General features: G+C 33.8%; 11 protein-coding genes across 17 annotated transcripts in view; 10 read left to right on the top strand and 1 right to left on the bottom strand.

Annotated features, from left to right (window-relative positions):
* Positions 1–155: 155 nt before the first annotated feature.
* Positions 156–3226, top strand: LOC9319485 (putative E3 ubiquitin-protein ligase XBAT35). Of its 2 annotated transcripts, XM_002883372.2 has the most exons (10): positions 156–500; positions 594–708; positions 975–1055; positions 1154–1242; positions 1343–1434; positions 1575–1656; positions 1751–1853; positions 1938–2009; positions 2197–2282; positions 2387–3226. In XM_002883372.2, the coding sequence occupies exons 1-10, from the start codon at positions 399–401 to the stop codon at positions 2951–2953; spliced, it is 1389 nt and encodes a 462-aa protein (XP_002883418.1). In that variant the 5' UTR covers positions 156–398; the 3' UTR covers positions 2954–3226. The 2 variants fall into 2 exon arrangements, with proteins under 2 accessions (XP_002883418.1, XP_020885963.1); XM_021030304.1 differs by lacking the exon at positions 1938–2009 and having other exon boundaries at positions 157–500.
* Positions 3227–6793: 3567 nt separating this feature from the next.
* On the top strand, positions 6794–8424 carry LOC9319486 (protein LIGHT-DEPENDENT SHORT HYPOCOTYLS 4). Its single transcript, XM_002883373.2, has 2 exons — positions 6794–7431; positions 7908–8424. The coding sequence occupies exons 1-2, from the start codon at positions 7147–7149 to the stop codon at positions 8208–8210; spliced, it is 588 nt and encodes a 195-aa protein (XP_002883419.1). The 5' UTR covers positions 6794–7146; the 3' UTR covers positions 8211–8424.
* Positions 8425–11871: 3447 nt separating this feature from the next.
* Positions 11872–15155, top strand: LOC9319487 (probable methyltransferase PMT1). 4 transcript variants are annotated; one of them, XM_021030301.1, is made up of 8 exons: positions 11872–12266; positions 12432–12725; positions 12812–12976; positions 13052–13234; positions 13321–13915; positions 14047–14159; positions 14253–14473; positions 14555–15155. In XM_021030301.1, exons 2-8 carry the CDS (start codon positions 12477–12479, stop codon positions 14871–14873), a joined length of 1845 nt encoding a protein of 614 aa, XP_020885960.1. In that variant the 5' UTR covers positions 11872–12266; positions 12432–12476; the 3' UTR covers positions 14874–15155. The 4 variants fall into 4 exon arrangements, with proteins under 4 accessions (XP_020885960.1, XP_020885958.1, XP_020885961.1 ...); XM_021030299.1 differs by having other exon boundaries at positions 12035–12347; XM_021030302.1 differs by having other exon boundaries at positions 12035–12347; positions 12471–12725.
* Positions 15156–22892: 7737 nt separating this feature from the next.
* Positions 22893–27547, top strand: LOC9319488 (serine/threonine-protein kinase tricorner). The gene is made up of 14 exons (XM_002883375.2): positions 22893–23127; positions 23476–23841; positions 24205–24379; positions 24820–24903; positions 24987–25228; positions 25329–25554; positions 25674–25753; positions 25840–25924; positions 26078–26209; positions 26299–26412; positions 26525–26572; positions 26665–26749; positions 26841–26897; positions 27038–27547. The coding sequence occupies exons 2-14, from the start codon at positions 23618–23620 to the stop codon at positions 27190–27192; spliced, it is 1707 nt and encodes a 568-aa protein (XP_002883421.1). The 5' UTR covers positions 22893–23127; positions 23476–23617; the 3' UTR covers positions 27193–27547.
* A 134-nt stretch (positions 27548–27681) lies between these two features.
* Positions 27682–29296, top strand: LOC9319489 (uncharacterized protein At4g14342). The gene is made up of 4 exons (XM_021031295.1): positions 27682–27737; positions 27919–28004; positions 28095–28218; positions 29031–29296. The coding sequence occupies exons 1-4, from the start codon at positions 27732–27734 to the stop codon at positions 29076–29078; spliced, it is 264 nt and encodes an 87-aa protein (XP_020886954.1). The 5' UTR covers positions 27682–27731; the 3' UTR covers positions 29079–29296.
* A 62-nt stretch (positions 29297–29358) lies between these two features.
* On the top strand, positions 29359–31791 carry LOC9319490 (putative pentatricopeptide repeat-containing protein At3g23330). The gene is given in 2 exon segments (XM_021031293.1): positions 29359–29999; positions 30001–31791. Coding segments are annotated over 2 exon segments (2148 nt in total). The 5' UTR covers positions 29359–29435; the 3' UTR covers positions 31585–31791.
* Positions 31792–33871: 2080 nt separating this feature from the next.
* LOC9319491 (casein kinase 1-like protein 10) lies at positions 33872–37086 on the top strand. Its single transcript, XM_021032821.1, has 14 exons — positions 33872–34192; positions 34283–34323; positions 34461–34530; positions 34614–34762; positions 34845–34940; positions 35028–35098; positions 35349–35410; positions 35487–35550; positions 35645–35729; positions 35826–35952; positions 36030–36103; positions 36209–36272; positions 36347–36465; positions 36625–37086. Exons 1-14 carry the CDS (start codon positions 34117–34119, stop codon positions 36853–36855), a joined length of 1329 nt encoding a protein of 442 aa, XP_020888480.1. The 5' UTR covers positions 33872–34116; the 3' UTR covers positions 36856–37086.
* A 68-nt stretch (positions 37087–37154) lies between these two features.
* LOC9319492 (epsin-3) lies at positions 37155–38964 on the top strand. Its single transcript, XM_021032822.1, is given in 4 exon segments — positions 37155–37335; positions 37415–37537; positions 37595–37774; positions 38149–38964. Coding segments are annotated over 4 exon segments (903 nt in total). The 5' UTR covers positions 37155–37180; the 3' UTR covers positions 38594–38964.
* LOC9319493 (putative protein phosphatase 2C-like protein 44) lies at positions 38561–39899 on the bottom strand. Its single transcript, XM_002885516.2, has 5 exons — positions 39766–39899; positions 39401–39670; positions 39079–39301; positions 38864–38985; positions 38561–38787 (listed from the first exon to the last, which is right to left on the bottom strand). Exons 1-5 carry the CDS (start codon positions 39796–39798, stop codon positions 38650–38652), a joined length of 786 nt encoding a protein of 261 aa, XP_002885562.1. The 5' UTR covers positions 39799–39899; the 3' UTR covers positions 38561–38649.
* Positions 39900–42452: 2553 nt separating this feature from the next.
* On the top strand, positions 42453–45759 carry LOC9319494. Its single transcript, XM_002883381.2, has 6 exons — positions 42453–42603; positions 42744–42837; positions 43186–44632; positions 44753–45052; positions 45138–45394; positions 45481–45759. The coding sequence occupies exons 1-6, from the start codon at positions 42549–42551 to the stop codon at positions 45683–45685; spliced, it is 2358 nt and encodes a 785-aa protein (XP_002883427.1). The 5' UTR covers positions 42453–42548; the 3' UTR covers positions 45686–45759.
* Positions 45760–66320: 20561 nt separating this feature from the next.
* The window catches only part of LOC9321630 (CRIB domain-containing protein RIC5), a 1707-nt gene continuing 585 nt past the window's right edge, over positions 66321–67442 (top strand). The window contains exons 1-5 of one of the 3 annotated variants that reach the window (XM_002883382.2): positions 66321–66661; positions 66746–66818; positions 66999–67075; positions 67166–67266; positions 67354–67442. The exon at positions 67354–67442 is cut by the window's right edge and continues 585 nt beyond it. In XM_002883382.2, coding sequence (XP_002883428.1) covers positions 67018–67075; positions 67166–67266; positions 67354–67442 — 248 coding nt within the window. In that variant the 5' untranslated portion in view covers positions 66321–66661; positions 66746–66818; positions 66999–67017. Of the gene's footprint in view, positions 66662–66711; positions 66819–66998; positions 67267–67353 lie in introns of those variants that run through there. The other 2 variants (XM_021032005.1, XM_021032006.1) reach the window with 2 other exon arrangements.

The raw sequence follows: 67442 nt of genomic DNA on the forward strand, positions 1-67442 counted from the left end.
ATCCGATTTATAACCAATATTGGTTAATGAATGGTATAAAGATGAGAGTTTATTAAATATAGGGAGCATTTTATAAAATTCAGTAAACTCTATAGAAGAAACGTCAAACGTGATTATTGACAAAAAAAAAAAAAAAAAAAGAAACGTCAAACGTGAATTACAAAGTTGTTTCCTCTGAAATTCTGCGAACTCTTCTTTGCTAAGGAAAAATTAAATATCCTCCAACTGTGTGAATTAAGATATTTCTCTTATCTCTTCTCTTTGTTTGATAAAAAAAATTTCAATTTTTCCCGAGATTTTGTTTCTCTCGATCGATTCCACACCTAAAGATTGAAGCTTTTTCTTCTGGGTTTGTGTAAGTTTCCACCTTTCGTCTTCTTTCTGATCTGTGAGAAGAAATGGGACAACAGCAATCAAAAGGGGAATTGCTGTATCAGCAAGTGAGTTATGGTAACTCTGAAGGAATTCGAACTCTTCATCGAGATGGTGCAGACCTTGAGGTTGGTTCTTGTCGATTTTTGTCTAATCAAATTGGTTTTGAATTGATCGAAATTAGGGTTTGAATTGATTTTGTGTGTGTTTTGGGATTACAGTGGATGGATAGAGAAGGAAAAACTGCGTTGATCTTGGCTTGTATGAACTCGGAGCTATATGATGTTGCTAAAACTTTGATTGAGTTGGGTTCTAATGTTAATGCTTATCGTCCTGGTATGTCAAAGATCTTAACTTTTCTCGTAATTGGTTATGAAGTTTCTTGTTTATGCCCAAATTGAACTCAATGCTAAGTTAGGGTTTATTGACATTGAATGCTGTGATAGTCATTGAAATGTAACAACTTGTCAAGTTGAAGTTAGTGGAATGTGTTTGGAATTTGAGACATTGTTGTAGTGTGATCTAAGATGCTTACCCTTAAAAAGGAAGTTTTAGTTTTAGAGTGTGATTGAGCTAATTTGGTCATTTTTTTTTGTCTTCAGGTCGTAATGCTGGGACTCCTCTGCACCATGCTGCAAAAAGAGGTCTTGAGAACACTGTTAAGTTACTTCTTTCGCATGGTGGTAAGTGTTTGTCCTCTCTTACAACTTGATGAATGTGAGTTTAGTAAATAATACTTATGGTGTCTTTATCTCATATGGTGTATCCCATTTTCTTGTAGCAAATCCACTTGTTCTCAATGATGATTGTCAGACACCACTTGAGGTCGCTAGAGTCAAAGGTTTCAGCAATGTCGTACGTGCAATTGAGGTATGTTTGTAATACCTGTTTGATCATTTGTTCTAACCGGCTTTTGAATGATATGACTACTTTGTGGATTAATAGTTTTTTTGAATTGTGGATTCTGTAGAAACACATCTGCTTGTTCTCGGGTTGGATGCGTGAATTTTACGGCCCTACCTTTCTCGACTTATTTGCTCCGCAGCTTCTTTCAAGAAGAGTGTGAGTATCCATCCATTGAATTTCACCCTTACCTTTCTTTCTTTTCTCACGAAAATCTCGTTTCTTTTCACTGAACTCTGAGGAAAACATTTTCCTTATGCACATGGCAATGAATCTTCTTTAAACCTTATGATTTGCAGATGGGTAGTCATCGTACCAACTGGTTCAAGAAACCCTACAAAACCTTTCAAGTTGGAGCTGGTTGTGTATGCTAGTTTGCAGGTATGATGAATAAATTCATGACATTTAACTTTCAATGTATTTTAGTCTTGCATATTTGGCTAATCTGTCTATAAAACCGGTCTGATGTAATCAGGATGCACAGCCACGCACGATGATGCCTTTGTGGAAAGCAAACTTGGAAGAACCAAAAGCAAAGCAGTCCGATACTTCAGTGATGATCGTTGATAATTCCACAAGTAATTTTCCCAGCACTTTTTTATGTTGTTGACATGCAATCTCTAGTTTTGTGGATGTTGATTGAATTTTATTCTGGTGGATAGTCCCAAGCCGCAGGATGAAGAAACGCAGGGTCTACGCCTCCCACGGGAGACGTAGGCCTCAAGTAGTTAGGCGTAAGTCTACACTGTTTAGTTGTTGACAAACTATCCTTAGTTCGTATAATAAATTATCTATCTCCATATCTTAAGTTAACCAAGAAAGTATCTAAATTGATGTCTCTGTTTTATCTGCTCTTGCATTATAGTGTTTTTTTGTTTCAGTGAAGTATAAGCATGTTGAGTTTTTCTCTCTTTCTTTCAGAAACACGTCTTAAACTCGCACCTGCGACTGAAGGTGACAGCCAACAGCTGAAGTGGTTTTGTGATGCATGTAAAGGAATTCCACAGGTAATGTCAAAAACAACATCCATTGGATCTACTGAGGATTTTTTTTTTCATTTCTTCCTTATTTGGTTCTAAATATTGAAACTCGCTTGGAATATATGCTACAGCCGATGCGTCCACCGGTCTTTCTCCAAACAGCACCATCTGCTCCACCACCACCATCAGAAGATGAACTAGCCATGGCAATGAACGCCTCACTTCACACTACTATGAGTGACCCATCAAATCTCAATCACCATTCCATCGGTCAAGCAAGTTCCTCATCCGTTCCAAGCTCATCAACCGCACCTCCCTCAGGAAAAGCAAGCGCCTTTGTGTTCAATAGCCATGGAATTGGCATTGTCCTAGAATCTTCACCATCAGCTCCTCCATTGACAGATGATAATATATCAACAGTAGACGAAGGTCCAATTCATTACCCATCGATCGATTCAACACCCGTCGATCTCCCATCTGCTTCTTCTCTTCCAGCTCCAACCGAAGGTGAAAGGAAAGAAGACGGGAGCACTGGAACATGTGCGATATGTCTAGATGCTCCATCTGAAGCAGTATGTGTCCCGTGTGGACATGTCGCGGGATGTATGTCTTGCTTGAAGGAGATCAAATCCAAGAATTGGGGATGTCCGGTTTGTCGCGCCAAGATCGATCAGGTTATTAAGTTGTACCGTGTCTGAGAACAGGTACAAACTCCATGGGATTATCTCTAAATCCTTCATTGTCTGTGAGATTAAACTTTTTCAACTATTGAAACTATATCTCTCTCTCTATTACACAGCCAAAATCAATACCCTGTTTTCTTATTATCGAAAGCTAAAACAGTGTTTATAATTTGGAACTTTAAAAAACAGTCCCAATATTTTGTATATATGTTTTTGGACAAAAGGAAGAATGTATCAATGTAAAGTGTGGTAATATATTTTGTATACAATATGTTTATTATATTTGAATTGATAATTATTGGTACATAAATATAATTTATTAAGAGTCTTAAATAATTGTAACAAATCTTGGATTGGTTCCCAAAAGTAAGAACAGCATATTTAATCATTGTACGGAAAAAGGTTGAATGGGTTAATAAACTATTTGTGGCTCAGGTAACTTTTAACTTTTCCGTTAATTACTCAACTTATCGTACGCTTTTTTTACATTCAGCAATTATTTCCACAATTAAATTTTTTTTTTGTCAACAGCTTTTAATTTAAAATTTAAAAAAATCATTTCTGAAAAATGTTGTTTACATATGTAATGTGATGCGATGCGGTTCGGTGCAAACTTTTTACGCTAAATTATCTGCTTTTACATTTGCACTTCGAGGGATTAAAGAAACAAAGTTCTTAAACAAAGTTCCACAATTAAATCTTATACTAGAAAGAAACAAAGTTCTTTCTATTATTATTTTTAATTACCAAATTGGCACTATTGATTATTTAATTTATAATTAGTTGTAATGGCATGTTGTTAAAACCAAAATACAAAACAAATAGTAATTTATTAATATATTGTTAAAACTTTTTAAATATATACATACATATATGTATGTAGGATTTACATATTCAATGGAAAAAATACTCCTTTGTTTGGAACTTAGAATAAAATAGTGAGCTATAAGTATAAGATAAAGATATCCCCACCACCAAATGTAGCATAAAGAGAAGCTTCATGTCATTGCTATTAATGGCATCAACTATAGACTAAAAGTTCTTATCAAAAGGAAAAAAAAAAAAAACTATAGGCTAGAAGTATCAAACACAACAAACAAAGTATAGACTATAGAGTACAAGTCTAAGACCATCTCCAATGCACACCTCTATATTTTCCTCTATTTTAGAGGAGATTTTGCTCCAAGGTATCTCTCTAAAATAGAGTTTTCTCTAAAATAGAGGAAAGAGACAATGAATTACTCTAAATAACTAATAACTCTCATCTGTGAGTGGTCGATAAAACGGATTTCCATTCAAAATTAAGTGATCTTTTTTTTGTTAAGGAATATCTAGTGATCTTAACTTTTATAAGCTCAATTATTATATAAAAGAAACAAATTATATCATATATATAACAACAATCCGTGGAATTTTTTAAAAAAACATCAATTGAAAAGGTGGTTTGTACAATCTACCAGACTTCCACTGTTTCATACACTTAGGTATAGAAAATTATAATTTTAATATATATACATGCTAATTTTAACGGTGCATTGCGGTTCCAATAGTAGCGAAAATGTTTGCATATATATATGTATGTATATATTTTTGTTACTATTAGAACCGCACCGTATTTTATCCACAGTTAAATCACACATCTTCATTCGGAGTTATCTTAAAAATATATATACAGCTACATTTTTCTTTTTTAAATAACAATAGAAAAATACATCTATTTTGTAAAAATTTCTGCTGTTGCTAAATAAATACACCTTTAAGAAAAATTATAAGTCTATTTTGTTTTTGTATAAGAACGAAAGATCCAAAAAAAAAAAAAAAAAACAAGTGAAAAAATGTCACATGGTCCACAACGACATGAAATGGAACAGTTGGATTTGATTGATTGACTCAACATTTCTCCTTCTTTATTAAGTAACCATTCAAAAACACACTTCACTGCTCATTTTTTCCCTCTCTGTCCCCATTCAGTTTTGTACCTCTGCCACAAGTTACCCCTTGCCGCTAACTTCTTTCAGGGGCCATCTCGTCTTTTGAATCCAGGTGTTGTCCACTCACGTAAAGACCCAAAGCCATCGTCACTATATTCTCTCTGCCCAACCCTACTACTACTAGTCTTTCCTCTAATTTAGTTATATTGTTGATCACTCACTAGATTTGATTCCATCTTTCTCATTTAACTATAAATTACTGTATTTGTCTAGATTTGTACAGGAGTGTGGAAATGAATCATTCATTAGCTTATAAGTTAGTCTAGCTTAGTTCAATTTTCATGAGTTCCAAATATATGTTTTTAAGGGTCATCCAGAAAAAGTCTTCCGTTTTATCCTACATTCGTTTCAAGCAAAATTTTTTTGTAAAACATATTTATGAATTTTTAAATTGAAGAAAATCAAAATGATCGTAATAGATTACGTAAACGTAAGAGAATAGGGTTTATGGTTCCTACCCATGTAACTAGGTCGGTTCCTTCTTCTCCGGTCCAAAGTATCAAGGAAGTGGGCGAACCAAAATTTGTTTTAAAGAAAGTTGTGTTGACTAAAAAATAGTGATGAGAATAAATGCGTTGGAAATTTTGTAGAGCGGTCAGTGATAACCAAAGAAAGGTAATAATCGAAGTGGTGAATAATTTCCATGTAAATTTAGGTCAAAGTCAAAGATCATTGATTTACCACTATGCAAATAAACATTTTAACAACTAGTAAAAAGTAATTATACTAGATAATAATTGATATCTTATATATATATATATATATATATATATATATATATATATATATATCTATTAAATTAACAGTCACTTTTACAATAATTGCTACTCTCTCTGGTTTAATTGTCCTACTTCAACAATGGAACAATATCTCCTCCAAAAATATTCGATGGTTTCATTCATCGTCTCTCCGACGGTTTCACTTCTTTAAGCAACTATGATATCCAATTTTGTTCTTCAAAATATATCCGCATTTGTTTCTATCAACCCCAAATTCTATATGATCGATCTCAATATATATAAAAACTTCTCTTTCTATTATGTATATATTTTGTGATTTCCATTCACACTAATCTTTACTGATATACCAGATTTTTAGAGTTTTTCTATTAAATACCGTTTATTGCAATGAGGACATTAATTTTGGCATTTTGTTTTTGCAGGAGAATAACTAGATCAATATGGAACAACAACAAGGTTAGTCATCTACTTCACAAGCATTAAAATTCATATTCTTCTATGTTAGACAATTTTATAAGCCTTTGTTTCTAATTCGTCTTCTCATATATTGGTATACTTTTCTCAGACGTTGACAAGATTTTTTCAGAAATAAGATCAAAGGTAATTTGCTCTTCTACTTTTCTATCATATTTTTTCCTTGCTTGGTTTTCTCATGAGTAGGACTCACTAACAAAATCTTCAACTTTGTCTCAGGTAGGCATCAGACATGACCCATCCAAAATCCATTGTGGAGAGATTGATGAATTAAATTATTACGATATGCATTATCTCACTTATAGCCCATTGATGCTATTTATGCCACTAAATTTCATTCATCTTATGAGTGACAATGATGGATGATGAAACATATAAGAAACAATACAAATTGAGTCATTATTTTTTGTTATTTAGGTTAAAATATGCTATTCATGATAGTCAAAATATTTTGCAGGTCCTTGAATTGGAAATTTGATTTCTTTTTTATTTTTCAATTTTAAGTAAACTGCAAGATAATAAGACCCTGCATAGTAGGAGCCATAACACTAGTTTGTTACTATATAACATTTTAACTGTTTTCGGTTAACAAAATAAAATAAAAAGTTAAATAAATAATCATATACCAAACCCTAAACCGTAAAATTCCCCCTTTTTACCTTCATCCACCAAACTATTCAAAGTCTTACACAAAAATAATGATTTAAGAGATATACGTAACATTAGTAGTGTTTAACTCAATCTCTATAGTCAAAAACAAGCTTGCATTATTATTTGTTCCACTGTTATTAGTCAAGCAAAAAATTAAATGGAAAAAAAGAAAGAAAGAATATTTATATGACTCCATTCAATTCACTCTTTTATAGCAATGACTACGATAGCCTCTCATCTTCTTTTTTTCTCTCCACCATCTTTCTCTTATCAACTTAAACTCACAAGTCTCCTCTCATCTTCATCATAACCTAAAAACAAAAAAAACCTTAGATTATCAGATCTTGATATCATGGATCCTATTCTCGGCTTTATGGGCACAACAAACATGTCACATAACACAAACCTTATGATCGCCGCCGCAGCCACAACCACCACCACCTCCTCGTCTTCCTCTTATTCCTCCGGCGGCTCGGGGACTAACCAGCTGAGCAGGTACGAGAATCAGAAGAGAAGAGATTGGAACACTTTCGGACAATATCTCCGCAACCACCGTCCACCACTTTCTCTCTCCCGTTGTAGTGGTGCTCATGTTCTTGAATTCCTCAGGTACCTCGACCAATTCGGCAAGACTAAGGTATAACATACTCACTTACATATGTTTATGTATCTCTTACATCAAAATACTATTTTTTGATAATTTCCACTGAAATAGATCCAAATGAAACCCTATGTATAATTTGAGTTTCTTTGACCTAAAACATATTTTTGTTCTAGTTGGGAGTAAAATTCTTAAAGATACTGTATTATCATTCTTATAAACGAGATCTCACTGATCTGCATATAATTTACCTCACTCGGGTTCTATATCTTTCAAATATTTTCATCTATCACCGACAAACAGTATTGCAATATGATTCTTAATTGTATTTATTCAAAAAGTTAACTCCATCATTATTAGCAAATAAATAAAATATATGGTCTATGATTCTTACTGTGATGATATATAGTTGTATATAGTCAAAAATGTTATTCAAACATTACAAGCACACAATATCTATATAGATTGAAAATGCTGAAGTTAAAACGCCACTTTGATCTTTGTATCGCTAGGTTCATACACACCTATGTCCGTTCTTCGGGCACCCAAACCCACCAGCACCATGTGCCTGTCCACTACGACAAGCGTGGGGTAGCCTCGACGCACTCATTGGTCGTCTTAGAGCCGCTTTTGAAGAGAACGGTGGTTCACCAGAGACGAACCCTTTTGGTGCACGAGCCGTTCGACTCTACCTAAGGGAAGTTCGTGACTCGCAGGCTAAAGCTCGTGGGATTAGCTATGAAAAGAAGAAGCGGAAGCGACCTCCCCCGCCGCTACCACCGGCTCAGCCGGCGATTTCAAGTAGCCCTAATTAGCACTAAGTCATGAGAAAAATGTTTCGATGAACTTATATAGTATTTGTCAATGACGAACATGCACGAGTTATTTTAAAGAACATGCCCTTTTTCTTCCTAATCCTCCTCCTTTATTTGGCAAGCTAAAGAATTTTTATGTTGTATTGAATAAATTTGTAATTCTTTTTGTTTGGCCTCACATAAGTATGGAATATGGATTAGTATATTTTTAATACATCCATTATTAGAAAAGTCATAAGTTTTATCTTAGAGACTTAGAGTGATCATACCACTAAATTAATGACCACATCTTTGTCATTTATTTGCAAAATTGAAAGATTATGATCATGTTGGCTCATTTATCGCATGTTTATAAAACATAATAACAATTTTGTATGCATCGCAAAAAGAAAAAGAAAAAGAAAAGAATAACTTAATTACGATTTAATTACCAACGTTTTTACTAGTTCTATGGTTCTACCTATACCAAATAAACCATTTCTTTTATTTATGCGTTTTCTCTACGCTATTCAAGTATACTTTATAGTCTATACTACTTCTTGAAGTTTTGATCAAGAATAAACTCATATTATCTAATTATTTCAAAACCTTATCTCTATAAATCGGTTGTTATTCATTTATTGATCAAGTTATACAAGAATACTAATGTTTTGTACAGGACACTATATATAGGGTTTGTTGTTGTTGTTGTTGTTGTTTAGGAATCCCAATGACCGAATATGAATTAGTATTACTTTTTTGTTTTATACTACTTAAGATATTCGGTGTAAAAAATCTTCATAATTAGCCTCTATTAATAGAACCAACTTATAGTAGAAGTTGAATATTATTGTAGTTCGATAAGACATGACAAAAGAAGGAAGATTTGCAGAATCAAATGGTTGTTCGTGTCTTTTCATGCTCTCTGTGTACGCCTTCCTTTGTAGCGTCCTAAATTGGTAGGGAATTGGCAAATCATTCAGTTTCTTGTCCTTGTTACCAAAAGTCTTTGCTTTCTTTTCTTTATAAAAATGTATATACTATTAATTTGTATCGGTAAATTTTTGATCTCATGTAGCTTTAGAGGTAAAGCAGGTCAATCACTTTGATTTACTCTAAACAAACAACTTGACCTCAATATTACCCACTGCCGGCCCTGTCAAATTTTGGGCCCAATACAATTTTTTTTTTATGGATTTTGTAGAAGAAATTTAAAATTTGAGATCAAATCTTAAAATTTCAAAAAAATTGGGGCATATTTTGCAATAACAAATAAATAAAATTTAAAAATTGAGACTAAATCTGAAAATTTTAGAAAAATGAGGCCTATATTTTACAATAATAAATATTTTTGAGGCCTCATTTTGATACAAAAAAATTTAAAAATTATTGCGGCGCAATACTTTTGTTTCTTAAAAATTGGTCACGGGCCGGGCCTGATATTACCAACCTTAATGTCAAATATTCTTTTGATTTTTTGACTAATATATATTGATGTTATCTAATTACTAACTTAAGCCTCAAATGTACACGATCAAAAGTCAGCCAGTCCTAAGCAACATTTACGATGATGAATAATGAAACAAAACACATACGAGTTGACAACAATTTGACAACTTTCAGAACCGAACTTTATGACGATAAACAACAATTGTTAGTCGATAATTATCATTTAACGAATGTTGGTACCAACAAATAAAGGGAAACATTACATTACATAGGTGCACTGCAGATTGATTGGTGGACCAAAGCGGGTCAGACCGCATCACACGCTCTCACCGTCTCATTTGTCATTTCATGTCATTGTCAGCTCTGCTCAAACGATAATTGGAAAGAAAAAAAAAAACTAGTTTTGCCTAAAAGACAGTTTTTCTCCTCCGTTAGATCTTCAACACGTGGCCCGATCTCTGCCGTGCCTGATTTCGCTCCCCGCTCAAGATGTGAAGAGCCCATTTATTTACAGGCTTTAGCCCATTTGTTTAACACCATTGCCGAATCAAACAACTATTGTTTTGTTTTAATTTACAAATGATTTATCCATGCTGTCGACTAAAATCAGGTAACTAGTGAGTTACAAAAAAAAAAAAAGCGACCATAACTTTTATTCGATTAAGTAAATAATTATGAACTTTTTACAGTAGACACACTATATTGGATGCTATTTTTATACTAAACAACATAAAATTAGAAAGATTAAATAAAATAAAGTTGACCATTGCTTGTAGTCTGTGTAGTGTTTTCGATGTATCAGAACTTGAAATTACATTTGTATTTTATATGTTGATGACAATTTTTTTTTTTCTTACAATTATTCAAACTCTAACAAAAACGAGACTGAAGATGAGTTATTACCAAAGACACAAGTTTAGAAGAGATCCTATGGAATTTCAAATGGATTAAAAAAAAACACACATGTTAATCATTAACTACATTTATACCTTAATACAAGTTTTTTTTTATAATAATTTTATGCGTGAAGGGTTAGATGAGTGAAACTCCATGAAATTTTAAATTTACAAAAATAAAAATTTACTCATTCCACCCTTTAAAGTAAATCGTGTGGATTTACCATTTGAGAAAATAGATATGTTTTGGTACTTGTCTAAACAACTTGTCCATAATATGTCTTGGTCAATCAAAAGTTGGCCATTAAAACCTAACAAACAAAAATATCATTTATGGACTAGCTTTTAAGTGTGGTTTCGATGGACAAATTTTAGTGAACAAGTTATGGATAATACCCATTTTAGTACTATATTTTGTAGGTCCATAAGATTTTAAAAGAAAAAATTAAAAACAGAATGAGTAAGTATCCTTAGAAAAATCTAAGTATAACAACAACAAAAGTTTCTTAAACAACATCAAAGAAAACTTAGAAAGAAAAAACAAAATTTCAGACAAACCATTTACAACATGGTAAATGAAAACGATTATGAATTTTAGGAAAAGATTGCCAAATAACGTGTTATATAGAATAACACCATCCAATTTTAAGTAACTTTCGCAAATGACAGAAGTTTTTTTTCTTACTTTGGTTATATACCTAACTAACAACACGAATATACTCAATTATTTTTCGTAACATTGGTTACACGAATCTAGTCTCCCGTATGTATATTAAAATCGAGACAAGTCAACCATTAGACATGTGCCTTGTTTGAAAAATCGCTAGGCGCTAGTCGGGCGTTCGGCATGGGCCTAGCGATTAATCGGAAAATCGGATTAAAATCGGGGATTAATCGGGGATTAGTTTTAGGGTTATTTTAATATTTTTAAAATATATTAATTCAATATTGTTTTCAAAATTACAGTAAAAACAAATTTTTATGATTTTTATTAAAATTTGAACACAAGTTATGTAAAACATCACAAACTCCCAATTCAAATGATTGAATAACAAAAATAAAATGTTTTTTTTTATACTTGCAATCTAAAAAATAATCGGGGTATGTAAGATTAGGCGAAAAATAATCGGATTAGGCGGAAAATAATCGGATTAGGCGGAGAATAATCGGGTTACTGATTTTTTAGGGGATTAGTCATTAATCGAGGCGGAGAGGGTGGGCCTAGCGATTAAGCGGAGAGTAATCGGAACTAGGCGGGGATTTTTAGAACAGGGGACATGTGTAACCAAATTGGTGAGTCATTTATTTTCCTAGTAACCCACTCACACACTCTTAAGAAAAAAGCGCAGATCCAGAGGCAACAATATTCAAACACAAAAAGCCTTGAAATAAATAAATAATTCTTTCAATTATTCATGTTACAAAAACAAAAAGATCACCGACACACAAAAATAAATTAAACAAAATTCAATGGAAAAAACAAAAGAATTAACGACTTTGACGCTTTTATTTCTCTCTTCACTCTCATCATCTCTCTCTCTCTTTCGCTGCCGCTTTGTTACTTTTGTTCGTTCAAATCCCAATTTAGACACCAACGAAGAAGAAGAAGCAGTCTCTGAAACTTCTTCTCCAGATCCGAATCTCTCTCTCATTTCTCCGATCTCTCTATTTGAATAACCTACGATTTCGCATCTTGATCTTGATCTTGATCTCTGTTTCTCTCCTTGTACTGGTGAGTGACTTCTTCGATTCGTTTCTCAGATTTCTCCGATTCCTTCCTCTACCTTGTATCTGAAGCTTCCTCCGAAACTAGGTTTCTCCTTAATACGCTAATTTTGGATTGATTTGAGATTCGATATCGATGTTTGTTAAATCAGATCCATGATTTGTTTTTTAGAAACTCTTTTGATTTGAATAATCACTAATACACTATAAGGCGGCGATGAGAGGGAGATCAGACGGAGGGAAGAAGAAGCCGGTGATTGTTTTAGTCTGCGTTGCATCGGTAGTACTTGTTTTTGTATATCTCTTCTTTGGTTCCTCTAACCATAAAGCATCAGCTATTGAGTATGGAAGGAAACTTGGATTGAGTGGAGATGATGATGATGATAGTATCAAGAAGGATGATACTTCTAGTAACTCGTTTTATGTAGAAGATTTAGGCAATGGTTTCACACCTAGAAGCTTTCCTGTGAGTGAATAGACCTTTTGTTGTGTTGATTGATGATTGAGTTTTAGCAATGTGGTTTTAATATTTGTTGTTAATTCTTTGTAAAGGTGTGTGATGATCGACACTCGGAGCTTATTCCTTGTTTAGATAGGAATCTTATATATCAAATGAGATTGAAGCTTGATTTGTCTTTGATGGAGCATTATGAACGTCATTGTCCTCCTCCTGAAAGGCGGTTTAATTGCTTGATTCCTCCTCCTCCTGGATATAAGGTGGGAATTTTTTATAGCTATGTTGATATGATCGGTGTTTTGAAGCTTTTTTTTTTTGTCTGTTGATATGTTTAGATTCCAATCAAGTGGCCGAAAAGTAGAGATGAAGTTTGGAAAGTGAACATTCCTCATACTCATCTTGCGCATGAGAAGTCTGACCAAAACTGGATGGTTGTTAAAGGAGAGAAAATCAATTTCCCTGGTGGAGGCACACATTTTCATTATGGTGCTGATAAGTATATTGCATCGATGGCAAATGTAAGGAAGTTGAAGTTGCTAGATCTTATGTGCAATAGAGGTGTGTCCATCTTTAATTTTACTGATACTATTCTTGGAAATTTCAGATGCTTAATTTTCCAAACAACGTTTTGAACAATGGAGGAAGGCTGAGGACATTTCTTGATGTTGGTTGCGGTGTTGCTAGCTTTGGAGGTTATCTTCTTGCATCAGAAATTATGACGATGTCCTTGGCACCTAATGATGTTCATCAGAACCAAATCCAGTTTGCTCTTGAGAGAGGGATTCCTGCATACCTTGGCGTTCTAGGGACCAAGAGGCTCCCATACCCAAGCAGATCCTTTGAACTTGCTCACTGTTCACGTTGCCGAATCGATTGGCTTCAAAGAGATGGTATTCTTCTTCTTGAACTAGACAGGGTGCTAAGACCTGGTGGCTATTTTGCATATTCGTCTCCAGAAGCATATGCACAAGATGAAGAGGACCTCAGAATATGGAGAGAAATGAGTGCTCTTGTGGGGCGTATGTGTTGGACGATAGCTGCAAAAAGGAATCAAACTGTAATTTGGCAAAAACCTTTGACAAACGATTGTTACTTGGAAAGAGCACCTGGAACCCAGCCTCCTCTTTGCAATTCTGACAGTGACCCCGATGCTGTGTATGGTGTAAACATGGAAGCCTGCATTACTCAATACAGTGACCGTGAGTTTTCCATATTTCTCCTTTCTTTTCATTGACAGAAAATAATTCTGTTTAAATAACTTCACACTCTTGTGATATAGCATATCTGACAACATATATGCTCACTAAATCATTTTCAACGTTTATATTAGATGACCACAAAACCAAGGGAAGTGGATTGGCTCCATGGCCTGCTCGATTAACCTCTCCTCCTCCTCGGCTAGCTGATTTCGGCTATTCCACTGACATGTTTGAGAAGGATACAGTATGTTTATGCCCATAATCTTTTATTTGTTGCAATCGAATCTCCAATAATATAAAGATTATATTAACCTTATATTATTACTTGTCCATACAGGAAACTTGGAGGCAGAGGGTAGATACTTATTGGGATCTCTTGAGTCCTAAAATTCAATCAGACACTGTCAGGAACATAATGGACATGAAAGCAAACATGGGTTCTTTTGCTGCTGCTCTGAAAGAAAAAGATGTTTGGGTTATGAATGTTGTCCCTGAAGACGGACCAAACACGCTTAAACTGATATACGACAGAGGCCTGATGGGCGCTGTTCATAGCTGGTCAGTTTCTCCCTTAACCTCTCACTTATTCGAAATCCATTAGTATGTTCCTCTGTGATTTATCGTATGATTATATTGCAGGTGTGAAGCGTTCTCAACTTACCCGAGGACTTATGATTTACTCCACGCTTGGGATATCATATCTGATATCAAGAAGAGAGGTTGTAGTGCAGAGGATTTGCTGTTGGAGATGGATCGTATTCTTCGTCCAAGCGGTTTCATACTCATAAGGGACAAACAATCCGTAGTCGACCTTGTCAAGAAGTATCTCAAGGCTTTGCATTGGGAAGCAGTTGAAACCAAGACAGCTTCAGAATCAGACCAAGACTCGGACAATGTCATACTCATTGTCCAGAAGAAACTGTGGTTGACAAGTGAAAGCCTCAGAGATTTGGAGTGATTACGATGATGAGGCCAAAGACTGCCTCCAACATGAAAAAAACAACATTCACAAGAGATTTCTTTCTTGGGCGAATCTAATCGAAAACATACAACGAAGAAAATTCGTTATATAGCGGCAATTTAACGTTCTTTTCTCTTAAATCTTTCTTTCTTTACATATTCATATACTTTGTTTGTATGGTTCATTAGAGATGACTAAAGTTTCCTATCAATTGAAACTCTTTTTGTTGCAATTTATGTATTTAATCATTGTTTAATAGATTGATTATTCATTACTAAACACTATATTCAATCTTAAGAGTCATACTTCATAAAAGCTTAAATCCAAAAACTTTGGATGATGAGAAATCATCTCTTTGAGCTCTTTAGAATAATAGTTGTGATGAATGGAGAAAGAAAGAAGAAGAGTGATTGAAACAAAGGCATGCGTGTTGTTTACTTAGTCCCCATTAGGCCATTATATAAACTCAGAAGTCATAAGTAACTTTACTGTTGTTGGAAGATATCTTTAGGTTATGTCCCAAGCAAAATTGAAGATAATTGATTATTCTAAGAGACAAAAAGGAAATATAATTAAGAATAATTGCAGTTGATGATTATAACATTTTATTGGTCCAAAAGGAAACTAAAACATGTGAAAGCATTCTACAATTTTTTTTGGTCTCGTGGACACAAAGTTGAAGGCTTGAAGCTGTTGTCCACTTCTCTAAGTTAACTCCCATAATCGATACCCCCACTTTCTCGATTATTCTATATTTCTATCCAAATAATTGATTTGAAATTTATTAGCCATGAGTCCATGAGACCATGACAATAACATCTTTATTTTTTGCATTTTATAGCTAAACTCATACAACAATAACTTTTGTTTTTGCCTTATTTTCTATTTTTTTCGTGTGTATTTATCTCTTATATCATTAAATTATAAATATGAAGAAGGATATGTATTTTACCCCTCTTAAGTTCAGTTTAGCTAAAATATTTTCTCCTTCTTCGTTTGTATAAATGTGTATAATGTATTTTATCCTTCTTATGTTCAGTTTAGCTAAATTATAAGGAAAATATGTGAAATGATAAGCATGAAGATTTTGTTTAGGTGACATATTTGCTAAGATGCTATTTAAAATGTAAAGAAAGTGCATAAAAAAGTTCGGGCAAAAACTTAATGCAGAATTTTATTAGTTGTATCATTTAAGATATTTATTTAATATATCTGTATTTGTGGTATTATAATGACTAAGACATAATATGAATATAAATTCCAAAGTAATAGTTGCACGTTATGATGGAAATAATAAAAGTCTCTTTAATAACTTGAAAAGAAATGACATATAAAAAATGGCTACAGACTTCACATGATAAATTAATCATCCAAAACGTTTTTCAACTTATTTTACTAAGTGTGATAAAAGTACTTTTACCATTTCCTTACATACTAACATGACAATTATATGACAATTAATCATGAAGAAAACATTGACCGTTAAAAAACATATGAATGAATAAAACAAAAATAGTGGTTTCTGTTTTCGTTTTCGTATTACTATTGTTGGAACCGCTTGAGTTATACGCGTTACGCAGTTTGATGAATGTTCTAAAAAACGGTTTATACTGTTGTCTAGGCTTCGCTTAAGCGCTAAGGTGACGATTAAACGATCGTTTCGGCTGCCCAAAATCGCATAAGTTTTGTTTTAGTATATTAATATATAGGAGCAATTATAAGTAGATCATATGTTTTCAAAAACATCAAAATTAATTAAAAAAATTGCTAAATTAACTACAACTATTGGAGTATGTTTAGTTAACTGGATTTTGTTAATACCGGTTTAGATTAATCACTTGTATATAAACAACTTTATGTACATGGTTTTCATTTTAATGAAAAATACACATTATTTCTGATCTACTTTAATATGGTATCAGAGACTCTAACAGAATTTCTCATTCCTTCATCACTTTCTTTGATTCCGCCATTGTTGTTCTCTTTTTGAGCTCGATTATAGCTCGTTTCTTGCTCTTTTGATCTCCTTTTGTTCGCGATGAGCTCGATTTTAGCTCCGTTGAACTTGATTTCTTTTTAAAGTCACTGTGTTCGATCTTCTTCCGCATCCACATCTATCACTTTCTTGTTCTTCATTTCTTTTCATTTTGACCTTGATTTGTTGCTGGTTCTCTTCGCAAACATCAATCCAGCACAATCTTCTATCGATTGACTTCCGATTTCACAAGAAATGGGAGCAATTCCGCCAAATCGCACAGTGATTCCTCAATCAAAGTATGAGAATCCATACTTCCTTCATTCGTCGGACCACGCAGGGTTGGTTCTAGTTTCTGATCGTCTTGCTTCTGGATCAGATTTTCATTCTTGGCGTCGTTCTGTTCGTATGGCACTCAATGTCAGAAACAAGCTCGGATTCATTGATGGTACGATTCTTAAACCTCCGAATGATCATCCTGATGCTGGTTCTTGGTCTAGGTGTAACGATATGGTTGCAACGTGGTTAATGAATTCTGTCTCCAAGAAAATTGGTCAGTCTTTGTTATTCATGTCTACTGCTGAAGCTATATGGAAGAATCTCTTAGCTAGATTTAAACAAGATGATGCACCTAGGGTCTTTGAAATAGAACAGCGATTAAATGCTTTGCAACAAGGCTCCATGGATGTGAGCACATATTACACTGAGTTGGTAACTCTTTGGGAAGAATATAAGAATTATATTGAATTGCCTATTTGCACTTGTGGAAAGTGTGAATGTAATGCAACTCTTCTCTGGGAAAGATTACAACAGCGTAGTAGGGTTACAAAATTTCTTATGGGTTTGAATGAAGCCTATGAGCCTACAAGAAGACACATCTTGATGTTGAAACCTATACCTTCTATAGAAGATGTTTTCAACATGGTTACACAAGATGAGAGGCAGACGTGTATTAAGCCATCTACTAAGTTGGAGAATGTGGCATTTCAGAGTTCAACATATACTAATGTTGGATACTATAATGGTCAGTCTGAGAATGTGAATGCTAGATATTACTCTGGTCCTGTTGAGAATGTTGCTTATGCTGCTTTCAGGCCACAACACAGACCTCCTATGTGCACTCATTATGGCCGTACAGGTCATACTATACAAAAGTGTTACAAAGTTCATGGTTACCCTCCTGGTCATAGGTTGGCTCAAAGACCTCCTCAACAGTCTTTTGTTCAGCAATCTTTTGTTCCTCGTGGTCAATTTAACAATGGATCAAGACCACCATTTCCTCAACAGAATCATTTCCAGCAGTCTCAATATCCCAAGAATGGTGCAGTGGCAAATGCAGTAACAAATTCTACTCCTAGTTCTGCTCTTTATATGCCCTCACCTGCTACAACTGCAACAAGCCTTGATCTTGGCAGTTTCACTCCTGACCAAATCCAGTCTTTGATTCATCAACTTAACACTCAGGCTCGAGTTCAAGAGCAGCCGTCTCCTTACCCTACAACTACGATAACTGAGCATGGTGCCATGGCCACCACGTCTACCTCTGGTAATGTTTCAATTGAGTTTCCTTCTTCAAGTCTTAGATATGAAAACCATATTTTCACCTTTCAACATCAATGTTTATCTACTCTTTACTAAATTTTACCTAATGGTGCTTGGATAATTGACAGTGGAGCAACTAGCCATGTATGCTCTGACCTGTCTATGTTTAGTGAAACTTTCCCTGTGACAGGTGTAACAGTCTCTCTCCCAAATGGCACTAGGGTACCAATTACACACATGCACAGTGCATACCTCACAAGCATTAATTTTGCATGATGTTCTATATGTTTCTACTTTTAAATTCAATTTACTGAGTGTCAGTTCTTTGTTAAAAGATCAAAATTGTTCTGCTCATTTCTATATTGTCTCATGTTATCTTCAGGACCATACTCGGGACTTGATGATTGGTAAAGGAATTCTTATGCATAGTCTATACATCTTGGAGACTGCTATCATTTCTTCTACCGTCAATGCATCAGCTAATTTCTGTGGATCCTTGCAAGTGGATGGACATCTCTGGCATCAACGCCTTGGACATCCATCCTCTATCAAGTTACAACATATGTCTGGTATTTTACCTATGTTTTCTAGTAGTTCTTCTCATAGTCATTGTGAAGTTTGTCCTTTAGCAAATGCATTCTTACATGGTATTTTACCTATGTTTTCTGGACTCTGACACAAATGGATGTTACAAATGCATTCTTACATGGTGTATTGGATGAAGAGATCTTCATGAGCTTGCCACAAGGTTATACTCCTCCTAATGGTACTTCATCTCTTCCTCCTAATCCAGTTTGTCGCTTACATAAGTCATTGTATGGCTTGAAACAAGCCTCACGCCAATGGTACCACTGCTTCTCAACGATAGTATTAAAGGCTGGTTTTGAACAGTCTCCAGGCGACAATACTCTGTTTGTAAAATGCACCGGCTCATCATTCACTGCACTATTAGTATATGTTGATGATATACTAATAGCCTCTAATAGTGACAGTGATCTACATGCTCTTAAGAATGCTCTACATGCAGCTTTCAAGATTAAAGATATGGGGCCTCCAAAGTTCTTTTTAGGATTGAAGATTGCTCGAAATGATACAGGCATATCTATCTGTTAGAGAAAATATGCATTAGACATTCTGGCTTCTACTGGTATGTTAGCTTGTCAGCCTGCTCGTGTTCCTATGGATCCTACAATTCCTTTGACTAAAGAGATAGGGATATTATTGGAGAATGGTACTGCATATAGAGAGCTTGTGGGAAGACTTCTCTATTTGACCATCATAAGGCCTGACATCACATTTGCGGTACATAAGCTGAGCCAATTCTTGTCTTGTCCAACAGATATACATCTCCAAGCAGCTCACAGGGTACTGCGTTATCTCAAAGGTAATCCTGGTCAAGGGTTGTTCTATGCTGCAGATTCTGATCTCTGTCTTAATGCTTTTGCTGATGCGGATTGGGGAACCTGTCAAGATACAAGACGTTCAGTTACTGGCTTCTGTGTTCATCTTGGTAAATCATTGATCAGTTGGAAGTCTAAGAAACAACAGACTGTGAGCCGAAGTAGTACTGAAGCAGAGTATCGGAGTATGGCTCTTGCTACATGTGAGCTTCTTTGGTTAAATCAACTTCTTAAAGACTTGAAGGTAACTGTTCAGAGTTCCGTAAAACTTTTTTGTGACAATAAATCGGCTATACACATTGCTACAAATCTAGTGTTTCATGAACGCACAAAACACATAGAGATTGATTGTCACACCACGAGAGATCAGGTGAAGAATGGCTTTCTGAAGTTGTTTCATGTCACAACTGAGAACCAACATGCAGATATATTGACAAAGGCTCTTCATCCTGGTCCTTTTCACTCACTACTTCAGAGAATGTCAATCTCAAACCTCTTTTCACCTCATCACAGTTCTGTTTAAGAGGTTTGAGGGAGGCGTATTGGAGTATGTTTAGTTAACCGGATTTTGTTAATACCGGTTTAGATTAATCACTTGTATATAAACAACTTTATGTACATGGTTTTCATTTTAATGAGAAATACACATTATTTCTGATCTACTTTAATAACAATAATATAATTATTAAAAAATTAAACAAAAACAAAAAAATTATATTGACAAAAAAATCAAGTAAAAATAAGCAAAAATTTCATAGCTGAGCGCCTAAATATTTTTTTTTTTTTGGTGAGCGCCTAAATATTAATACACTAAAACAAAACTTATGCGATTTTGGAAGCCGAAGCAGTCGTCTAGGCGTTACTTGAGCGCTTAGTGCCTAATCGGGGCTTAGGCGACCGCCTATACCACTTTTTAGAACACTAAGTTTGATATATTGAATATATGGAACAATACAATAAATTTATTCCGAAAATATGAATGTGATACATACCTATAAAGTTTGGCATACACAAAAAATGGTCCCCGACGTTACTCTCCCCTACATCAAAACTGTTCATATTGCCCTTCAAAGTTTGTGAAAATCGAACCCTTATCCTCTTAAAACTCTTAAAATGTTTTTTTTCTAAATATAAAATTGTTTTTTTTTTTTTTTTTAAATTCGGATTGTTGTGGCGCATAAACAATGCAGAACATTATTTTCAAGGTTTGTAAGCCGGCGATGTTATGAACCAAAAATCAAGGAAACACAAAACTTTGTCTTAAATTTTTAAAAAGGCTAACTAGAAGATTTTTTTTTTTTAAATGGAATTCATTGATCTCAGATTTTTTTTTTTTTTACTTTATATTTAGGGCTATGTATATTTTTGTACTTTCGACAACTTTGGTCACTTATATAGTTACATGTTTGATTCCTCAAATTTAAAGTATTGAAAGTGGTTTTTAACGTGAAGGAGGCATAACGAGCAAATAAAATGAAGAAAAAAAGAATGGAATCTATTCTTTCGCCGGAAAAAGAGTGGAATTTTGAATTTAATTTTATTAAAACATAATTGATGAAAGAAAAAATTACGTATTTTTTCTAGAAGATATTAGTACATATATTATAACTTTCTACAAGAATTAACTTTTTTTTTGTTAACGAATTGGTTTTTAATTATATTTTGTTTTGTAATTAAAAAGTGAAATATGACTATCAATAGTAAAAAATCGCTTAATTAATATGAAGATTACAGTAAAGAATTGATAATGTTTCCTCCACATTAATTTTTGGTTTGCCCAAATTTTCAAAAATTTGCCTAGAATGGAATTAATAATTAATTTTGGTGACGATTGAAGAAAAAAAAACTAAAATTTGGGGACAAAAGTACAAAAGAGCATTCAGTAGTTGGAAATTAAAGCTTAGGACCATGGTGATTTAGAAGTGCCACGGGCGTGATGCATACTGCATCTTCGGCGGACATCAAGGCTTCTGAAATTTTTTTCACTTTGTGTTAATTTTCTTGTCAACAACATGTTATATATAATGATAAAACAATCAAGTAGAATTAGTAAACTAATGTTTACAAAGGTAAAACATATGTTATATCTTATATGTATGAGTTATCGAATTATGTGTCAGTTTAAAAGTTATGTAGTCTAATGAAATAAACGTAAAAACTATAATTTCGCGTGAATTTAGATAGTTTTATTGAAAAGTTTGGTTACCAATCAAAAAATCCGTCATGTTATTTAGGTTTGAACAATCCATTAACATAAATGGATAACAAGACTCACATTAGTGTTTACTATCTTTAATAAAATGTTTAAAAAAAAACCAAGGAAGTTCCAGATATTTGGTCTATAATTAATTTTTTTTTTTACCCGTAAGCCGGAGCCAACCCTCTAATCTATTCCGATTTAAAGAATGTATCTCCGTCCCAAAAAAAAACTAATTCGAAACAAAAGAGAACCAACCCCTTGTACTACCACTAGACGACCATCTCTTTGGTTGAAGTGTTGATAGACTTTTGCTTTGTTTCCTTAATCGTAACATAAAAGACTTCATGTCCTTAGGATATTATACAAACCTATCCTTGCCCAATTGATTATTCATATGGCAAACTAAACACATCTAGCTTCCAAACACCATTCATATGGCAAACTAAACACAATGCTTCTTCATGTACCACACTTTGCATTTAATTTGAGCATGATGAACAATATCAGCTAGGTCACACTCCAAACATTTAATTTTCTTTAATTTCCATATAAAATACACAATCCGTGAGTATTTTGAACTTCCCTATACATATATTACTTGAGAAGTTAAATAGAGAAATTTAAAACTAATACTTACAGTAGTTAGTAAATATTAAAATATTAAAGTTAGTATTACCAAAAGATATTAAAATTAGGGAGAATTCAATGATTTGGGATGAAGCAAGTGAGGTGGATAATATATATGTCTACGTCTAGATAAGGTAACATATGTTTTATTAATAACTCGAGATCTATATAATTAAAACTCTCCTAATCCATCATTAAATGTCAAATATTTCAAGATTAAACCAAATTCCCAAAAGTGTTAAAAACCAACAAGAGAGCAGTTGTGTTGTGTCTCTTAGTAATTTTACACATCAAAAGCAACGCAAAGCTTTAAACTTTCCTTTCTCCTTTCTTTTTCACTGCAAATTTATACCCTTAAAAATCGAAACTTCAGGAGAAGAAATTGAAGAATCAAAATTCCCTGGATTCGAGGGTTTTTCTCCACTCCTCTCACTTGTTCTCATCTTCTTGCTTCATCGGAATCGTTTGATTTGAGTTCTGCTACATTTTCTCCGACTCAAACTTATGGTCTGAATTTCACCTTATGTACATTTGTCTACTTTCTGTTTATTCTTTCGAAATCGATTTTGGTATCGCTTTTATCTTGAACTGATCATGTCATTAAGTGTGGTTTTGGTTAACTAATCATGGGGAATTCTCAAAATTTCATTTTTTTTGGGAATTTACTGTTAGGGTTTGGCTAGTTTGATAAAGTTTCTGAAACTGGTGAGAGTAAAGGTGTAAACTTTATGCTCATTTTAGGTTAAATTCTCTGTATCAACGTTCCATGCTCTGTTAGAGTTCAAGTTTCTGGTTTAGCTTATTTTTGTATCTAGTCTCTTTTGTTGTTGGCTCATATATGTTATCTTGTTGTAGGTGCAAGGAACTAGAGAAATCTGTCTACTCGCGTGACATGTGAATATTGTAGCTGAAGTAGACGTCGTATCAAACTCTTTGCTGATTTTTACATAAAGAGTGTGTCTTGATATTTGGTTTGCGATCGAGTTAAGGGTAAGCGATGGATACTGCCAGAGCATGGCTGAATAAGTTAAAGTCTATAGGAAAGGAGAAATCCTCGAAAAAGAAGGAAACTTCTAGAAGTAATGTGAAGGAAGGATCCAAAACAGTTGGAGGTGAAGAAGCTGTGTCTAATGTAACTAAGCAGAAGGCTGCTGCTGCCAAACAGTATATTGAAAATCATTACAAAAAACAAGTTCAAAGTCAGCAGCAAAGAAAAGAGCGGTATGGTTTCGTTACATATTTCAAGATAAAATTAAGTTTTTGTTCATTAGCATTCAGTTTTTTGACACCTGCACAAGTTTCTGGTATACATATGTCTGTTAGCATAATTGTTCTTATGCATGGCAAGATGGAGATTAGACAAATGTGTTGCTGACAATTAGCATTCAAAAGGAGTCTTTTAGAATTTGTTATCTTTATGAGAAATTTATCTATCCGAAATGTTGATGTAAAATCATAATGTGGATTGACAAGAAGTTGGTGTAAAACTTCTCTAGAAAATTTTGTTTTTGGGCTATTTACATCTCTTGCTTACTTCCTGTAAGTGCACCTTAGAGCATTTTTTGGTAATTGCATTTGCTGCAGACGTGATATGCTGGAAAATAAGTTAGCTGCTGCAGAAGTCTCTGAGGAAGAGCAAAAGAATCTGCTTAAGGATCTAGAGAAGAAAGAAACTGAATACATGCGCCGTCAGAGACATAAAATGGGAACTGATGACTTCGAGCCATTAACAATGATAGGAAAGGGCGCTTTTGGAGAGGTAGCATTAGTTCTATTGTAAACTTTGTCTGTCACTTCTCAGCTTTTCATTGGTGTGCATATCTGCACATCATCTTAACCGTCTCCTGTGATGTATAATTGTTAAAACATGAATGCCTGTTATGGTTACCCTCCTTGAAGGGCTTGCACCCATGTGTGCTCGAAGCACTATGCAAATATCTTCTGGGAGGATGAACCTACCTGCTATAGTTCTTGTATTCGTTGATCTTTAGTTGGCTAGTTAGTGGCCTGTAGGGTTCATGCCATCTGAGAATAAATACAAGTTTTCTTAAAAGTCAGATTGTCTTTTTGTAGTTTTCAGCATATATCATACAGTTAGCTCCAGGTGTTGGGATAGCGCTTAAAATTTGAAATCTTATGCTTCTGTTGACTTAAATGACTTATTTGGTTCTTTTCTGTTTTTCTTTTCTCTTGATGCAGGTTAGGATATGTAGGGAGAAGACAACAGGCAATGTCTATGCGATGAAAAAGCTTAAGAAATCTGAGATGCTGCGTAGAGGCCAGGTATCTCCTTCAAGCTGCTTTTATTTGATATATCTTTGTTTTCTTTTTCTTTACGTTTTTGTTGAAAATCTGATTCTTTTCAGGTGGAGCATGTGAAAGCAGAGAGAAATTTACTTGCAGAGGTTGATAGCAATTGCATTGTGAAGCTGTATTGTTCTTTCCAAGATGAAGAGTATTTGTATCTTATTATGGAGTATCTACCTGGAGGAGATATGATGACATTACTTATGAGGAAAGATACACTTACTGAAGATGAGGCAAGATTTTATGTTGGGGAAACTGTCTTAGCTATCGAGTCCATTCATAAGCACAACTATATCCACAGGTCTAGTGAAGCAATCAGCTATCTGAATAAATTTGTAACTCTTGTGTCATTTTTCTTTTTGCTGTTCTAACCATCCATTTACTTCTCCAATTTGTTACAGAGATATCAAGCCTGATAATCTGCTACTCGACAGAAGCGGCCACATGAAATTATCAGATTTTGGATTATGTAAGCCGTTAGACTGTAGTATTCTCCAGGAAAAAGATTTTGTAGTTGCACACAACCTTAGTGGGGCTCTACAAAGTGACGGCCGCCCTGTGGCATCGAGACGCACTCCCTCTCAAATGGAACAACTGCAAAACTGGCAGAGAAATAGAAGGATGCTTGTGAGTTTATGTTATGAAAATCGGTCTTTTCTTTTTCTGAGATGTTCACTTTTGCAAGACTGAACACACAGTTTTCTCTGTTAAACTAAAGCGTATTAAGTGAATGTTTATCTTTGTAGGCTTATTCTACAGTTGGAACTCCTGACTATATTGCTCCAGAAGTTTTGTTGAAGAAAGGATATGGAATGGAATGTGATTGGTAGGTGCTGCAAATCTGTTGGGTCTTGTTTCTTTAACTCAAATAAATTGTTGTTGATGATTTGTTTTTGGGTTTTATTCCTTTAGGTGGTCTCTTGGTGCGATCATGTATGAAATGCTTGTGGGGTTTCCACCATTTTATTCAGATGAGCCAATGACAACTTGTAGAAAGGTAACCAATCCTCACTTTTTATACGGGCCTTCCATTCAAATATCGGATTTTATACGGTTCTAGACTTCTAGTAATCTCAAATTTTGCATTCGATTTAGTTCTTGATCTTCTAATGATACATCTCTGCATATCTTCTTATTCTTTTTAATGCAGATAGTAAATTGGAGAAATTATTTAAAATTCCCGGATGAGGTTAGGCTATCACCGGAAGCCAAGGATCTAATTTGTAGACTTTTATGCAACGTAGAACAAAGGATTGGAACAAAAGGAGCAAATGAAATTAAGGTGCTTTGTGCTTTAAAATTCGAAGTTCCCTGTGTCTAAAGACTATCGATAAATGCCTAAAAAACACTTTTTGCTGGCATTTCTTGTAGGATCACCCTTGGTTCAGAGGTGTCGAATGGGAAAAATTGTATCAAATGAAGGCTGCGTTTATTCCCAAAGTCAATGACGAGCTAGACACCCAAAATTTCGAAAAATTTGAAGAGGTAAAAACTAAGTGTTTCGATCAGAACGGTTTACATATTTTAATAATGGCAACGGTCCAATGATGCATATGCAGCTGTTGATATAGAACTAATATGAATTCTTCTGTAACAGACTGACAAGCAAGTTCCGAAGACGCCAAAATCAGGTCCATGGAGAAAGGTACAAAATTTTCTTACTTTCATGTCTCATATACAATGTGTTGTCATTAGCATTCTTAACATGAGAGTGTCTTTGTTTTTGTTTCTCTCCAGATGCTCTCATCCAAAGACATAAACTTTGTGGGTTATACGTACAAGAACGTTGAAATCGTAAATGATGATCAGTTACCAGGAATAGGTAGATCTCACCTACATAACGAATTTGACTTGTAAGTATACGTATTCCATGTTTGCTCTGTTGTAATTTGTGTTTGTGTTTACTGTTGCAGCTGAGCTAAAGAAGAAGAGCACAAAGCCGAAGCGGCCATCAATTAAATCCCTCTTTGGTAAATGCATTTCCCATCTAAAAGACATTACATATATAACATTATCACAATCTATGTCAATTCATTGTCTCAGAATTGTCTGATATTATCATATAGTTTTAGCTCTAACAAGAATTGTTTTTTAAAAAAACATTTCACAGAGGATGAATCAGCCAGTAGCACCACAAGCCACCAAGGAAGCTTCATGAAACTCTTGCCACCGCAGATAGAAGTTCCAGAGAAAGAAGGCAATTCCAGCTCATCTAGTGAAACCCTATCATCCTCAACCACGCGTTTCGACAATGCCACAGCCTGAACCAGACTCTTTGGTCCCGGTTAACACACCAAAAGACGGTTGAGGTAGCGGATTTACGGTTGGAGAAAATACAGTTTCCTTTGTGGCAGTGAAGGTTATGGTGGGAGATTGAATTGTTTGATTGTGGGGAATAGAGAAGGTTAAAAGGATTGTTCAACAGTTTCCACATAGGATAATGTTTGGTTGTTCAAAAGGTTTAGTTTGAAGCCAAAAGTAAGTAAATAGTCATTTTCAGAATTTGGGTTTTATTTATTTGTTTGGGTAAATCAAATTTGGTTTGTACCACACAGTTCTAAAGAGGAAAATGTTTATCAACATATTTTGATTTGGTTTGATTGAAATTCCGGTTCTGGTATGGTTTTCTTTTGTATCGGTTCTCATATTTATAGCCACGTGTTAACAATTTCTTAGTAATGGATTTGGGCCAGGCCCATTATCAAAGCCCAATCTATTTCTCAATGAAACATATACAAAACAAACCTAATTAAAGTGAAGCAGAAGCTGTAATTCACTAATTCTTCTTGCGAACTCTCTGAAAGATGCAGGTTTGTCTCTTTCGATTCGAAACCCTAATTTTTGTTTTTGTTCTTGTCTTCAATTTTATACAGTTTCTTGAAGATTAAACTTAGCATAGTTGAAATCTGGGAAGAATTTGCCTTAGTTCTTATAAAGGTTAGGTTTTTAAGCATCAGATAGTTATGTAATTTCACTTTTTGTTATGTGCAGGCAAGTGATAGGTTTAACATAAATTCTCAGCTTGAGCATCTTCAAACTAAGTATGTTGGTACTGGTCATGCAGATTTAAGCAGATTGTAAGTTTTTTTCACTTTTTTTTGGATTTTTCATGATTCTATAGTTGTGGACTAATTTGAATGTGTATGTATATGTATGTTTTTGTGTAGTGAATGGGCTGTGAACATTCAGCGTGATAGTTATGCTTCATACATTGGTCACTACCCGATGCTTTCTTACTTTGCAATCGCTGAGAACGAATCCATTGGCCGTGAACGCTACAACTTCATGCAGGTTTTGCTCTCTTTTTTTCTTGCATCTCGTAGTTTCATGTCAAGGAATTATATTGAGAATGTTAGTGTGTTAGTGTCTAAGGGATAGGAACAATCAGGGTTGTTTCAAACAGGGTAAAGCGTTCCTGCTGCTATCCTTTTCCTGTTGCAGAAGCCATTAAATATCTTTCTCTTCTGGGTCTCAAGAGCACCTGCGTTATTATCAAGTTTTTCAAGTATCTCTTAAAGAACTTTGGGATTTCAAGATCTTCTCCTAGATGTTTTGGAAGAAGAGTGCCTTTAATCTAAGAAATGATCTTGAGACCCGAAGTTTTTTGAAGAGAAACCTAAAAACTTGATATCAACGAATGTGCTCTTACACGCAACATTCCTCCTTATGATGCATCAGCAACAACTCCTTGGAAACCATACCCTTTAGAAAAGATCATTGAAAATGGAGAATGGAACTTACTCAACGATATTTCCTGGCTTCTGCAACCGGAAAGGGGAGCAGCATGAAACTCTTCTAACGCTTACCCTGTATTTGTCCACAACAGATTGTTTCATATCTTAAGTTAGCAGGAAACTACGAATCTTGAAGGTTGTTTCAAACTGATATCTTATGGTTCTTTTGTCCAATATTTAGAGTCAGTGATTTTGCATTTTTGCTAATAGCTTTTACTTAAGTTTATGCGGCTCTAGAATTTGTAGGTCTAGAACTCCTAATAGATTGAAATTCGCAAGGCCGAATTAACCCTTCCCTTCTAATCCAGGATAATATCAAACTCATGTTTCCCTTTTGTTTATAACTCACAAATTCTTTGATTTTTGCAGAAAATGCTTTTACCTTGCGGCCTTCCTCCAGAAAGAGAAGACGAGTAAGAGCTTACAACAAGTGTGCGTGTGGCAATTGTAATCAGAAAACATTCTACTTCTTAGAACTCCTCTTCTTAGCACTGCTGTGCCCATGTAATTGTCAAAAAGGCTTCTTCTTGTTTCTAGTTCATAATGCAGTTCTTGATTGTAGTGTTCCGAATCGATTGATACCGCGATTGTTGAGCATAATCGAAACATTTGTACTTCAGTTACTGAATGAAAAACTCAAGTCTTTTTGCTACTCGAACTACTATTGCAAAAGAATTGAATTTGAAGAGGACATAAATGAATGAACCAAAAAAAAAAATAAAAAAAAAATCAAACCTTTATGTTTGCTAATGGTGAATCTCTGAAGAGACAAAAATGAGTTCATCAAAAGCCCTAATCAAAACCCTGATTAAGAACCCTACTCGCATCAAATCCAAATCTCAAGCTAAGCAGCTTCACGCGCAATTCATCAGAACTCAATCACTCTCTCACACATCTGCTTCAATCGTAATCTCAATCTACACAAACCTTAAACTTTTGCACGAAGCTTTGCTTGTTTTCAAAACCCTCGAGTCTCCTCCTGTTCTCGCATGGAAGTCAGTAATCAGATGCTTCACCGACCAGTCTTTATTCTCCCGTGCTTTGGCTTCGTTCGTGGAAATGCGAGCTTCTGGGAGATGCCCAGATCACAATGTGTTTCCTTCTGTGCTGAAATCGTGTACGATGATGATGGATTTGAGATTTGGTGAGTCTGTTCATGGGTTTATTGTTAGGCTTGGTATGGATTGTGATTTGTATACTGGTAATGCGCTTATGAATATGTATTCTAAGCTTCTTGGTATGGGTTCTAAGATTAGTGTAGGTAAAGTGTTCGACGAAATGCCTCAAAGAACCTCCAATTTTGGAGACGAAGATTTAAAGGCGGAAACTTGCATTATCGCCTTTAGGAATAGATAGTGTGAGGAAAGTTTTTGAATTGATGCCTAGAAAGGATGTTGTGTCGTATAATACTGTCATTGCAGGGTATGCACAGAGTGGAATGTATGAAGATGCTTTGAGAATGGTTAGGGAGATGGGAACTAGTGATTTAAAGCCTGATGCTTTCACTTTGTCTAGTGTGCTTCCGATATTTTCTGAGTATGTGGATGTTCTTAAGGGAAAAGAGATTCATGGGTATGTGATTAGGAAAGGGATTGATAGTGATGTATATATTGGGAGTAGTTTGGTTGATATGTATGCTAAAAGTGCTCGGATTGAAGACTCGGAAAGAGTGTTTTCTCACTTGTATCGTCGGGATAGTATCTCGTGGAACTCGCTTGTAGCTGGGTATGTACAGAACGGTAGATACAATGAGGCTCTGAGATTATTTAGGCAAATGGTGAGCGCAAAGGTTAGGCCAGGAGCTGTGGCGTTCTCAAGTGTGATTCCTGCTTGTGCTCACCTAGCTACCTTGCACCTTGGGAAACAACTTCACGGATATGTATTAAGAGGTGGCTTTGGGAGAAATATATTCATAGCTAGTGCACTTGTCGATATGTACTCAAAGTGTGGAAATATTCAGGCTGCTAGGAAGATTTTTGACAGGATGAATCTACACGACGAAGTATCATGGACGGCTATTATAATGGGTCATGCGTTACATGGTCATGGGCATGAAGCAGTTTCGTTGTTTGAGGAGATGAAACGGCAAGGAGTGAAACCGAATCAAGTGGCCTTTGTTGCTGTACTAACTGCTTGTAGTCATGTGGGGTTGGTTGATGAGGCGTGGGGATATTTCAACAGCATGACTAAGGTTTATGGTTTAAACCAGGAGTTAGAACATTACGCAGCTGTAGCGGATCTTCTAGGCCGTGCAGGGAAATTGGAAGAAGCATACGATTTCATTTCAAAGATGCGTGTTGAACCGACGGGTAGTGTCTGGTCTACCTTATTGTCTTCTTGCAGCGTTCACAAGAATCTTGAGCTAGCCGAGAAGGTAGCAGAGAAGATATTCACAATTGATTCTGAAAACATGGGAGCTTATGTTTTGATGTGCAATATGTATGCGTCTAATGGGAGATGGAAAGAAATGGCGAAACTGAGATTAAGAGTGAGGAAAAAAGGATTACGTAAAAAGCCAGCTTGTAGTTGGATCGAAATGAAAAACAAGACTCATGGGTTTGTTTCAGGAGATAGATCGCATCCGAGTATGGACAGAATCAACGAGTTTCTTAAAGCTGTAATGGAACAGATGGAGAAAGAAGGTTATGTTGCAGACACAAGCGGCGTGCTTCACGATGTAGACGAAGAGCATAAGAGAGAGCTTTTGTTTGGACACAGCGAGAGATTGGCTGTTGCATTTGGTATCATCAACACAGAACCTGGCACAACGATTAGAGTCACTAAGAACATAAGGATTTGCACGGATTGTCATGTCGCGATCAAGTTTATCTCGAAGATCACGGAGAGAGAGATTATTGTAAGGGATAATAGCAGATTCCACCATTTTAACCGTGGAAGCTGTTCTTGTGGAGACTATTGGTAATGAAGTGTGAAACTTTTTTGACTTCATGTTTGTTCAGATTCAGAGCGACGTCGCATAGGGAATATATGTTTCATTACACAGATTGTAGTGTTAGCCAAAGAAATGTATTGTTATCTCTTGTTTTAATGGAATTCAACCAATTTGTAAATGGAAAAAATATAGAACAATCATGTAGAAATTGACAAAGACCAAAATATTGTTTTTGCTCAAAAAAAAAGTAAAGTGGATTTTGCATGGTTTTGTATTTATTTATCAGACAATAAATGGGAATGTTTGGACATAAATATATGATCTGTTGTGTATACAACAACAACAGACAGAAGCTGACCCATTTATACCAAAATTTCACATTATTATTCATTGCCCATGATAAACCATAGCCATTGGATCCTTTTTTTGGCACTAGGAACATTCATTTTCTATGTAGTGGAAAATCGACTAGTCGTTATATTATTATAAAATATGTTGATTACATATTTATGATTGGATTTGATTGTTGACACAACGAAATGACGAATTTTTTTGTTAACAAAATGGCTATATATTAAATTAAATAAAAAGTGGCTATATATTATTCGAAAGATTGGTAAAATATTATTTTAAATTAAACATAGAAATAAAATTATCATGCAACAAAAATGACTGTTACCATCTAATTAGAGCCTAAAAATGGTCACAACTCACAATACAAGTTTTAACTTTTACGGTTCAGAAAATTTGCGTTACCACCAATTTCTTACCAACTCGTCTTATCGCAATGTCGATTGATGACATAGTTAAAGAAAAGTTACCGTAGTGGTATAAAAATTTAACCGAAATGTAGTGTACATAGAATAAGCATTGTATTTCTTGGATCGTTTATGTTTGAACCCATGTTAAAAAAATCGCTAGGCGCTAGTCGGGCGGTGTGGGTGGGCCTAGCGCTTAGCAAGAAAATCGGAGATTAAATGGGGATTAATCGGGGACTAGTTTTAAGACTATTTAATATTTTAAAAACATATTAATCCATTATAAATAAGAAATTTATATAATATTGTTTTTAAAATTACATTAAACACATGAAAACAAGAATTTAAGGTCAAAGTTATGATTTTTATAAAAATTATGAATATAAATGGGACGTTTTGATTTTTTGATCAAAAAAAAAATGTAAAAAAAAAAAAAGATTGGGGTAGGCGCCGTCTAGGCGGGCTAGACGGACGCCTAGGCGGACATACCGATTTAGACAAAATCGCCGCGGTCTCCACCCGATCAGCCGTCTAGGCGGCTAGGTGGCCGATTTTTAGTACATGGGTTTGAACTATATTTACTTTTACGATTTCTCTATCAATTGTTTATCTATGATTCATTGTTTTCACTATTCTTGCAAATATTTTTGCTCCTTGCATTTTATCATTAACATAATGCTACATTTCAGAATGTGCAATTTACCGTAAACCTTAAACTCTAAACCCTAAATATGCAATTTGCCGTAAATTGAAAAGCTAAGGATTATTTGTTGTGCTGATTATCATCAAACTCTTTCTTTTAAACATTATTGGTGTTTGGGAGAGTCGGTAACACAAAGCTTACTTCGCTTTTAGTTTTCTTGTCTTGTCTTTTCCTTGACTTTGGTTTTTGCTTGGCTCTACATCGATCGTTCATAATTTGGCAATTTTCTAAAGAAAGCAAAAAACATTAAAGAAACTTTTGCAGCCATCTATCTTTATTAAATTCAATCAATGCAAGTCATAAAAATATATTTTTAATAGAGTAGATATCTTTTTTTTTTTTTGTCGACAGAAATAAAAAAGAGAGAGTAGATATAGAGTTGAGAGTTCTGACCATATTCCATATTAGAAGAACAACCTTCATAAATTATAGAGTGGATTTGGTATATAAAAAAATAGTTAAGAGAAAAATTAGGTAAAGTAATAGAAAATTTTATGAAATTTGCATCACTATGATGAGAAGCTCAAACATCCAATGATAATAATGAGAGAAAAAAATTAAGAATATAGTGACAGTTTTTTTCTTCTTAATGCACAAAAATATGCATCCTTGCATTATTATTCAGTTTTTGTTTTTACATCAACCCTTCGTTTATCCATTATACACTTGTTTCTCTGTCCTTTTTTATTTTTTATTTTATTGTGTTTTTTTTTTTTTTTTGCGAATAATATAATAGAGTGGGAAAGTAACAGTACTAAAATATTATTATTTGTTCGTTTATTTTCCCTTTCCCGTGACTAAAAATATTTTTTTAATAAAAGTAGTAATGATAGAGAAGATTGAGATAAATAAATAACATCCGTCAAAACCATCTGTCTCTGTTTCTCTTTCGTCTCCTCTACTTCTCCAGTCGGTCATCAAACCATTTCTTCAAGATTATCCTCAGAAAATATAGAAACTCCTCAGAAAATTCTTTCTGAACTTTTACTAGCAAATCTTGATTAGGGGTTTAGCTTCCTTTTACTATTTTGTAATGATGAGAATGTTATATTAAGTGAGTCATTAACCGCTTTGTAAGTAGTATTTATTGGAATCGAAACGATGGATCATGTATTCGGTGGCAAGTTCAAGTTAGGTAGAAAGATTGGTAGTGGATCATTTGGTGAACTTTATATAGGTATCATTCATTATTTGATAGTTCTTTTGGTATTTTGTTCTTTAGAGTAAATCTGATAATAATATTGATTTTGGTATGTGTAATTACAAGGGATTAATGTTCAAACTGGAGAAGAAGTTGCTCTTAAGCTGGTATGTTACAGATTAGTGAATCTTGAAACATGTTGTGACACTAGCTTTTATTGAATATGAAAATATTGTTGATTCTTTTGTTTTTGTTCTCTATAAAGTAGTTGTTGATCTGTTCTTATACATTTCTTTGTTGGTAGGAACCTGTGAAGATAAAGCATCCTCAGCTGCATTATGAATCAAAAGTATACATGCTTCTTCAAGGAGGAAGTGAGTTTTTCATATCTCAGCTCATTTCTCTTAACGTTTTTGTTTCCATTTGTCTGATTTCTTTTGGTTTTCTTTTTGAGCAGCGGGTGTTCCGCATCTCAAATGGTTCGGTGTTGAGGGGTATTACAATTGTATGGCGATTGACCTTCTTGGTCCAAGCTTGGAAGACTTGTTTAACTATTGCACTCGGAATTTTTCTTTGAAAACTGTTCTAATGCTTGCTGATCAGTTAGTAAGTATACATACCCTTTTGAGTTCATGATATCGAGATAATGTTCGGTTGCTAATGTTAGCTCTTTTGAATATTACTGCAGATAAACAGAGTTGAGTATATGCATTCTCGAGGATTTCTTCACCGTGATATTAAACCGGACAACTTTTTGATGGGTCTCGGTCGCAAAGCAAACCAGGTAAGGCTTTCTAGTTTCGGCTTTAGTATGTCGTATAATTGTTCTTAGCATCGAGTATGGTGTGACGAGTTTAGAATTCAACCTCAGGTGTACATTATTGATTATGGGCTTGCTAAAAAGTATAGAGATCTTCAGACACACAAGCATATACCATACAGGTGAGAATACTTGCTTGTTGGTTATTTTGTTGTGCTTCACTAGAAATGAGTATTGATGTTCTTATGCATCTAACTAAAGAAACTTATTATTATGTAGTTGGATCTTTCTTTAAACAAGAGTCTATCTGCATTGGTGTTTTTTTTTTACATTTCATATATTTTTGATAAGATAACTTTCTATCTTTCCTAGGTTGATTCAGGTCTTATGCTTGGTAATTTCCTATATGCACTCTTCTTGAAACTTTTACAGGGAAAATAAGAATCTAACTGGAACTGCTCGGTATGCAAGTGTCAACACACACCTTGGGATCGGTGAGAAATGTTTCCATGTCACACATCTGAATTGCTTTCATGATATATTTGTAACATTTCTTGTATCTTCTTGCAGAGCAAAGTAGGCGAGATGATCTGGAGTCTCTTGGTTATGTGCTGATGTATTTCCTACGAGGAAGGTAGGAAACTATCTTTGACTGTGTATTAATAGTGAAATCTTAAAGAAACATGAAAATCCTTAAACTTTGGATGGCATGTATCTTCTTGTCTCAGTCTACCATGGCAAGGTCTAAAAGCTGGTACCAAGAAACAGAAATATGAAAAGATTAGTGAAAAGAAGATGCTTACTCCAGTAGAGGTACGTCATTGTCTATAATAGAGCTTTTGTATCGCGAAAAGACGATGTTTAGCTTTTTCTTGAACTTTTCGATAAACATGATTTTTCTGTTTGCAGGTTCTTTGTAAGTCATTTCCATCTGAGTTCACATCATATTTCCATTACTGTCGATCATTGAGGTTTGAGGATAAACCAGATTATTCATATCTGAAAAGACTTTTCAGAGACCTTTTTATTCGGGAAGGTTAGAAACCTCTACCGTATTTTTGAAGTGTAAGAAAGACTCTTTCGGTATATGGACCATTTACACCACTCATGCAGGTTATCAGTTCGACTATGTGTTTGATTGGACAATCTTGAAATATCCTCAGAGTGGCTCTATTTCGAAACCAAGAGTTAGTGTTTTTTGCGTCAATATGTGATGATGAACAAACTTTTAGAAACCGTAAACTACTCTGAAAATCTCATATTTGTCTTATGTTTTGTCTCATTTCCATCAGCCAAATCCAAAACCAGCTCTAGACCCTCCAGGACCATCTGCGGAACGAAATGAAAAGCCTCTAGGTATAACTTGATTTTGTCTTACGCTGAGATGGTTGAAGTATAAACTCAGAAGTTAATTTCCTATTTTTGTTTAGTCGGGCAGGATTTGCGAGAAAGATTCTCAGGTGCAGTTGAAGCATTCACTAGACGAAATGTATCGAGTCATGGTATTCGCCCTAAGCACATTTTTTCTGATGATGCTTCCAAAGAAGTGGTTAGTTTGCTATTTGGTATCTTTCTTTGCATCCTCTATAGATGTACCTCGTTTGCGAATCATGTTTATTTTGCTGAGTGTTTGGTATCAATCATGAGAATCATTTACTTCATCATCCAAAGTGATTGATCTCATATTGATGTTTGTTGCAATACGCAGCAAGTGTCTGAAAAAACCCGAAATGAGATTGCTACAAAGATGGCAGTGATATCAAGCAGCCAACCTGGCTCATCAGGTGAGCTTAGTGAGAACCGCTCAAGTAAACTTTTTACAAGCGGTGCCCAAAAGATTCAACCGGGTCAAGAAACTAAGTCATCCACAAGGCTTGGGCGTGATGACGGCCTGAGAAGCTTCGATCTGCTTACTATCGGTTCTGGAAAGCGGAAATGAGTTACCGGAAGAAGATTGTGCAAGTTTGGAAGAATCTGAAAATGTGTAAACAATGAAAAAATCTATAGTCCATTTTTCTCTGTTTACCCTTTTGAGAGGAGAGAAAGTAATCTGTCTCCCGCTTTGTGTTTATAGTTGTTCATAAAATTTTATAAAGTGGTATATGTAACTTGTAACACAAGTACTTTGTTTATATTAGTTCAAATTTGGTCAAACACTTAAATCTATTAATAGACGACGTCAAGTGTCTCCTGAAGTGTCTGAATCTAAAAATAAGGGTTACCAACGAGAATGTTTGGTCTTAAGGTCACATTTAAGTTGACTAATGGAGACAGAAGAGAGCATTCAATTTTTGGTTTTCAAGAATCTAATGATGGGGACACTTTGGTTTGGAGAAATCAGGAAACAAGCCTCTTCGTTTATTCAAGACAAGTACAATGTTGCTAGACTTGTCCTCACCGATGTTACCGAAGCTGAGTTGTGAGTATATAGACTTACTAAAACTTAATTAGCTATAACTAATACTACTCCATTAGTGATGATTACATTTAATTCTTAGGTTAGTTGAAGAGGTGACAAATGATGATCCTTCTTCACCAGACGCTAAAACGGTGACGAAAATAGCCGAGGCATCGTTTGATACTGTGGACTATTGGAGAATTGTGGATGTTCTTCATAGAAAGTATGAATTAGTTTTGTTTCTCTTGGAGATTATTATTATGATTAAGGTATAATTAAGATGATTATATATGATTGGGAAAGAGGAAGGGGAAATGAAGAAGTGGAGAGAAGCGTACAAAGCAATGGTGTTGTTGGAGTTTTTACTAACACATGGTCCTCTTCATTTGCCTCATGATTTTCTTTATGACTTGGATCATTTTCGATTCCTCTCTACTTTCCAATACGTTGACGATAATGGGTAATTATTATTCCAAAATCTCCTTAAAATTTGACTTTGAATTTCAGAAAATGCCCCCAAAAATACAATTATTTTAGCTACTTGAAGTCTAGGTTCCATGGAAATTCCGTCCGAGATTCGTTTTCCTCTTGTAAACACGGAAAAACGCAATGGAAACACTAATCCTAAAAAATTCCGTTTTCGAACGCTATGAAATCTTAATAAATAAATCATTCGTAAATACAATGAGATATGTTATTTTCTTAACTTAGAAACCTAATTACATGCATTTGAACATTCAGATGTCTCATTTATAAACATTTTTTTTTGTTTTCTTGATATATTTATCAAATGTCTCATTTCTAAAGTTTTCTTTAATTTTTTTCGCTTATTAGGTTTGATTGGGGAGCTCAAGTTCAGAAAAAGGCAGAGCAAATACAAACTCTTCTTTTAGGAAAAGAAGAATTAAGAGAAGCTCGTCTTAAAGCTCTCAAAATCACTTCCCAAATCAATGGCTTTGGTAACTCCACCACATTCTCTCCTTCTCCTTCCCCATCTAACTCCTTCTCTCCCTTAAAAACCTCCAATTCAACACCAACCAAAAGAAACAATCCTATATCCGAATCCGATTCATTAATCGACTGCGAAAACAAGCTCACGGAGAAGGATCGAACCGGTGAAGAGACGCTAATCAGCGGAATCTGCTCCAAACTCGCCGGATTTAGTCCTTTGAAGAAATTTAACGGTGGTCGTACCACGGCGGCAAAATTTCAAACTTTGTCGAACGTTGAGAGAGTTTCAAGTAAATGTTACGATCGTCGCAATTCTATTGGCTACTAAACAAAAACCGGTTCGGTTTTAAATTTTAATTTCGGTTCTGGTACAAAACATCCGGTTTAGTCAAACCGAATTACAACGCAAGAAATGCTGCTTTTGCTAATCCTGTTTAAAGCTTCTTTAGCTAAACATTTTGCAGCTTCTTTAGGATCTTCTATGTGTCTGATTAGATTAATCGCTTCTTGATTCTTCATAACCTGTAACCAAATCATACTCGTTAACGATTTCGCTTAGTGATTCATCAATCTGTATTTTGATGGATCTTGATCTTACCTCCCAAATTCCAGAGCTACCGATAATGATAAACTCTGTATCTGTATTAATCTTCTCTGTAATCACTACAAGTTCTGAATTTCTTTGATCTGATTCATCTTCTAAATCTTCTTGATTACAAACTGAGATTAGATTACATGTAAAGACTTAATTCTCATTTCTTTTTCTTGTAACACAAGTATCCTAAGCGGATATTCGGGTTTGAAGGAACATACCTGGGAAAATAAATTGTGACCAATGTTTTGAGGATTTCAGGTTTTTATCTCTGATTTGATGAGCCTCGCCGTCTCTGCAAACCACTACTCTATGGCCCCCGATACTCGCCATGGCTAGCTTTTCTCCGTTCACCACCATAACCGAAGCGGCTGAGCCACCGGTTCTCTCTTCCTCCACGTACGCTCCTCTCATTGTCTCTTTACACTTTCTCATAATTCCGAGCTGAAAATGTCTCAAATACATTTTAATTCACTTTTAAAAATGAAACAATAACACTAACATAACATGTTAGACTATATTTTCTAGTCATAATTTAATTACCTCATTGGGGAGCTTATCAAAGAGATGGTTTTGCATATATTTGACAATCTCTTTCCCTCTTTCAGCTTTCGAAACTCCAAAGAACCAAATCTCAAGCTCTTCACTGTGTTGCTCTCTTTGTACAAAAACCGAATCATCATTCGATGAATTGTCGATATTGCTTAACCGGTCAACGGTATAGAATCCATGAGAAACCGGAGTTAACCATGATGGTTTATTCTTCTTCCTTCTCCTTCCATCCTCAACTACAAGTCGTCTAAATTGGAACGCCTGTTGGATTCAACGATCTTTAATTCAATACAAAAAGTAAATCAAACAATCTTGTATTTGGAGAATTATAAAAGGAAGAAAGATGAAAATATGACCTTGAGCATGAAAGGGAGATCTAAGAAGCCCATCCTCGTTCATAGCTTCTTAATTTGCTTACTATCTTATAAACTTCAAATAGCTTTTGATAAAAACAAGAAAACTTTTTCGATTCTCACAATTTCAAAGAAACAGACTTTTTCAATTGCAAGATACACTTTCTTAAGTCAATTTTGCATATTATAAAATAAGAATTCAGGTGTATATTTGTTAAGTAACGGTAGGAAACTATATATAAACAAGTTATAAGCATTTAGAATGTTGTCGAGAAGACGCTTAATGTGAATAGTTTAACAAAGCGTCATATAGTAATTACTAATTAGTAACGTAACGTACGCCTTTTGTCTTTATCTAACTTTGACTACGTAGTCTACGTTTACGTTTCATCAAGAAAAAAAAACCTACTATACGTTTACGTTCCAAAACCTTAAAAGACAAGCATTGGATATATTATATTTTATTAAGTTATTTGCATTCTATGACAATGAGAAAATCATTATAGAAAATAACGAGGCTATATTAATTTACACTATAATAAAAAAAAGAGAGGCTATGTTACACTTTAAAAAACATCTTAAGATTTGGCATGTGCATTAGTATGTATCTTCAAAAAACGATGAAACTAAACTTAGACCCTAGACCGCTTTTGCATGTGCATTTGTGTAACAGAATGAAATAAATTATTCACATTAAGCGTTTTGTCGACAACATTATTTTTTTATGAAAAGGCATGACATATACATGCAAATCATATAAGTAATACAAAAATCTTAAGACACTTTGGAAGATTAGACAAGACAATATTTTTAACTCTAATATTTACTAAACTAGACAAGACAATATTTTTTTATTCCTAATATGTTCTCAGATGATGGTTCTCTAGTTATTGATATTGGTATTTCACGCAAAGATCAGCGGACCAAATTTAGGTCGGGCCAATTGTGGAGCATACTGGACAATGTGTGGATCTAACTCTAATACTACAGTATATTAGAATATGTACTTTCAACTCAAAATAATTTGGCAATAAGTGAATTGTTCCATATATCGGACCTGATTAGTAACAGCCGTAGCTTTCATTTTTTGCTGTAAAAATATATGACTGTAGGTTTATTTGTTGTGGCTGCAGATTTTATTGCTGTAGTATTTGGCTGTAGAATTTAAAATTTTGGAAAGTTGAAAATTATGTTATTTAGGAAAAAAAGCTTTCTACAGCCAACAAAATGAATTAAGGAAATATTTTGGCTTTGAGAAAAAAAAAAGGAAAGCCAAAGCTTCTAAAGCTTGATTGGATGTATTTCAAATCTTTAGAAATTTTTTTGCTTTGTAAATACTCTAAAGCACTTGCCAATCAGGCCCGATCGTATATACTAGTCAAAATCTTTTGTCTTTTTCAATGTGGGATATTATTATCCTTAGTATTAACCTATTTAAGATTGAGTAATTAATAAGGTGAGTAATTAATATGATGAACAATTATTAATGTTTTCATGTAATATTATTGACTTCTTATGTTAAAAGTAAAAAATCAAGTTAAATATTTTCTTAATATGGTTAATGAGTAATTATATTGACTTGTATTACAATATTGTATTTTGTTTCTCTTTATAATTATGATATTTATCTTTCTTAAATATAGTTAGAAATATGCTTATATATACCAAAGTAAGTATGAAGTTTTTAAAGACCAAAACATAAGAGAGAGAGAGAGAGAGAGAGAGAGAGAGAGAGAGAGAGAGAGAGAGAGAGAGAGAGAGAGAGAGAGAGAGAGAGAGAGAGAGAGAGAGAGAGAGAGAGAGAGAGAGAGAGAGAGAGAGAGAGAGAGAGAGAGAGAGAGAGAGAGAGAGAGAGAGAGAGAGAGAGAGAGAGAGAGAGAGAGAGAGAGAGAATGGTGAGGACTTTTATCTTGTATATGTTAATGTTTATGTTATTGGTGAACAAACCAACATCATCCCAACCCAATCCTACATGTAGCGAGACAAAAGGTTTTTACGATTTGTACATTTGTGGTGGCCCTCTTCTTTTGGATACTCCATGGGAGTCTCCATCACAAGAATGCTGCAACTCCTTAAAAATTGATAAAATGTATTGTCTTTGCCAAGGTGTTACAAAAGTTTTCATGCAATATTTTGAGGTAAATAAGCTTCCTAAACTCTCCCAAGCATGTGGCAACCTCTTGACTCCTGGATCTTACTGTGGAAGTAAGTATCATTAAACTTGCATTCTCGAGTTTCATTACTATTATATTTATCTAATTCATATTTTTTCGATGTTTCAGTTTACAAAATTCCTGGTGGTGCTGCATAAAACTAAGCTATTAAATCCAATTATTTAAATTGTGTGAGGAAACTATTATAAATACTAATGTTCAATGATTAATATTGTATGTGGTCAAAAATAGTGATATGGTTTTGACTAACATAAAATGTTTTCGGTTGCTTTTTAGTATATAAAATGTTTTCTTAATAATTATATTTATATATTTGATTCTTATTGACTCGTTCGTTTCAATTGAAAAAAATAGTATCGCAAAAAGCAAGCAAATATTCACTAAATTAGACAAGACAAAAATGTTTTGTCTAGTATCAATCAATTGGGCCGGTTTTGAAATCAAGCAGCGAATTAAACCAGTGAACCAATCGGTTAACTACTAAACCGAAAATTATTAAAACCTGACACAATAAAAAACACACATTATTTTCCGGTTCCAGGCTTCTTTCTTCTTCTACCTCCGTCTCCTCTTAAACCTCAAATAAGGGTTTTTGAGGAAAGCTTCTCGACAATGGCCATTGCTCGTTTACTTTCACCCAAATTAACTCCTCATTTCAACAATAGAGGTGATTACACAAATACCCATTTTCTAAATCGTCCTGATTTTCATTCATAAACCCAAAAGATTCTCATTTTGCAATTTTCTTTTCAAAGTTAGTGTTTAATCGATATTGACGATTCTGGAAAATTTTGATTTTTTTAATAGGTTTTGTACCTTTGACGCGGAGGTGGTTATCTTCTTCTATTGAGGATGGTCGGAAATATGAGAGATTGCCAGATTCTGAAGCTTCCACGAACAAGTGAGTACACTTCGATGGGTTCTGTGTGTGGAATTTTGATGAAGTTAGAATCTTTTTTGTCATAAGAAGAAACTGAGTAATGGGTTTTGATTAATTTTTAGTCTTAGTGAAGAGTAATGAAGCTATACTTAGAAACCAAATTAGGAAATGGGTTTTTGCTTGGAGTTTGTGGTAGTTTGATTTAATTCATGCCTTTGTGTCTTTGAACTGTGAGTGGCTTTACCTGTGTTCAAAGCTACCAACTTTAAGTTTCATATATTAAGTTACTGATTCAGTTCTCATGTTAATTTGGGTGATGCATTGTTCTCTTAATTACTTTTTGATTTATGATAGTTTTCTGATGTGTAGAGATATTGGCCAAAAGGGAGTGCGTTGGTATTCTTTGGGAGGTTTACTGACTAATCTTAAGCAAAAGATTATGGGAAACGTGATTTTGATGGACAAAAGTTCTGGTGAAGACTCGGTTTCGCCAAAATCACCCGTAGTATCTTCATCAGATGTGACTGCTACTAAAGTTGTCACCTTGCAGAATGTGGCAGAAAGCGAAAAATGTGTCTCTTCTAGTATAAAAGAAGAATCTCCAGTCTCTGAAATGGGATCTGAAGATGCATCTCAAAGTGTTGCTGCAGAAAACAAGAATTGTATCACTTCGAGAGTAAAAGAAGAATCGCCAGTCTCTGAAATGGGATCTCAAGATGTATCTCAAAGTGTTGCAGGAATTGAGACTCCTGAGAAGAGAGAAAGCATATTTGTAAGTAATGAGAGATTAGATAATATTAATAGGTTAGATAGCTTGGAGTTTGGACAGGAGAAGGTGTTGAGATCGATACGCACTGAAAGAGCGGATCCTTCCGAGGAACAAAGTTCTAAAGATGTCGTGTTAGGTTTCTTGACTGAAGAAGTATCGGAAAGTCTGACATCATCTAGGAAAAATATAGGGAAGTTTCAGCCTGAGAAAGGGCTATTCGATAAAGCGAATCCACCTCAGAATAGTCTCTCGAAGTTGTTTGTAAACTCGGATCCATTTAAAGAAGTTAAGCTTCCTCTGAAATTTGAGGCTTTGAGTAACAGTGATTCCAGTATGTCTACTGGAGAATCCTGTATTGATGCGGGTGATCAACACGGCCTATTTGGTAAGATGCTGTCTGATCCTGGCCAGAAAATTAAAAGTATTTCCAAGGAAAATGATAAGCACAGGTTGTCGGATGTTCCTCAAAATCTCGACTCTTTGACATCCGTTCTATTAAGGGATTGGATTGATGATCAGAAGAGTGGAGACCTGGCTGCGATTAGAGAAAGGAAAAGTATTTTTTTGCTTGAAAGTTCTAGAAACACTGTTGTACCTATGGCAGTGGGTAGTATGAAGAAGTTGATGGACTCCCTTAACCTCCCAACTGACAATGGCATGGACGCACAAGCCAACTCGTTGAATGCTAGTAGTAGTGAAGAAAAATCTATATCCAAAAGCAATTCTGCATTTCAAAAAAGTGATGGTTTTTGTGCGACAGAGGAAGAAGAATCCAAAGGGGAAACTTTAGTAATGGAAAACCAATCATTGTGCAGTCAGGCCACTTTGGCAGCTACCACCGCGAATCCTAAGGTAACAAAAAAGAGTTTGTTCGCATTATCTGCTGGAGAACACTCTCCTAACAAAGTACTGCTAAGGTTTTTGCAAGAATCATGTCAGAAGAAACACATCGTTGAAGTGTTTTCTCAGTTTGGAGCCGTTTTGCATGTACAAGAAATTCCCTCTTTTGAAGGGTGCATTTACAAAGATGCTCTCTTAACTTTTGAGGTTAGTTTTTTTAATTTTGAATTCTCTATCTCGAGAAACAGGTCACACTGTCTTCTTGTTCAAACTTTCTTCTTAAAGAGAGTTTTTCTGCTCACCTGCTCTTTGCTTCCATATTTGTAGACTAACACTGCAGTCAAGAAGGCTCTTGAGAAAGGTAGAGTGACGGTGATGAATAACAATGCAGTTGTCGAGGCAACTTCTCAGGAAGACATGGTAGAAAGGATTTGCATTCCGGATCTCATTGGCGATCCAGATGTGCCTGTTGCATTGGTGAAGGAACCATCCCGAACAGTTAAGATTCATCCACTGACGCACGATTTTAGTTCAAATCAGATCAAAGAAGCGCTAAAGTTCTGTAGGAGCAACATATCTAAGTTTATCTTGGGTTCATCGAGAACAGATGCTTTCGTGGAGTTTGAGGTGTGGTTTTATTGTAATTTTTCTTGTTTATCCTCAAAATCCAATGCCAGATCCAGTCAAGATAAATCTTCTACTTGTGCTGCAGACGGAAGACGGCAAAGAGAGAGCACTTGCAGAGCATTCAATCAGCATATGCAATACACAATTGTTTATCTCTAGGATTGATATACCGAGGACAACCGTGGCAAGGATTTCAAACTTGTCGAAATCAGCAATGAAAGATGTACGAGCTTTGTGTGTACCTTATGGACAAATCAAACAGGTATATATCAGGGGAAACGGTGTTGTAGATGTGCTTTTCGATGTCTCTGAGTGGCCAAACATGCTCAACATTCTCAACAGGTAGAACCAGATACCGGAACATCCATTTTCTAAACATAACAAGTGAAAAGTCTTGACTCTTTTTTTTTTGTGTGTTCTTTAAACAGCTTGAATGGTATGGGGATAGATGGTAAGAAGTTGGTGGTTCGACCTGCAACAACGGTAATACCTCCTGAAATTTTGAGGGTATTGTGGAAAGATCCTCAAGAAAAGAGATATGTTAAAAGTGTAATTCAGAATCTGGTGAGAGAGATTGAGCAGCCTTTAGATGCAACTCGTTGCCACACACTCATGACAGATTTACTAGTATAGCTTCATATATTCTTTAACTCTTCAAGATTAGAGCCATTATTTTTGTAAAACGAATCAAAAGAGAGAATTAACTATCCTGACCTCAAAATTAGATATCCGGAAAACCGTCCATTAACTCTTCAAGATTAGAGCCTAGAGCCATTGTTTTTGTAAAATGAAGCTTTATTTATTTGGTAGAATTAAGAATTAATTATGGATTTTGTCCTTTTTCAATAGCATTTGTAGAAATGCCATTTCTCAAGATCTACATATACATTTTTATAGTACATTTTTGCTTTAATTCTTTTGGATCCGGGTTTGACCCGGTTTTAGTCTATTCGGATATTGGATAAGCAATTTTAGGGATGTTGTCTTAATTTCAAACTGATAAATAAAGTCATGTTGTCTTTAATTCATTTACATATTCTTATACTATTTCCATATTAATCATCTCCGGATACTTAGCATTTACCATTCGCAGAATTCAGTTTGTTATTATTACCTAAACTAATTGCCACATTAATCGTAACTTAATAACTTTATTCTCTAATTGATTTCGAATATATTCACAATCTAAACTAATTAATATCACATATCTTATCTCATCTATTGTTCCTTTAAATTCTACTATATAATCTTTTAAACAATTCAAAGAAAGAGTGGTTGGATTAAAATCCAAACTAAAAACAAAACAAAATCACAAAAATCATTTTAAATCTTTTCATATTAACTTTACATAAAACACTAACATTTCTTTTTAACAGATCAATTAGCAATAATCACGTTGATCTTAATCCATTAATTATTTGCCTAAACAACTAACTGAATTTTATACAACTGTTATAGAAATTTTAGAAAAAATTAATCACTTACTATAAATACATTTTAAAAACGTTTAATGCTCAAATCTTTAGTTAAGATTTTGGAAAGAATAATAATTTGAAAATCAATTTCTACTCAGTTTAGCAAATAATTAATTTTTATTCATTGACATAAATATAGATTACTTAAAATAGATCGTAACAATATTTAATTTGATTTGTTTATTTAATTTCACCCATATAATTCTTAATTTAATTTGTTTATTTTTTCTTGCACGAAAGTAGAAGTTTATAGCAATCCTCTTTTGATTTGATCTCATTTTTTAAGCGTGAAAGTATTATTGGAGAAAGAGTAATGTGGTGTACTACTTAAGCAAGGATCAACAATAGGAATGTTTTAAAAACAAAATATATATGTAATTTGATCACATTTATATAATAATTTTATGAATTTACTTAGAAAAAGTTTAACTTTATTAAACGTTTTAAATATGTATAATATTAAAACTTTTATGAAGTTTCAAATATTATAAATATTTGAATTTTTAGAAGAATTTATAAAAAGTTTAAATATTATAAATATTTATAAAAGATATTAATACAGGACAGTATACTACGGGTGAAATCCTAAATATAACAATCAAAATACAATTATGAAGTTTGGGTCGATATTAAAACTTTTATGAAGTTTCAACTATTATAAATATTTGAACTTTATACGAATTTATAAGAAGTTTAAATATTATAAATATTTATAAAAAATATTAATACGAGACGGTATACTACGGGTGAAATCCTAAATATAACAATCAAAATATAATTATGAAGTTTGGGTTGATATTAAACTTTTATGAAGTTTCAAGTATTATAAATATTTGAACTTTATAATAAAATGACAAAATGACGTTTAATTTCACGGGACAGAGTTATATGGTGAGACGGGTTTTGGTCGATATTAATATGAGATGATATACTACGGGTAAAATCCTAGAATTAACAATCTAAATACAATTATACAATCTTAAACACTAAACAAAACAAGACAAACAATATTAATAAAATAAATACAATTTAAAATTTCTAATTATTAGTTATAAAATATTGTCCCAAGGTGTACTATACAGTAGCATATATTTATAAATCATCTTAAAAAAAATATTCAATTTTTTTATTTAATAAAAATATAGATCCGCGGTGTACCGCGGGTTAACATCTAGTTTAGAAACACAATTTTTGAGATTATGCTTGGGTTTATTAAATTACATTTTTTTAAAATTAATTATATTAAATATTTCTTAAAAATCCAGTGGGCTTGGACCAAGGCCTACACGAAAAATGTAAACACTTACAAAAAAAGGAAACCGGAGAACTCGCCGGAAAAATCTAAATGGCTCGATTCCTGTTGAGCATCGTTTGCAGAGAAACCGGAACCTTAGATCCGGCGAAATCAAGACTCACAACTTCGCAGCCTCCTCGAAGGAGCTAGAACACGGTCGGAAGATTTCGGCGAAATTACATTTTTTATAAGGCGTAGAGTTTAGGGTTTAGTATTTATTTCAAAAAAAATAAATTCTCAAATGTTAAGTTTTTTAAAATGGCAAAAAGGGCATAATTCACAAAATTATTAAACAAATGACATTTTGAAAAGATTTTGGTGAAAAGGACGAAATCAACAATAATCCCTTTGTATGCTCAAAAGTGGTTCTACCTCGAGGTGGTAGAATGTAGTTTCACGTATATGAACGAGATAACGTTTGACTATGTCAGATTATTTGATAAACATTATATTAATACATTTATGAACTTTTTATACAAACTCAATTAGTTGTAAATCTTAAAATTTATTCTAAGAGATTTTGTTATTATTTTTCTTTCATGTATACATTAAAATTTTAAATTTCTAATAATTGAGGGATTCATTTTTTTTCTTCCAACTTATAAGTATACATATATATGGAAAGGTAATCAAGGAGAAGTTTTGGAATTCAATTGAAAACCTAAATGTAAAAAGGAAATTATATCTGTAAAATTATTTAAGAAGATAAGTGAATTGCTAAACTATAGCTTAATTTTATATTTATGTTTTGATGAAAATCTGATTCTTTTTACTTAAAATTTAAAAAATTAATTCAAAAGTTTAATGTGCTTTGTGTTTTATGAATGTTGTTGTGTTTAGTATGTAAAACATGTTATGTGATTATTAGTGTCTAAGTTTATATGTTATGATAGTGATTATATATATATATAGCTTTAGAAAGTGTTTTATGTTTAGTGGCATAGTTCTCTCACAGAGTATTCTTTACTCACCCATTTTTTTTTTAATCTGGTGAGTAAACTACATGAGTTGTGTGTAATATTTATGTTCGTGTGTGAAGTTTCAAAAAAACGTTTTGATAAGATCGGCTGAATAACACGTTGTCTTGACCTCTATGGTAGGACGGGTGTTACACTACCGCACACGTTGGGGACTTCGAATTGTGTTTCGTCGGTCATTTCCGCAGCTAATTCTTTTATGAGGGTGGATTGCACAGCCTCTGCTTGATCGATCTCAACGAGCTGGCCGTCAGAGCTTTTCAGAACCAGTTTCTTAGACGACATTTTTTTATTAAGAGAGAGGAAAACAATAAAGTTAGGGAGAGAGAAGATGTAATTACAAGTATTAGGAGAGAGCACTAGAAGTATTTTATAATGGAGAAACCTAAAAGTTTATAATTTTTCCTCAAAAAGACCTAAAAGTTTATAATACAAAAGAATAATTAATCTTAACTTCACCGATTTATTAATTTTATACTTGTCCATTTCTTTTTATTTTTTTGGTGGTACATGCATGCATGTGAACTATATTCTTTGTTGTTGATGCATGTAACGTTTAAGATCAGATTACTACTAGAGAAGAAGATGTTTAAAATTTCTTGATGAACTTCCGAAATGATTTTTTCTTGAGTTTTATAGGATCCTTCCTTAATTTCATATTAAAAAGTTCAAAGGATATTTTTTGAAATTTCGTAGAATCTTTTCTGAATTTCTTGCATTCCGTAGAATTCTTCAAGAACTTCAAAGAATCTTTCATGAATTTCGTAGAATTTGTTTGGCAGAAAAATATTTACAGAAAATTTTGTACATTACAGAAAATTTTTGGCGGAATTTTTTTTTGGCAGAAATATAAGAACTTGTAGAGAAGTAATTAATTAATACTACCTAATAATAATGTCACTTGTGGAAGTTTAAGTTTAGGTGTTAATTTTGTCCATAATTTTGAAAAACTAATGCATTTATGATCTTTTATACAAAAGATTAAATTTAAAGCTAAAAATATATATTTAAGAAGTTTTTATAATTATTTCATTTATATATGGGGTAAATGTCTCAGTAATCTGGAGATTAATTTTTTTTTTTTTTTAAATAGAAGATATATATGCACAATATGGAAGTGAAATCTGTATTTTTGAAACTGTTTAAGATAAACCATTTAATCACTATAAATTAGCTTTTATATCTTTATGGATAAAATTTTGACTATGTGAGATGATATGATAAATAGTCGATTATTGTTTTGTTCAAAAAAAAAAAGATTATTGCATTGGTGAAATTGTTTTTTAGATTATTTCATTAATAGTGATTTTCTTATACAAATATCTTAATTAATTAAAAATTTAAATCTATATTTTTAAGAAACCTTTTAATTAATTTCATTTATATATTCAATAAAAGTTTCCAAGAATTGAAAGACTAAATTTAAATTCATTAAAAAAAACTATTTTAAAAAAAAAAAAAAAAAAAAAACGATTTATGGAAAGGAAATCTGTATTTGCAAAACTATTTAAATAGATATTAGCTTTATAGTAAACTTTTGAGGAAAAATCAGATTCTTTTAAGAAAGTTTTAATAAATTAACTCAAAAGTTTATTATACTTTGTGTGTTTATTGATACACATCATGCATACCCAATTACCGCTAGATACAATTGCGATTCTTTCAACAATGCATGCAGAGGAAGAACTCCTATATATAATGAATGATATAAGAAGAGTGATAAGCAGGAAACGTTGGACAATATAATATAGACTTCAAACTCAATCTCTAACTAAAAAAACAAGAGCTCTTTAAGTTATATTACAATGGAGTTCTGGATTGAAATCATAATAGGCATTGTCATTGCATTGGTCCTCGTGGTGATTGTGTTTGGTTTCCTTAAGTTGCTCGGTGTTAAGTTCACCAAGAAAACAACGACAACAACTGATGCGTGAAGGCAAAACATCTCATTTTAGAAAATTAAATAAAGTTTCATGTGAGTTTAATATTAGTTTTGCTATTTATTTTGGATATGTGTTGTTGGGATTTGTATCGCAAATTTTAGAGATATAACTAAGAAATAAAGTAAATTACCAAACTATATATCAAAATTTTTTATTATATACTTCCAAATTTATAAGTATATATATATGTAAAGGTAACCAATAAGAAGTTTTAAATATTATTTGATGGAATTCAATTGAAAACCTTAATGTAAAAATGAAATTATATTTGTAAAATTATTTAAGATGATAAGTGAATTGCTAAAAATTAGCTTAATTTTATAGTTATGTTTTGATGAAAATCTGATTCCTTTTACTTAAAATTTTATTAAATTTATCTCAAAAGTTTTATGTGCTTTGTGTTTTATGGATAAAAATCATGTGTAACCAATTACTGTTAGACACAATATCAAGTTATCAATTAATTGTGATTCTTTCAACCATACAAAAATTCTTTTAAAAACCCATTGTAGTACTGTATATAAATGAATGTTGTAAGAAGATAGAAGCAAGAAACGTTTTGCCAACTACAAACTCCATTTCTAACCAAAAAAAACGTGACATCTTTTAGTTTTCTTACAAATTACAATGGAACTATGGATTATAGTGGCATTAGCTATTGTCATTGCAGTGTTCCTCGGGGGATAGTGTGTTCTATCATTTTGTATTGCACCAGAGTCATTAACAAGGACATGGAAAAATATACTTTTAACTAATTTTTAATAAGTAAAAAAACCTGCCACGACCTAAAAGGGGAGAAAATGGGCGATTCTGGCGAACTAAAAGGGGGTGAACAAGACGCTACTATGACTGATATCGGGGAGAGGTGCCGGCCTCCAGGGGTCCCACCGGACGTTGGCGAATCATGGGTGAAAAAGGTAACAGGGAGTAACGCCGGGGGGAGGTTAACGCCGGAAACTGTGCTAGATGATGAGTTTGTTGCGGCGAAGGTGAATCTGGAATTCCCGAATGGTGTAGATGGGGAACCAGTAATTACGATTGGGCAAGAGGTCTTGGAAGCCATGAATGGGTTGTGGAAGCAGTGCATGATCGTGAAAGTTCTAGGGAGAAACATCTCGATTGCAGTGTTGAGTAGAAGATTGAGAGAGATGTGGAAACCTCGAGGGGCCATGTATGTCATGGATCTTCCAAGACAGTTTTTCATAGTTCGATTTGAAGCAGAAGATGAGTATTTAGCAGCTCTAACAGGGGGCACTTGGAGGGCTTTTGGGAGCTATCTCATGGTGAAAGCGTGGTCTCCGGACTTCGATCCATTGAAGGATGAGATAGCAACGACGCCTGTATGGATTCGGTTGGCTAATATCCCAGTCAACTTCTATCATAAGTCGATACTAATGGGAATTGCCCGTGGGTTGGGTAGGCCAATCAAGGTGGATCTTACCACGTTAAATTTTGAGAGGGCTCGGTTTGCAAGGATCTGTGTAGAAGTGGATTTGAGCAAACCTCTAAAGGGAACAGTATTGATTAATGGAGAGAGATACTTTGTATCCTATGAGGGTCTTACTAACATTTGTTCCGGATGTGGTTTGTACGGCCATTTGATTCATTCCTGTCCAAAGAATGTTTCGGGAAAGGAGTTGAGTCCTGATGCACAGGGGAATGCAGTGGTTGTTCGGGAACAAGTGCTTTTAAATGGAAGGGGGTCTCAAGAAACAATTCCGGCGGAGGATGGTTTTACGGAGGTGAGAAGAGGGGGTAGACGATCAGGACCACCGCAAAACAAAGTTGTGTTTGCGGCCGGAAGCTCAGGCGGAGAATCAGGGAGAAATCTCCGGGAGATCACGCGAAAAGATATTGGAAATATTGATGTATCTAACAGATTTGGAAACTTAGATATTTCCGAAATCAATGCTGAAGGTGTCACGGAAAAGAATATTCAGTCAGGTGAGAATAAGGAAAATGAGATTTCCCAAATTCAGTTGAGGCAAGGAAAGGGTGTGGCGCAAGTAAGGGAAGGAAAATCGGGTGTAAATTCGAATCAGAGTGTTGGTGGAGTGAAAATTGGGCCTAAGGAGAAAAAAGCCCAGAATTCTAAAGGAGGAGAAAATCATGGGCTACGACCAAAACATAATAAAGTGCCTCGGCCCACCCGTGGGTTAGTATTTGGCCCAATAAGAGAAGATAGGTCGGTAGTGGCTAACGGAAAGAGATTGCGAGTGGAGACTGAAAGTGTTGGGTGGCAAGTCGCGATGAAAAATGGTGGTACGGTGGTGGAAACTGGATTGCAGGGGAATAGCAGTGATCAAGGGGTTGATATGACACTGGATTCCGAGAATGTAACCAGAGCAAAGGAAGGTCATATGCAAGGCGGTTCGTCAGAGGGAGAGACAATTCCGATAGCAGCCTGACGGTTATCCCCGGTAGTTCTTATGTTAATTGATGTGTCAAGAATGAATTGTCTACTATGGAATTGTCGGGGGGCGAATAAACCCAACTTTCGACGGTCGATCCGATATATGCTGAAGAAATTCAACACGGACATACTTGCTCTGTTCGAGACTCACGCTGGAGGTGATCGGACAATGCGTATATGAAGGATTGGGATTCGAGAATACTTTTAGAGTGGATGCAGTCGGACAAATGGGTGGGTTGTGGTTGTTATGGAGAACGGGTATTGGGACTGTGGAGATCAAAGAGGCTGTGGACTAGTACATACACGCTACAGTGAACAACGGTGTTGACTCTTTGCATTTAATTGTTGTGTATGTGGCCCCAACAGTGACAAGACGAAGTGGACTGTGGGAGAAGCTTCACGGAGTGATACAGGGTATTGATGAACCTTTGATTATAGGAGGAGACTTCAATACAATCGTTAGAGTGGATGAGAGAATGGGTGGGAATGGAAGGCTCTCAGCGGATTCATTGGCGTTTGGAGAATGGATCAATGAGGAGATGTTGATAGACATGGGATTTCGGGGGAATAAGTTTACATGGAGGAGAGGGAAAGAAACACGAAACTTTGTGGCAAAGAGGCTAGATCGTGTGATGTGTTGTCCACATGCTAGATTGAAATGGCAAGATGCGACTGTAACGCATCTTCCTTTCCTTGCCTCAGATCATGCACCTCTATATGTGCAACTATGTCCGGAGATGGAAAGAGACCCAAAGAGAAGGCTTTTTCGGTTTGAAGCAGCTTGGTTAAGTCATCCGAGCTTTAAAGAACTTTTGTCGTCGTCTTGGAAACATGATGTGACGACTCCGGAAGCATTAAACATGTTGCGGGTGACCTTGAAAAAATGGAACAGAGATGTATTTGGAGACATACATAGAAGGAAAGAGGGTTTAATGGCTGAGATCACAGAGATCCAAGATGCTTTGGACCAGACTCAAACCGATGCGTTATTAACAAAGGAAGCAGCTCTAATTCAGGAATTGGACACTGTTCTTGAACAAGAAGAAACTCTTTGGTTTTAGAAATCGCGGGAGAAGTGGATGGAAGCCGGCGACCGCAACACAAGTTTTTTCATACTTCTACGGTTATTAGAAGAAAGAGAAACCGCATAGAAGCTCTGAAAAATGATGAGGGCTGTTGGTTAACTGACCCGAAGGAGTTGGAACAGTTGACGACCGGATATTACAAGCGGCTGTATTCAATGGATGACGTTGATCCAGTTGTTGAGAAGCCTCCACAACAAGGCTTTCTACCAATTACGCAGACTGAACACACTCTCTTAAGTAAATCTTTCTCTGCAGCTGAAGTTGAGGATGCATTAAGGAGTATGGGCAAGTTTAAAGCACCTGGACGAGATGGATACTAACCAATTTTCTATCAGCATTGTTGGGAGGTTGTTGGAGAATCTGTTATCAAATTTGTGCTGCAGTTTTTGAGACAGGGGAGCTGCCACCAGGTACAAATGATGCGCTTGTAGTACTGATTGCTAAAGTTGCGAAGCCGGAGAGAATTACGCAGTTCAGACCTATTAGCCTTTGTAATGTCTTATTTAAGACGATGACTAAAGCAATGGTGATACGGTTAAAGAATCTGATGTCGAAACTGATTGGACCAGCTCAAGCGAGCTTCATCCCAGGGAGGTTGAGTACGGATAACATAGTTATTGTGCAAGAAGCGGTACATTCCATGAAGCGCAAAAAGGGAAGAAAAGGTTGGATGTTGTTGAAGTTGGATTTGGAAAAAGCGTATGATCGCATAAGATGGGATTTCCTGGAGGATACTCTTAAAGTTGCAGGTCTATCGGAGGTTTGGATTGGATGGATTATGCAATGTGTAACATGACCATCTATGAATGTGTTGATGAATGGGGAGAAAACAGAATCTTTTAAGCCAATGCGAGGGTTACGACAAGGCGATCCGTTATCGCCATATCTCTTTGTGTTGTGTTTAGAACGCTTATGCCACCAGATTGAGTACGCTGTAGCTGAGAAGGAGTGGAAACCGATTCATCTATCTCGCGGAGGACCTCCTCTCTCTCACATATGCTTTGCGGATGATCTCATTTTATTTGCAGAAGCTTCGGTAAAGCAAATTAAAGTGATCAGAGGAGTTTTACAAAAATTTTGTGTTGCCTCGGGACAGAAGGTGAGTCTGGAAAAATCAAAAATCTTTTTTTCGGAGAATGTATCAAGAGATTTAGAGAGACTCATCACTGTGGAGAGTGGAATTAAAGCAACGAATAATCTGGGCAAATACCTTGGTATGCCGATTCTACAAAAGAGATTGAATAAAGAGACGTTTGGGGAAGTGTTGGAGAGAGTTAATTCAAAACTGGCTGGTTAGAAAGGTAAGTGTCTTAGTCTTGCGGGAAGATTGACACTAACGAAAGTAGTTTTAGCGTCAATCCCGATTCACACCATGAGTGTTATCTCCATGCCGCAAGCATTATTGAATGATCTGGATAAGGTTTCACGTTCTTTTCTTTGGGGAAGTACGAGAGAGAAGCGGAAACAACACCTCATTGCCTGGAAGAGAGTTTGTATGCCAAAAAAGGAAGGCGGGCTGGGAATTAAAAGGGCCAGAGACATGAACAAGGCATTATTGGCGAAATTGGGTTGGCAATTGCTACACGATCACACAAGTTTATGGGCGCGGGTTTTAAGGAAGAAATATAAGGTTGGAGATATGCATAATATGGCTTGGTTGCTGCCCAAAAGCAGTTGGTCGTCTACATGGCGTAGTGTGGGAATTGGGATCCGGGAAGTTGTGTTATTGGGACAGAGTTGGGTAATCGGAAATGGCAGTGATATACTGTTTTGGAAGGATAAATGGCTGCTAAATGAGCCCCTATTAGAGACGGTGACAATAGATATACCAATGGACCGACTAGATGAACATGTTAGTGATCTTTGGCGGGATGGCAGAGGATGGGAATTTGGAAGAATCATGCCTTATATCACGGAGAACATACGGTTAAGATTGGGGGCTGTGGTGGTTGATAATGTCACAGGGGCTAAAAGACCATTTGTCTTGGAGAGAGAGCTTAAATGGAAATTTCACTGTGAGGTCTGCATATTCTCTTTTGACACGTGAAGGCAATCCGAGGCCTAATATGGAAAAATTTTGGAACCGTGTGTGGAGTATTATGGTTCCAGAGAGGGTCAAAGTTTTTTTGTGGTTAGTAGGGAACCAAGCAATTATGTCAAATGCGGAGCGGCATAGACGGCATCTTTGTGAATCATCAATATGTCAAGTATGTAAGAGTGGCGAAGAGACTATTATGCATATTTTAAGGGACTGTCCGGCTATGAGTGAAATATGGCAGCGTCTTGTACCTATTGGGAAGGCCCAACGCTTCTTTACACAATCCTTGTTGGAGTGGTTGTATGAGAACCTCAACGGGGAAGTGCAAATGGAACATTACCCTTGGTCTACCTTGTTTGGGATGGCAGTTTGGTGGGGATGGAAATGGCGGTGTGGGAACATTTTTGGTGTAAATGGTAAATGCAGGGACCGAGTTGCTTTTGTCAGGAAGTTGGCGCGAGAGGTACATGACGCTAACTTAGCTCTCAAGGAGTCGCGGACAACGAGGGGAAGAATAGAGAGAATGGTTAAGTGGGAGCCGCCGAGAGATGGATGTATGAAAATGAACACCGATGGGGCGTCACATGGTAATCCGGGAAGAGCTACGGCAGGTGGTGTGCTACGGGACGAGACAGGAACTTGGTGTGGCGGTTTTGCTTTGAATATCGGTATATGCTCGGCTCCGTTGGCGGAATTGTGGGGAGTATATTATGGACTCTATATCGCATGGGAGAGGCGGGTGACGCATTTAGAGTTGGAGGTAGACTCCAAGGTGGTAGTTGAGTTTCTTAAGACAGGGGTTCATGACACGCACCCGCTGTCCTTCCTGGTACGATTGTGCCATGGCTTCTTTTCGAAGGACTGGAATATCCGGATTTCTCACACATATAGGGAGGCTAATCGTCTTGCCGACGGATTAGCGAACTATGCTTTTTCTTTACAGTTAGGTTTTCATATGTTGGACATTATTCCGGATGAAGTCATTGGCTTTGCTTCGGATGATGCTCGTGGAAACGCAGTTCCACGACAAGTTTGTATTTGATTTCTTTGTATTTTATTAATAAATCAGGGGAGACATTGTTTCCCCGTCAACTACCAAAAAAAAGGACATGGACGGAGAGTAATGCGTGAAGGAGACATACATATGGCAGACGAAATCTCTTTTATGACATATTAAATAATTCTTAATTTGTGACATTTCTGTGTTTTAGTTTTGCTGTTTATAATTTTTTAGTTTAATCAATACTCTTTTCTTTTTTGTGACTAATAGCTTCATGTACCTCAAGTTGTTGCTTTTGTTGATATCGAAGGACCGATTGTTATTTACTCCTATATTTTTATCCCTTTTTTTCGATGAGACGATGTTGTAGGATCTACAATCTTGTATTTCTAAACCGTTTTCATTTTCTAATGAAATATTTAAATTCTTAAAAAAATTGTACCTCAAGTCTTAAAAATTTTAGGCTAGAATGAATGGTTTGACAAAACTTATCAAAAGAAAAGCTACCCTACGGAATTTTAATTTTTACTCGAGAGAGCAACGAGGGAGACTAAAATACAAAACAAAGGTCCTTCTTTGGTATGCCCAAAAAAGAGTCGAGATTGCCAAATGATACGTAGATCCTAGTTAGGGTCTTAGGGATAAACATTTGAACTACGTCGGATGAAATGCAAGCTCGTGAGGGTGTGTGGAAATAGGACTCAACCAAGCAATAGATGTGCCTTGTTAAAACTTCATTGGCTAGGTCATTTCCCCAAGAGGAAGGAAACTTACAAAATGAAGGCTTTAATTATTTATTTGTTATGTTTCACAAATATATTATAGTTAGGGATAACATTTGACTATGTCAGATTATATGATAATTACACTTTACATTAATACATTTATGATCTTTTTATACAAACTCTATTAATTGTAAAATCTTAAAAATTATTATAAGAGATTTTGTTATCATTTTCTTCCATGTATACATTAAAATTTTAAATTTCTAAATAATTGAGGGATTAATTTTTTTCTTCCTAATATAAAGCATATATATATATATGGCAAAGAAGTTTAAAATATTATGTGAGGGAATTCAATTGAAAATATATATGTAAAATTGAAATTTTATTTAAGAAGAGTGAATTGCTAAAAATTAGCTAATTAATTTTATAGTTATGTTTTGATGAAAATCTGATTCCTTTTACTAAATCTAAGAAATTAATTAAAAAGTTTAATGTGCTTTGTGTTTTATGGATAAACATCATGAGTACCCAATTACTGTTAGACACACAATATCAAATTATCAATCAATTGTGATTCTTTCAACCATTCAAAAATTCCTTTAAAATCCACTATACTGTATATTTAAATAAATGTTGTAAGAAGAGATAGAAGCAAGAAACGTTATGCCAACTTCAAACTCCATTTTCTAACCAAATAAAACGTGACATCTTTTAGTTGTTTTCAAGTTACAATGGAACTATGGATTATAGTGACATTAGCTATTGTCATTGCAGTGTTACTCGTGGCGATTGTGTGTTGTTTCATTTTTTGTTGCCCCGGAGTGTTTTCCAAAGAAGAAGACGGAGAGTAATGCGAGGAGACATATTTATGGCAGAAGAAATCTCTTTTATGAAATATTTTAAATAAGTTTTAATTTGTGACATATATAATTTCTCAGTTGAATAAATTGTTTGAGGTTGTTAACTATGATAAAAACTAGTTTTCAAAATTCTACAATAACTAGTTATCTAATATCTACTAGCAAAAAGAAACGAAGCATACTATATATATGGATCAACTGGTGTAATGACTTTAGAATGGTTAAGAACTTTTTTTTTTTTTTTTGAATGGTTAAGAACTAAATACCTCCCGAAACTCTGAAGGCTTTGTGGGAACATCCTCAATACAAGAAATACGTGAGAGATATTGAGCAGCCTTTAGATCTAGCCACATGCACTTGTGGCCTTGTGGCCTTGTGGGAGATATACTACATACTCATAGCTTCATGCATGCACCTCAACCCATGAAGATTAATTATAGGCAAGAGCCATTGTTTTGATAATACCATCGAAAGAAAAGCTACCCCTACATATGGAATTTTATATTACTCGAAAGAGCAATGAATGATACGAAATTATAAAACAAAAGTCCTTCTTTGGTATGCCCAAATAGGGTCGAGGTTGCCAAATGGTACATAGATCATAGTTAAGGATAAAAATTATACTATGTCGGATGACATAATACACACTAGATTCTACCCCGCGATATACCGCACGTCGATTTTTAATAACTAATATTTTCAAAATTTTAAGTTGTATATGTTTTGTTAATATTGTTTGTTTTGTTTAGTGTTTAAGATTATGGGGCCGATTGGTAAAGACTTTAAATTATCGCAGTAGAGACTTTGACTGTAAAAACTTTCGCTATAGAAACTTTTGCTTTAAAGACTTTGACTGTATAAATTTTATAACTGATTGGTAAAGAATGTGACTGTAAAAATTACAATTTTAAATAACTACCAAATATATAGGAAAGTGGATCTTAATAGAACAAGAAAAAAAAAATTAATTGTAAATAAACTGAAATTTTTCAAAAATTAATTTATTTGTGAATGTTACGAGAGTTTACATGTATATATGAAAAGAAAAAGAAGAAAAACTATAAGCTTTCAATTTATTTATTTCTAAAGCCTCATTTACTGACTTTAAAAAAAAATTTAAAACAAAGAGTAAAAAATAAAAAAGAGACTTTCAAGGCTTTACAATTTTTTAAAGCCAAAAAACCTTGATTGGGTAAAATAGACTTTGAAAACTATTAAATTATTTCTAAAGCCTTAAAGGAAGATTGGATGTAATATTACACAATCTCCAATTTATCTCTTTCTCGCTCGGAAAAGTCTAATCCAATCACCCCCTATATAATTGTATATTTTGATTGTTAATTCTAAAATTTCACCCCTAATGCCGTTTGGATATTAATATCGATTCAAACTCGTCCCACCATATAACCTCTTTCCGTGAAATTAAACATCATTTTGTTATTTTTCTTTTCAATAATATTTTTATTTAAAATATGTTCTCTTTAAATAGTTCCCATAATATATATTTTTAATTGCTATAGAGTTACAATATTATAAAGTTTTATAGAATTTAAATATAATAAAAACTTGAAACATTTTATATTTTAAATATTTATAATGTTTAAACTTCTTATAAATTCCTATAAAGTTCAAATATTTATAATATTTGAAACTTCATTAAAGTTTTAATATATTATAAATATATAAAACATTTTAAAAAGTTTAAATATTTATAATATTTAACTTTTAATAAAGTTTAAATATTTATAATATTTGAAACTTTTAAAAATTTCAATTCTTTAAAATAAAGAACAAGAGTAAAACGGATAACACTTTCAATTTTGGACGCCTGATAAATCAAGCTTCTTCTCATTCGTATTTTGAATAATTTTGGTCCTTTTATAGTATGATTTTGAATCATTGTCCTATCTTTTAAGCAATGTGCGACATTGGGCATGATTGGTACCAGTTGTACCTTTACATTTTTTGTTGTATGGCTATGACTGTATGTTTATTGGTCGTGGCTGTAAATTTTATTGTTGTAGTATTTCGGTTGTAGAATTTAAAACTTTGGAAAGTTAAAAATTATCTTCTTTAGAAGGAATGCTTTCTACATCCAAAAAATTGAATTAAGAAAATATTTTTGCAGTGAGAAAAAAAAGCCAAAGCTTCTAAAGCTTGATTCGATCTATTTTAAAGCATTAGAATTTTTTTTTGGGTAAAGTTTCTAAAGCACTTGCTAATCAAGCCCATTGTATGCATATTTTTGTCATCATCGATTGAGTAATTTGTTTTGCTTGGTAAAGTTTCTAAAACACTTGCTAATCAAGCCTATTGTATGCATATTTTTGTCATTATCGATTGAGTAATATATGTTTGGTTTTTAAAATTTGAATCACATTATATGCAGAAAAATATATATTTATTAACTATATGTATTTTATATAAATTCAAAATAAATTACGTATAAGATCAAATAAAAGTGAAAGAATAATCAATATATTTATCTTTAAATTAGGTAGAGATGTTTTAGAAAATTAACAATTAATCAAATGTAGTTAAGCTAAGATAAGATTTAAGAGAGAATTAAGGATATAAATTATTTTGTTAATATCTTAATTTAATTTTTCAAATCTAAACAGTTAATGTCAATGACATTCAATTGTAATAAATGCATAAGCCAAGGTTTTTTTTGTCTAAATGTCTCCGAAAATGTATATATAGATTAGATTATTGTATTTTATGAAATTTTAGACAAATAGATTAAGTTTAGAGCTAAAGATATATATTTAAAGAAGTTTTTTTAATTATTTCATTTATATATATGGTAAAATTTTCAATAATTCAGATTTTGAAATTTAGTTTTAAACTTAGAAAACAATATATATACAGTATGGAAATGAAATCTATATTATTGAAACTATTTAAGATAAATGAAATAATTACTAGAAATTAGCTTTTATAGCTTTATGAATAAAATTTTGACTATGTGGGATGATTTGGTAAGCAGTAATTAGATTATTGCATTAATAGTGATTTTTTTTAATATAAATAGCTTAACTAATTAAAAATTTAAATATATATTTTTAAAATACCTTTTAATCAATTTCATTTATTCAATTAAAGTTTCAAGAATTGAGAGACTATATATAAATTTTAATTTTTAAAATTCATAAAAAAAAATATTAATGGAAAGGAAATCTGTATTTGTAAAATTATTTAAATAGATATTGGCTTTTAATAGTAAACTTTTGAAGAAAACCAGATTCCTTTAAGAAAATTTTAATAAAGTAACTCAAAAGTTTGATGTGCTTTGTGTGTTTATTGATTCACATCATGCAAACCCAATTACTTCTAGACACAACTACAATAATTTTCCATTCTTTCAACCATGCATGCAGAAGAAGTCCTATATATAATAATGAATGATATAAGAAGAGAGATAAGCAGGAAACGTTGGACATAGAATATAGACTTCAAACTCCATAGCTAACCAAAAAGCAAGAGCTCTTATAAGTTATATTACGATGGAACTCTGGATTGAAATCATAATAGGCATTGTCATTGCATTGGTCCTCGTGGTGATTGTGTTTAGTTTCCTTAAGTTGCTCGGCGTTAAGTTCTCCAAGAAAACAACGACAACAACTGATGCATGAAAGCAAAACATCTCATTTCAGCAAATAAAGTTTCATGTGTGTTTATTAGTTTTGCTAGTATTGTGGATATGTATTGTTGGGATATGTATCGCAAATTATAAAGATATAACTAAGAAATGAATTAAATTATCAAACTATATATTAAAACTAGTATCGCAAATTATATAGATATAAGTTATAACAAAGAAATAAAGTAAATTACCAAACTTTATATCAAATATATATATAAATAATGGAATATGCATATTTGTTTTGCTCAATAAGATGATTAGAGATTACTTTTGGCTTTCCCAAAAAAAGATCATAAAGATCATACATGTATATATGGAAAGGTAATCAATGAGAAGTTTAAAATATTATGTGGTGGAATTGAATTGAAAACCTAAATGTAAAACTGAAATTATATTTGTAAAATTATGTAAGAGGATAAGTGAATTGCTAAAAATTAGCTTAATTTTATAGTTATGTTTTGATGAAAATCTGATTCCTTTTACTTAAAATTTATTAAATTTATCTCAAAAGTTTTATGTGCTTTGTGTTTTATGGATAAACATCATGCCTACCCAATTACAGTTAGACACAATATTAGGTTATCAATATATTGTGATTCTTTCAACCATACAAAAATTCCTTTAAAAATCCATGGTAGTACTGTATATAAATGAATGTTGTAAGAAGAGATACAAGCAAGAAACGTTTTGCCAACTTCAAACTCTATTTCTAACCAAAACAAAAGTGACATCTTTTAGTTTCTTTTACAAATTACAATGGAACTATAGATTATAGTGCCATTAGCTATTGTCATTGGAGTGTTCCTCGGGGAGATTGTGTGTTCTATTATTTCGTATTGCACCGGAGTCATTAACAAGGACATGGACGGAGACTAATGCGTGAAGGAGACATACATATGGCAGACGAAATCTCTTTTATGAAATATTAAATAATTTTTAATTTGTGACATTTATGTGTTTTAGTTTGGCTATTACAGTTACAGTTACAGTTAGACACAATATTAGGTTATCAATATATTGTGATTCTTTCAACCATACAAAAATTCCTTTAAAATTCTATTGTAGTACTGTATATAAATGAATGTTGTAAAAAATACAAGCAAGAAACATTTTGTCATTTTCAAACTCCATTTCTAACCAAAAAAAACGTGACATCTTTTAGTCTTTTTTACAAATTACAATGGAACTATGGATTATAGTGGCATTAGCTATTGTCATTGCAATGTTCCTCGGAGGGATAGTGTGTTCTATCATTTTGTATTGCACCGGAGTCATTAACAAGGACATGGACGGAGACTAATGAGTGAAGGAGACATACATATGGCAGATCAAATCTCTTTTATTAATTATTTAAATAATTTTTAATTTGTGACATTAATGCGTTTTAGTTTTGTTATTTATATTTTTTTCCAATTTGTGACTACATAGCTTCATGTACCTCAAATTGTAGTTTTTGTTGGTATCAATAGACCGATTATTAATTGCTTTCATATTTTTATCTTTTTTTTTTTTTTTGCGAAGAGACCAAGTTTTAGAATCTACAGTCTTTTTACCTCTAAATCGTTTTTATTTTCTAATGAAATATTTACATTCTTAGAAGATTTGCGAAGAGACCAAGTTTTAGAATCTACAGTCTTGTACCTCTAAATCGTTTTTATTTTCTAATGAAATATTTACATTCTTAGAAGAAGAAAAAATGTGTAGATCAAATCTAGAAAATTATAGCCTAGAATCAAAATCTAGAAAATTATGTGCTTTGTGTTTTATGGATAAACATCATGCATACCCAATTAGTGTTAGACACAATATCAGGTTATCAATATATTGTGATTCTTTCAACCATACAAAAATTCCTTTAAAAATCGATTGTAGTACTGTACATAAATGAATGTTGTAAGAAGAGATACAGGCAAGAAACGTTTTGCCATTTTCGAACTCATTTCTAACAAAAAAAAAGGTGACATCTTTAGTTTTTTTACAAATTAGAATGAAACTATGGATTATAGTGGCATTAGCTATTGTCATTGCAGTGTTCCTCCGGGGGGGGGGGGAATGTGTGTTCAATAATTTGGTGTTGCAACATTCATTTATGCGTTTTAGTTTGGCTATTTATAATTTTTCAATTTATAATTTTTGTGACTACATAGCTTCATGTACTTCAAGAGTTAGTAGTTTTTGTTAGTATCAATGGACCGATTATTATTTACTTCCATATTTTTATCATTTTTTTGCGATGAGATCAAATTGTAGAATCTACAGTCCTGTAACTCTAAATTGTTTTTATTTTCTAATGAAATATTTACATTCTTAGAAGAAAAAAAATGTGTACATCAAGTCTTGAATATTATAGCCTAGAATCAATGTTTTGATAATACCCATCAAAGAAAAGCTACCCTAAAGAATTTTAATTTTATTCGAGAGAGCAACGGGCCGAGGGAGACAAAATTACAAAATAAAGGTCCTGCTTTGGTATGCCCAAAATAAAGAGTCGAGGTTGCCTAATGATACGTAGATCACAGTTAGGGATAAACATTCGACTAAATGATAAATATTAAACTAATGCATTCATGAATATTTTATGCAAATTATAGATTAAATTAAAGCTAAACATATATATTTTTAAGAAGTTTTTTAGTTCTTTCATTTATATATGGGGTAAAAAATTTCATTAATTGGGAGATTAAAATTTAAAATTAAAATTTTGAAGATATATAAACAATATGGAAATGAAATCTGTCTTTTTGATAATATTTAAGATAAACCATTTAACTACCAGAAATTAGCTTTTCAAGATTTATGGATAAAAATTTGACTATGTGGGATGATATTATAAACATTAGATTATTGCATTAATAGTGATTTTTTATACATATAGCTTAATTAAAAAATTAAATCTATACTTTTAAGAGACCTTTTATTTAATTTCATTTATATATACAATACAAATTTCCAAGATTTGAGAGACTATAAATTTTAACTTTTAAAATTCAAAAAAAAAAAAATTATTTATGGAAAGGAAATCTGTATTGGTAAAATTATTTAAATAGATATTAGCTTTTATAGTAAAGTTTTGAAGAAAATCAGATTCCTTTAAGACATTTTTAATAAAGTAACTCAAAAGTTTAATGTGCTTTGTGTGCTTATTGATACACATCATGCAAACCCAATTACAACTAGACACAATTGCGATTCTTTCAACCATGCATGCAGAGGAAGAAGTCCTATATATAATAATGAATGATATAAGAAGAGAGATAAGTAGGAAACGTTGGACATAGAGTATAGACTTCAAACTCAATCTCTAACCAAAAACACAAGAGCTCTTCAAGTTATTTTACAATGAAACTCTGGATTACAATCATAATAGGCATTGCCATTGCATTGGTCCTCGGGGTGCTTGTGTTTGGTATCTTTAAGTTGCTCGGCGTTAAGTACCTTAAGAAAACAACGACAACAACTGATGCGTGAAGGCAAAACATCCGATCATTTGTTCAACAAATAAAGTTTCATGTGTGTTTTTTAGTTTTGCTATTTATTATGGATATGTATTGTTGGGATATGTATCGCAAATTATAAAGATATAACTAAGAAATGAATTAAACTACCAAACTATATATTAAAAACTACTATCGCAAATTATAGATATAAGTTATAACTAAGAAATAAGTAAATTACCAAACTATATATCAAAATATATCTATATATATTTATATATTTATAATGGTATATGCATATTGTTTTTGCTCAATAAGATGATTAGAGATTACTTTTGGCTTTCCCTAAAAAAAAGAAAACCGTATCTCCCGCGTTTGCCAGAAAAAACGACTCACATCAGCTTAATATAGAATTGAAGAAATTGCATTGAAACCACCAAATAAGGGAAAATCTTCTGGCTATCCGTTGACTTGCAACTTCTACATCCAATAATTATCTGCCACGTAGCTCTTATGCATATGTAAAAAAGAAATAGACAAGAAAAAAAAGAGCCTTTGTGATCGAACAAAGAGGACAACATTTGAGATTTCTTTCTTACGTGACCTCTCTCTTAAACAAAACAAGAAACAAGATAACAACACGAGTATAGTTTGAGACAAAAAAAAAAGCATTTTGATTTGAAGATAATAAGAAATTTACAAGTTTTCTTAACCAGGTATCATTTTCTTTCTTCTCCAAACAGAAATAAATGTTTTGATTTTTCTTCTTGTTTTTTAATAAGTTCCTCTCAAATTTGCAGAAACTCATAGCTCTTGCACATCTATATGAATCTGTTTCTTTGTTAAATAGGGTTTTATCTACTCCACAAACATGTAAGTTCTTTTTTCTTTTTTCTTAAGATTCTTATCGCAATAGGATTCACCCAAAAACAATTTATTTTTCCGCCAATCTCTGCATTATCAAAAGTTGTATCCCTAAAAGAAGAAGAATCTCTAGAAAAACATTAGATATACGAAAAAAAGGTTTTTGATGTTGCTTGGTGTTCAAGCTAGGTATGCAGCTGCAAGTTGAATGACCTCACCAATGAAGGGTCTATTAAAAGGGTTGAGGTACATTGCTCGTATCTTCGGTGAGTTTATTCATTCTCGAAACAAACTCACATATGTCTATACAATTACCAAAAATCAGATTCTTATATGTTATAAAAAAAATGTTGTAGAGGATGAGAAGGAACCAGAGATGCAGATTGGAATACCGACCGATGTAAAACATGTTGCTCATATAGGATGGGAAGGGCCCTCTGCTACAACCCCAAGCTGGGTATATTCTTCTCTCTCAATATATATAACATTTTCTACATAGGTTTTGCTTGTGGATTAGATCAAATATTTTCATGGGAATATGTAGATGCATGATTTCAAGTCTCAAGATCGCACGAAGACTGAGACAAAGGGAAGCTCTAACAAGAAACCTGGGAGTTCCGGGGAGAAGCATAG

Source organism: Arabidopsis lyrata, assembly GCF_000004255.2.
Source record: "Arabidopsis lyrata subsp. lyrata unplaced genomic scaffold ARALYscaffold_3, whole genome shotgun sequence".
NCBI classification, from domain to species: domain Eukaryota; kingdom Viridiplantae; phylum Streptophyta; class Magnoliopsida; order Brassicales; family Brassicaceae; genus Arabidopsis; species Arabidopsis lyrata.

What these genes read in the sequence shown, in the direction of transcription:
- LOC9319487 (XM_021030301.1), top strand. Translation starts at nt 12,477, where the DNA reads ATGAGAGGGAGATCAGACGGAGGGAAGAAGAAGCCGGTGATTGTTTTA. An exon ending in ACATGTTTGAGAAGGATACA is followed by an intron (nt 14,160 to 14,252) that starts GTATGTTTATGC and finishes TTGTCCATACAG; the next exon opens with GAAACTTGGAGGCAGAGGGT. An exon ending in ATGGGCGCTGTTCATAGCTG is followed by an intron (nt 14,474 to 14,554) that starts GTCAGTTTCTCC and finishes ATTATATTGCAG; the next exon opens with GTGTGAAGCGTTCTCAACTT.
- LOC9319486 (XM_002883373.2), top strand. Translation starts at nt 7,147, where the DNA reads ATGGATCCTATTCTCGGCTTTATGGGCACAACAAACATGTCACATAAC. An exon ending in ACCAATTCGGCAAGACTAAG is followed by an intron (nt 7,432 to 7,907) that starts GTATAACATACT and finishes TTGTATCGCTAG; the next exon opens with GTTCATACACACCTATGTCC.
- LOC9319489 (XM_021031295.1), top strand. An exon ending in CATGCAGATTTAAGCAGATT is followed by an intron (nt 28,005 to 28,094) that starts GTAAGTTTTTTT and finishes GTTTTTGTGTAG; the next exon opens with TGAATGGGCTGTGAACATTC. An exon ending in AACGCTACAACTTCATGCAG is followed by an intron (nt 28,219 to 29,030) that starts GTTTTGCTCTCT and finishes TGATTTTTGCAG; the next exon opens with AAAATGCTTTTACCTTGCGG.
- LOC9319488 (XM_002883375.2), top strand. Translation starts at nt 23,618, where the DNA reads ATGGATACTGCCAGAGCATGGCTGAATAAGTTAAAGTCTATAGGAAAG. An exon ending in GAAAGGGCGCTTTTGGAGAG is followed by an intron (nt 24,380 to 24,819) that starts GTAGCATTAGTT and finishes CTCTTGATGCAG; the next exon opens with GTTAGGATATGTAGGGAGAA. An exon ending in AGAGAAATAGAAGGATGCTT is followed by an intron (nt 25,555 to 25,673) that starts GTGAGTTTATGT and finishes TTATCTTTGTAG; the next exon opens with GCTTATTCTACAGTTGGAAC.
- LOC9319491 (XM_021032821.1), top strand. Translation starts at nt 34,117, where the DNA reads ATGGATCATGTATTCGGTGGCAAGTTCAAGTTAGGTAGAAAGATTGGT. An exon ending in CATGCTTCTTCAAGGAGGAA is followed by an intron (nt 34,531 to 34,613) that starts GTGAGTTTTTCA and finishes CTTTTTGAGCAG; the next exon opens with CGGGTGTTCCGCATCTCAAA. An exon ending in ACGAAATGAAAAGCCTCTAG is followed by an intron (nt 36,273 to 36,346) that starts GTATAACTTGAT and finishes ATTTTTGTTTAG; the next exon opens with TCGGGCAGGATTTGCGAGAA.
- LOC9319485 (XM_002883372.2), top strand. Translation starts at nt 399, where the DNA reads ATGGGACAACAGCAATCAAAAGGGGAATTGCTGTATCAGCAAGTGAGT. An exon ending in ATGTCGTACGTGCAATTGAG is followed by an intron (nt 1,243 to 1,342) that starts GTATGTTTGTAA and finishes TGGATTCTGTAG; the next exon opens with AAACACATCTGCTTGTTCTC. An exon ending in CATGTAAAGGAATTCCACAG is followed by an intron (nt 2,283 to 2,386) that starts GTAATGTCAAAA and finishes TATATGCTACAG; the next exon opens with CCGATGCGTCCACCGGTCTT.
- LOC9319494 (XM_002883381.2), top strand. Translation starts at nt 42,549, where the DNA reads ATGGCCATTGCTCGTTTACTTTCACCCAAATTAACTCCTCATTTCAAC. An exon ending in ATGCTCTCTTAACTTTTGAG is followed by an intron (nt 44,633 to 44,752) that starts GTTAGTTTTTTT and finishes CCATATTTGTAG; the next exon opens with ACTAACACTGCAGTCAAGAA. An exon ending in ATGCTTTCGTGGAGTTTGAG is followed by an intron (nt 45,053 to 45,137) that starts GTGTGGTTTTAT and finishes CTTGTGCTGCAG; the next exon opens with ACGGAAGACGGCAAAGAGAG.
- LOC9319493 (XM_002885516.2), bottom strand. Translation starts at nt 39,798, where the DNA reads ATGGGCTTCTTAGATCTCCCTTTCATGCTCAAG. An exon ending in ATCTCCCTTTCATGCTCAAG is followed by an intron (nt 39,671 to 39,765) that starts GTCATATTTTCA and finishes TGAATCCAACAG; the next exon opens with GCGTTCCAATTTAGACGACT. An exon ending in TTGATAAGCTCCCCAATGAG is followed by an intron (nt 39,302 to 39,400) that starts GTAATTAAATTA and finishes AGACATTTTCAG; the next exon opens with CTCGGAATTATGAGAAAGTG.